Raw genomic sequence first — 72,089 nt, forward strand, 5'->3', positions numbered from 1 at the left:
TTACCAAACTTTCCACGTTTGCTAAAGTGTGCGGTTTCACAGGATGTCAGAGCCTACTTAATATCTTCCATAGTCATAATCGGCGAAGCATGTGCATGTGTGGAAAATTTTTTATGCTTGTCTGAGCGGTTCCTGTCAATCTGTGTGCTTCAAACACAGGATATGTTTTCACGTTATTTTTTCCCATCACCCCTGCTGTTGCTGTACATTGGGTTGCTTTTGTCAGGGCCATGGTTACCTGTCACATTGCTAAGAGAAGCACTCCAAAACACAGTGTTCGGGACAGATGGAGTATGCATGGCGCTGATGAAGATTCCAGAACCTCCTGCTACACCCACTTCCTTTCTCTCCCCCTTTCTATTTCTCTCTGGGCTTTCTCATTTTCCCCACAATTTACAAGCCCTTTAACACCAATGCATCACAAAGATAACCCACTTATTATAGGCCACACCAACATGTTCATCACTGCACTGGGTGGTCCCTTATATTATGGGACCTTTGGGTGACACTGCGTTTTTCCTGCAGGTTTTCATTAGAAAGAGATAAAGGGATTAATGAGAGATCAGATTGTTTAGGGCGGCAACATAAAACATTACATTACATAAAACAAAACATTTATAATAAGTGTACAATATTTCATCTCTCTGCATTGAAAACAGGAATTATAAACGAAGAATTAATCAAGGTCACCTTTATCATCCATTGATTGTCTCCCTTATAATGTACATATTTTATTTGATATGCAGTAGGATCCAAAAGTCTATATTAAAAATCTGGGATTTAGATATAAAGAGAAAGTTTTATTATTATTATTTTAATGTTTATGCAGCTTGGGTACATGAGTTTTCATAGTGCAAGCTTTGCAAAAATGCAAACTAGAAACATTTTGTTTGTTCTCCATTACTTGCAAAACTTGCATCCTACAGATGGTATGATTGATTCTGTTTCTGCAGCCCATCCATAGGCTACTCACTAGGCTATATGGATATTCCTTTCATTTATCAGGCCTACACATTAAGTTAGTGTTGATAGCCTACTGACAATATTCGCTTCATTTCGATGCTGACGTCACTGAAAATAATGAAAACTTGCGTGAGTCCGAAGTTGATTCAGTAGGCCTAACTGCTCTGATGGATTGTGGATTCAGTTCAGTGTTCAAACCGCTTCAAACCGTTGACTCATCTTTTGGCTCTTAGTTATTTAGATAACAACATTATGTCGGCCCAGATCTGGCCCACATCTGGTACGGGTTGAATCCACATGTACCAGATGTGGCCCGGATCTGGGCCGACATAATGTTGCTGTCTGGGAAAATATTTTGTATTTTATTTGTATTGATTTCGTGATATATGACTATTCTTTTCGGCATTAATAATTTTGATTCAATAATCGACTTAAAACAGTCATTTGTTCCTGAATCAGACTACACTGTCTAGTAGCCTACGTTTTTGATTCACTAATAAGAAATGCTGGTCATAAAAGTAAAAAGTTTTTGAATCGGACTCCAGTGGCGTTGTAGGACTATGCTTGTTTTCGCGTTCTGGCCGCGAGGGGGCCAACTCAATAGAAAGATGTTTCTTTGCATTATTTTGAAGTAGCCTAAACGGACTTTTATTGCATCACATTTAAAATGGACGGACAACAAACTCAAACGGAGGTAAAATTACCTTTTATTTTGGCGCTGATGATTCAGCGGCGAGGGAACGTTGAACGTTGAAAAGCTTTTCAAGCGCGCGCAAGAAGAAATATGGATTGAATTGACTGGATTTCAGAATCGAAAAATTTCCAAACATATATATATATATATATTAAACACCATACGTAGGCCTTTCAATACTAAATGTAACCTTTATTGTAAATATAGCCTACAAAAAAAATATTTCTATTACAGTGGCTGCAGAATTGATTTGAGAACACTGTTTTATTAATCCCCTTCTCTTCGGAGTTTTATGATCTGAAGAATAATTGAATAAATGGATTAATCCAGACTCAGAGGTATAGTTTACAGCAGCCCTAATAGCAGTCCCAGATGTCTATTCCATGCTGAACAATTGGCTTTTATGCACACATAATACACATTGGAACGGCCCACCATATTCTGAACAGTTGTAAACGGCCCTGAAAGTTGTTTTTTTCTTATTATTTTTAAATCAACCTAAAAGTCAAGGAGACCGCATGATTCACATTCATCTCATATGGTCCAACTTCTAATGAAAGTGCCATGTGACTCAGATTTACAGAAGCTCTCCATTTTCCAGCGGAACAAGTATGGTATACATATATCTATAGGCTACATCTCTTCTTGTTGACTTGTCAAATGTGTGTCTGATCAATTTATTCTTGAGATCAAACCAACAAAACTCACTACTCCAGTAAGCAAGGCAGTTCTGTATCTCTTTCCTTCTTTTAACCATTAATTAAAAATAAAAAAAAAAAGTTCAGATTTATGCATCAGAAAAACAAACTCGCACAATTTTTGATAAATGTCATTGCACTGAATGCCTCGAATTAACTGGCACACATTGACTTTGTGGATGTTCATTAGTGCTTTGGATTCTGGCACATTTCCTTCAAGAATTAATCCTGCGTTAATGCGCATTTAACGGTGGACCTTTTTTGCTCCAGTTGAGCAAATCAAAACAGAGCATCTAAATGCATTTGAAAGCGTGTTAATTTCACTGTCTCATCCGCCTGCTAGAGGAGTGTATAGTCCTGGAAAGAGAAGTATCAATTACAAGGATCAGAGTAAAACTCATTTATCTTTGCAGCAGACAGCCTGCATTGCTCTCCTAAAGCCTGGTCATTAGAGGGGCCTCATTTGAGCCCTGGGTCAGAATCCTGATCAGGTCAATGCCTGAGCAACATCATTTAGACCCATTAAAAGACAAAAACTCCACCGCTGAAATTCCTACCAAGTGACAAATTTATGATACCCTGCAGATAAAGGACGTGGCTGTTTGAGTTAACATTGAAGAAAATGCTTTGCTTGGCCTCGGACAGTGGAAATAATTGTTTAAAAAAGTGTTTCCCAGACTTCCTATGTCTTGTGTACATCCCGAGAGTGTAGAGAAACACATCACAAAGTTCTCCTGAGGAATTTTTAATCACTGAATAATTTCACATTACCCTTTTGATGATGTCATGCGATCTGATTGTTTTGGACAGGTCTCAAATGAGTGCAATATACGCCAACTGAGTGACCTGATGAGGAGACAACTAATGGGAGTGTAGACAGTTGAATAAATCATTGGAGGTTGCCAGGTTTGTGCTGTGGTTTCTTCTCAACGGTTTCATCCAACTATATCACGTGGCAAATCACTGTCTTCAATTTCATTGGTTGTTTTCACGTAGCATTACTGCTCAGTTGCAGAAAGATCTTCTCAACTATGTTGCATTGCTGTCTCATGTCATTGGAAATCCCAACTCCTTTTTGACTTCAGATGGCTTTGTTGCTGCAAATTGCTGTCTGAGTGAACGCACCACTGATCAAACACACTGAATAGAGGACATGCATGGTGAGGGATTAATGCATGGTGTGCATTTGTTGTGAAAGAGCCTTTACATTTGCCAAAAATGTATTATTTTTTTTTTGCTATTAAAAAAAAAATCTGAGAAAAAGTAACACAAAAGTTTCCATAAAAAGTAATGCAATTAGTTTTTTTTTTAGGGAGCAATGCAATATTGTAATGCATTACTTTTAAAAGTAACGTTCCCCAACACTGGTTTTAAAGGCATTTTAAATGTAAATTAATCAAATTAGCAGGTGGAAGACACAAACGATGTAGCACAATGTCTTTGTTTGAACAAGGATGACCCTTGCTCCTAAGAGGTACACGTAAGGTCCTTTAAAACAGCGTCGTAGACGTCTGACAAGCTCGTCATGGTGTTGATTTCCAGAAGTCCAAAGCATGCTTGGCTTTGAAGAGGGAAAACCTGAGTGCAAAAGCCACAATTTAACAATGTAAACAAAACCAACTCCTATATGTGGTTAAGAACTGAGTTTGGTTTGTTTGTTGTAAGGAATTTCACACAAGTGTTTGGGAAACCCAGCTGAGCTTTACAGACATGCTGAATGTGTGTCTTTTATCTAAGATTAGCTTGAGCTGCAGCCTGTATTTACTGTATTTAAGAGTAAAACTAAAATTGCACGTGCCTACTCTTTACTTGGACATAAAATAAAATGAAATTTTATGAATAATATTTTAAAAAAGACAAGATTATATAATGTCAAACTTTCCCAATAATTTGATTATTTATGAAAAATAATTATGAATGAATTTATTTTTTGTTAACTTTATCATTTGTTTTTATTTATTCACTTGCTTGTCTTTTTGCATCGACTAGGAGGAAAATTAAATTCTCAAGATAGCCTATGCATAATATAATTGACTAATGAATTTTCAAGCTAAATACTGTGGTGTTTTCAAAATACTAGCATCTTGTTGCAAACACCGGGAATTGTTCTTATGCTAAAGTTTTATTGTATGAATGGGCTGCTTCATAAAGTCACCGTACACACTGAGTTCTCCAACTTTGTCCCTCCCCTTTACAAACCTCAACGCACACTAAGCTGCACTGTGTCAAAGGCAAGTAGTTGGCTGTAACTTCTAACCTGTGGACGCACGGAACAACATGATTCCCGCAAGGTAATTTTTTAACCCTTTTTATTTAGGAACGTCAACAAAAGAGCGCCCCTCACGTGTGGGCTATTATTATAAAATAAAATAAATCGATGCTCTGAATAATAACCAAAAACAAGTTTATGTTCCAATAGCAGGTATGTAAAGTTAGACTTTTGACAACATTGGCAGCACATTGTTTTTACCTTTTTTTGCAAATGAAAACAGAACTCGTACTGCTTCTGGTGCTTGAGCGCGGGCTTAAGGTGTCTGCATTTGTTACTGACAGCTCTTACCATATTTTACCATGGTAATCACAGATTTTGCCGAAATAGGCTACCAGATAGTGATTGTTACTAAATAAAATGTTAATAGTTTAATATGGAAAGATTTTAAAACATTCAAAATATTCCTGTCAAGTCATTTATATTATTTGATGACGTTACGACTATTGTTACCACTTTTTATCGAGTTTTGGCGGAAACTGTGGTTATAGTAATTTTTATAAGAGTCACATGCAGTCTCATTTGTAGTTTTAATTCAATTTAATTTGCCCCATTCCATTTTATATGCTTAAATTGACGCTTTAATGTTTAAAGTGCATGTATAATCGAAATGAATAGCTTTTGTTTAAATTCTGTCATAATTTATTCACCCACAACTTGTTCCAAACCTGACTTTCTTTTCACCAGTAGAACATAGAAGTTTTGAAGACTAAAAGATACACTGTAAAGATTCAAAGTAGTCCAACTGTGCCATTTGGGTTAAATACAGACCATAATTTAAGTAGGTATTCATTCATCTTTCCATCCAATAAGCTGTTAACCACAGCATTGCAACAGTGAAATGACCTTGAGAACTGGATCAATCTGATTCGTAAACAAATCAGTCAGATCGGTTTTGTGAATTGGATTGATTTAAAAAGATCAGACTCAAATCACAGATTCATGAATCAGACATCGATTCGCTAGTCTACTTCTGCTAAATGCGATAAACAGCTATCAGATACCAAATTTTGCTCTTTTACTTTCATAAAGCTACCATATGCCTTCACAACACTTGGCACTTTAATTGGAGCTTTGCATTGAAATTGCCATTGCCATCTTTTTTAAAGTCTCATTCTTTGGCATTCTTCAAGATTTCACCTTTTGTGGTCTGCATAAGAAAGAAAGTCAAACAGATTTTAAAACAACCTGAAGTTGAGTAAATAAGGACAGAATAAATTTTTGGATGAACTGTCTCTTTAACGCTTCACACAGGTTATATAATTACCCAGACCAGTTGTTTTAAGTCATGTTGGCATGTTGCAGAGACAAATGTTTTGCCCAGACTTTTAGATATTAAGGTTAATTGTGCTTTTTGGCAACAATTAAAGCAGTTACTTTCATCTGCCATGAAATCTAAACGTTCAGGGCCTCGGGACTCCAAGGGTTTTCCAAAGTAAACAGAATGTGTTTCTCAGCCGCTTAACAGAAAGCAATTCAATACAAATGGCTTGCAATGCTAGAAACAAGTCTTGTACCGTTGTAGTCTGCTGTAGTCATCGCTACTACAGAAAAACACAGCTTTGCTGAATTATTTTAAATCCCCTCTATATGTTTAACCCACAAAACACCTCATCAAAAATGGTTTTGTGTCTGCACTGAATGCCTCAAATTGAGTCCTTTTAGTTGGCTTTGCCATTTGCAAATGAGAGTTTAGTATGACTTCCTTCATTATAGACCTGCACTAACTGAAGCAAATCACAGTTGTCCCATAAATGTCAAACAAATCAGAAAAAGCAATCAAAAATAATAGAGAAATCATATGGTGTGGTGTAGCTTTTAAGATCCCATCAACTGGAATATTACAAAATCTAATGCCACTGAATACGCCATTCGTGTGGCGGCCCCATAATGGTAATGAGCTTGAATGCTGGTGCTTCATGATTAAGGGGAAATCATGAGATCAGGCTTGGACAACCCTGTGATTTTAAAATGTGGGATGGTCTTATAAGGGTGAGCTCAACTGTGAAGCCAGATGTTGGCTTTAATTCACTGACTGGCTGGAAGAACTCCACAGGAAATTTTCAGAGTGCTCTCTAACTTACATCTCTCTCTCTCTCTTTGTTCAAGGTTTCTCTGACAGCTTACAGTTCACAAGAGGAGAGCTCTGGAGATATTGGAGTGTACTGGACTGAGACATTTATCAGCTGTTGACACACCAGGTACAAAGTCAGAATGGCCCGTGGCCTCTTGAACTTGGTGTTTTTATTGAGTATAAGCGGCGGCCTTTGTCAAAGGGATTGCACTGGTGTGGATTGCCCTGAATTGCACAACTGCATCGAAGAAGTCTTGGACACCGGAGCATGTTGCGCTACCTGCGTGCAAACGGGCTGCATGTGCGAGGGGTACCAGTATTATGACTGCATCAGCGCTGGCTTCAGAAACGGCAAGGTTAAAGAAGGTGAGTCGTACTTTGTGGACTTTGGGAGTACTGAATGCTCCTGTCCGCAAGGAGGTGGACGGATCAGCTGCCATTTTATTCCATGCCCTGAGATTCCGGCTAACTGCATAGAACTGTCGGAACCGGCGGACGGGTGCATTCAGTGCGAACGAGTTGGATGCATTCACTTGGAGCAGAAGTATGAAGCTGGACACACATTCCAGATTGACCCTTGCCAAGTATGCCACTGCCCGAAAGAAGGTGGGAACCTAATGTGCTATCCGATTCCAAACTGTGACCCGAGGCGTGCTTCAAATCCCGTGCTAACCACAACAACTGAGGAAAGCACACCAGAGAGACACTACAGAGACCCTATACAACACATTTTAAACCATCAAGGATCTAGAGGTCCCTTTACCAAAAACATTCCCTTGCACAGTGATAGCAATCGTCCTTTTAAGCTGCGTATGAGACACGCAGACGAGAAGGAGGAGGATGAAGAAGACTATGATTATCCACCGACTGATTCCTTAGCTTCATCTCTGCGTGATTTTGAAGCTCCTACGGAGTCATCCATCATCTCGGTATCTCGTTCAGATAATTTTACCCCCCGCCAGAGTGTGCAAAGGGGAGCCAAGCAAGAGCTGAGAGAGATGTTTGGTATTCACAAGTCGACAACAGATAGGCCGCAGTTTCCTTTCTATAAGGACAGTACAGACAGAATGAGAGTCAGTTTTCATAATGACAAACCAAAAAATGAGCTATTCAGCCCTCTGAAATATAAAACAGACCGGGAACAATTCATCCTTCCTGTGGAAACTACAAACAGAGTGGGATTCTCCACTCACAAAGATACCACAGAGATCCAGAGCTTTAGTCTTTATAAAGACAACACCAATCAAGAGGACCTAACAGATGATGAACAGCTAGAATTTCCTGTAGAAACTACTGTTGGGGATACATATACCTCACAGGAGGACACCACATACAGCGAGATGGTAACTGACTCTCCGTTGACTATTGAGCAAACTACATCTCCGCTTTGGGAAACCGCAACTTCAACTTGGGTCGGTGTATCAGATAGTCAAATTCATTCACTTCTCCCCAATTACGTGGAAACAGATGGCTCCAAACATGATGAAACTATCACAAGAGAGTCTAGTAAGGAAAAAGCAGCTGTAATGAATGAAACTACTAGCCTTGATGGCATTCAATCAGCTGTTGGTAATCAGAATGAACATATCCTGAGCAGTCCAGGTCCCATTAAGCAAAGTGTGACCACCTCTACTGAAACTATACCAGAACATGGAAAATCAGAAGCAGAACTTAAAGAAGAACATGAAAGGCTTTCAGTGGATCCCAGAGAACCTTCTGTAGACCACAAACAACGTCGTGATGAACGCATAAAACCGCTTGAGCACCAAAACCCAAGAGCAGAACATGTGCAAACCTTGGGAGAGCACAACACAGAGCTTGAGAGGAAACATCAGTGGCAGTTGTTCTCTCCAGTTAAGTTCAGTCCAACCAGCCCACCTTCAAACAAACAGTCCCACAGTCTGTTTAACTACAGAGAGGAGGAGGAAGAGGCAGACAACACCCTCAGAACTCATTCTGGGATGGAAGAAGGTGAGTTAACAAGCAACTGCTTGTCATTTATTCAGTGTTTAAAGTGCTGAACTGCTATGCTGAAGAGTTTTAGTGCATAATTAATGCTAATGTGATTTATAATTGACATTCACCTGGTACCATAAACTCTCATTCTGAGTGCTTGGCAACTTGCCATAGACAATCACAGCTGTGTAAAGATGACGGTAATACATTACCGGGGAATACACCGGGCCCTGCACCCCGCGGTACAACAAGACACAACAAACAGGTCTCTCTCGAGATGTCTACGGTGACTTGTTTTCACAGATTACATGGCAGGTTACCAATTAAAGTATTTCTGGTATCACACAGCGCTTAGGAAAACTGTTTACTGTCATGTTTGATTTCGACATGTAAATGGTAAGGACTCTCACTAGTCCTAGGAATTGTGAGCTGGAGCATAAATATTCAACTCAGGGGGGCCGTCTGGATCGCAAAGTAAAACACTGCACCCGCTGGGAACATCCTCCTCGCTCAGTCATCATATTCACTCACACACCACCTAACACCCTTGTGTCGTTTAGCACGCTCCAAGCTTCAATTAGTGAAAAACATTGCTAGCTATAAACACACCATTGACTGGAAAATGGCTTGTGACTTTGAACCAAAAGGTGTTTATAGGTTTTGTCTGCATAATTCATCTTGACTTGTACTAGAACTGAAATATTTAATTGGGCTTTTGAACGAGGCACCAACGTAACTCAATACGTTCCCAGTGCCTACTAAATATCTCGTGACGAAATCACTGACTTCAGATATTTTATAAGTTCAGATGGCGAGGTTAGACTGTAATAGTCAACAGATTGAAATAAACTCAACAGTAAAACATCTGGAAACATTACAGAAATGTCATGAAAATAATGTCAGAATGCAAACAATCTTAATAACGGGCTTTATTTTCTTTAGGTAAAATTATTTATTTTATTTGATTGTGGAGTGAAATATGACCTAGACATGTTTTAATGAGATTCATCACTCATATAAAGGTTTCAGTTTTGTTCCAGAGGTTTAAAGAAATGACAGATTGTTCTTTTGCCAAATGTAAAAAAACAAATTGTTTGCATAACATTGATAGATGTAACCTTTTGAATAGCATAGAATAACTCAATCCGTTATCATTTCTCATTGTTTAGTTTTGATTTGTCTTGTCTAGCTTTCATTGTTTAGGCACGGTCAGTATACAACTTAAGATTAGTGAACTGCTATTTTTGTTTTGCTATTTTTGACCAAGACAAGACAAGATACCCTAAAACAGTGCTAGTAAAGCTTACCCTCTCAGTCAAGTGGATTCCCTGAAAATAGTTAAGAGTTAAATCTCAGGCTGGAAGGGTTAGCGCAGATCATTGTGACAAAGTACTTCAACCAAAAGGCAACATTGCACAATTAGTTAGATAAGGAGAGGAATTAGTTATCTTGCAGGATGCCAGTTGGCCATTGCTCAAAATAAGCAGCTCTCACCGGATAGAAACACTTGGAGCTCTCAACAGTTTGCATCTCTGCATTGCATGAGTATGATAATCAGGGAAAGTGGAGGCATACTGTACTGATAATATATTTGGCAGGAAAGCAGTTTATCGTTTTGCACATACCGCCATTACCAACATGTGCATTGAATTAAAAGTCAAAGGTATCAGCCTAGACTGTTTGTGTTGCATGATTCATCTCACCCACCGATCATGAATGTCTGTAATGGAGATATGCAATGTCCTATGGGAAACTTGTTATTTGGAATCAAATGAGGACATGTTTTTTTGTGACCAAAAAAAGATGGAAAAAACTGATCTAATCCCATAAAGCCTAGGCAAAATCCAGGGTATGGAGTTTTTAAAGGATGGGGTAGTTAAACTCATAGGGCCCTATCTTGCATCCAGCGCAATTTACTTTGTACACCGACGCATGTATCATTCCTATTTTGCACCTGACGCACAGCAGACATTTCCCTCAACAGACGCACGTCGGTAAATTAGGGAATGAACTTGCGCGTGTTCCGGCGCAAACGTTCCCTGGTGCTATTTTGCAGTTACAGAAAACAATTCCGCCACAGACCAGGAAAAACCTAATCTTAAGTCAGTGGCGCGTTATTCAGATGCAATTTTAAGGGCGCATGCTTTGCCATAATGTAGCGTGTGCACAACGTGCATTCACTTAGCTTATCTCATCTACACAGACGCAGCAGTTGACATTTTTGCAAACCATACATAATTACAAGGAAAAATATTCCACACGAGGGAAATCCTTGTGGTGTCCATGAAGATAGGCATATAGACACATTTTCCCAAATTATTATACGCCTGTTTAACCGAAGCTTATTTGGGTGGGTTTCTCCCATCCCCATACATTGTCACTTCTCTGTCTTTTACTGCCCTGACGAGAACGTCGGTCTCCTCGGCTGTGAACCGCTCCTGGCGTGCGCCTGGCAAATCCGCCGTTATAATAGCAATCCGCCATGGAACAAACCCGTCTGCTTATGGGAGTGTGAGGTGTCGCTCTGATTGGTTTACTTCACGTTACGCCCAAACCACACTTATGAGTAGCGTAGCTACTTCAGACCAACCCATTTTAGATTTGCGTCGGGCACAAGAGTAATTTATCCTGCCGGTATAATAGCAACAGCGCCCGAGATCCGCCCACAAAGTTACTTGCGTTTCGCGTTTGATACTTGCGTTTCAGATCGTTAAAATAGGACCTTCGGACTGTCTGTCGTGAAGTTTTATTGATCAGTTTCTCCTTGAACCAAGGAAGTTATTAAAGGTATGTGATGTAATTCCAGCTATAAAATGTGAACCAGTTTTATTTTGAAAGTGCTCTACGATTGAGCTACATTACAAGCATATTTATGTTAATTATGTGAACACACCATTTTAAATAGACTATTAGCAGTTAAAATGGAGGAAATCAGGAATATGCGTCAAAATCAACCTACACTGGCCTCCTATTTTCTTGGGATGAAAAGGTGCTTGTGCTAATATGTATGTAGCCTATGTGTATGTGGTGTCTTGCTTTAGTGGGAACCTTAACACTTTGTTGATATCCTCTTTTACGTCTGAATGTTTACTGCCAGCAGTAATGCAGCGATTTGTGATCCTGTCTTCCCCTATTTCAAATGCATCTAGGTTCTGTTCGCATTTAAGAATTAAAGAGACTCAGAGCCATACAGAGATAATGATATAGACAGGGCTCTGAAGATTTATTTTTTCCCTTAAGGCTAACACTTAATGCAGGAAGTCGGGTCTAAATTTAAGTTTGTATTCAGATTTGTTAGTTCCTGTAACTGACTCTCATAAGGAAATGTCACTTTAGTGCCTTTTATCCTGCTCCACCAAAATTTCACTCATGTTCTGCATTTGAAACATCACTTTGGTACCATATTCAGCTTGTTTAAGAGGAATTGATAACTTTAACATAATTGTCAATGAGAATAACATCTTGAATTCAAAACACAAGGAACATATTTTTTAATTAAATAAATATTAATAATATGTGTAGCCTAAAAATCCTATCTTTGAGTCTCACCTCATCAGTTTATGCCTGAAGGAATCTGGTTCATGATTTGCTGAGTTCCATACTTATTTGCTCTTTTAAAGAGTCTAATAAAGTCAAGATGAATTTCTTTGCCGTGAGATTTATAAATATAATGCACATGCACAAACTGCTAATGTGGTGTGATGCCTCAAATGCCCATATGGCAACACAATGTAACTCATCACCACTAAAAATGTATTACTTTAGAATTCAAAGTCCTGTTATTGGATTTTATCAAATCAGGCCAGTTTAATCTAAAAAAATGGATACTTCATTTTAATCATGTTGGCTGCTTTTTCAAAGAGCTGATGCCAGAAAGATTTTGTGGAGATACAGAGTATGTGTGAGACGTCAGTAGATTTGTTGAATTCTGAGATGAATTGCCTCTGTGTCCAAAACATATGGTATCAAACAAAAAGATCATTGTGGCTAATGTATGCTCTCAGCATACTTGAAAATATGAGTTTGTGCTATGATAAATCCTCATGCATAGTGGATATGGTGTTAAAATGCACATTCATTTGAATCTTGCCTGTCAGCCTCAAAGTCTGTATTCTGCCCAATGAAAACTGCTGATGATTGACTTTTACACTCATCCATGAATAAGATATCTACTGTTTGTTTTTTTCTGTCCATAATACATTAAGATTCAGATTCAGAATATGATAAGTTTTCATAATATAATAGATATTTCAGCAAATTTGTGTTTTGCGGCCAATGTTTTTGAGTACAAGAATGTGCACAAAGCAACATAAGCAAATTACATTTCATTCATGATTTGAGGATCATGTGACACTGAAGGCTGGAGTAAAGGCTGCTGATAAAAGCTTTGCCATAAAATAAATAAATTACATTTTAAAATCTATTAAAATAGAAAATATTAAATTGTAATAATATGGCACAATATTACTGTTTTTACTATAATAAATGTAGCCTTGGTGAGAATAAAATACTTTTGAATACATTGAAAAATCTATCGACCCCAAACTTTTGCTTTCCGTTGGGAAAGCATATCTTCCTTATATTTTAACATCTGCAGTAGGTAACAATGCTCCTACCATGTTGCTGAATACTGAGCCTTAATATTTAATTTATATGTTGAATGGGTGGTCATATGCTAATGTAGAGACATCATAACTGTGACACCTTATGAATTACCCATGTTTGCAGCTTAGTTTCCATGGAAAAACCATAGAAATTCATGTTTTTACCAGCTTACAGCACAACTATGCTGTATGATGCATATCCATAGCTGAGGTAAACAGTATGTCCACAGACAATCATGTGTCTGTGATCAATCATCTTACATCAGAGAAACACACAAGGCCGTATACAGGCAGTGTTGTCTGTCCAAAAGGGCTCTGATGGAGGAGAGCTTGGAGATTAAATGTCCAATAGAGACTCCAACAGCATCATTTGTAACACCAGCACAGCCCAAAATCACGCAAAAGAAATCACTGCGAGAGTCTGGATGTCAGTCACAGGTTTAGTGTGATCACACTTTCTCGTTTGTGATAAATATTACAGTAGTGTCAGAGTCTGTTGTGGAGTAGGTTTCTCTCTCTCTGGGTTTTTTTTATGTGAAAGATTGAACTGAATATGAGCTTGCTTCTTGTATTTTTTGTTCATGTTGGATAGGACTGGGACCAGATTGGCATGCGTGTTACAGCTGAAAGAGCTGAATTATACAATTTTATCAAGGTTGTGTCACGTCCCCTGACTAAGTCTGTGTTCTTGACAGTGTATCAGTACATAAGAAAGAGTTGGGACATGGATTTGAATTTGCACTTCCCGGATCTGTTTTGTGCGTTCATGTTGCAATGTATTTTACTAGACTTCTGGGAGAATAATACACTGTTAAAAACATCAAAAATTGTAGAAAAATTAAAAGAAATTTAAAGGCATCATGACAGGCAAAGTTTGCTTTCCTTTGTTTAAAAGGGTTCATCACTGTTTTTTAAGCTGATAGTTGTTAGTTTACGTCACAGCCGTGAACCATTTATTGCTGCTAGTTAGTATTAATTACTTGTATTGCCAGTCGAAGTCAAGTGGTATTAGTCGGAGGAACAGTCTGAGCATTTGTTTGGGGAAAATAATTGTATTTGACAGGATGCAGAGTGAGTCATCAATATTGTTGACAGAAGAGAAAGACTGTCAATTTCACAAGTTTGGGGTTGGTAAAATTTGTCAATGTTTTTGAAACAAGACTTTTGTGCTCACAAGGCTGCATTTATTTGTTCAAAAATACAGTAAAAACTGTAATATTGTGAAATGTTTAAATAAACTTTTCTATTTTTATATATTTTAATTTAAAATATAATATGTTCCTGTGATGGCAAAGCTGAATATTCAACATCATTACTCACATGATCCTTCAGAAATTCTAATATGATGATGATTTGGTGCTCAAGAAGCATTTCTTATTATTATCAATGTTGAAAACAGTTGCGCTACTTAAATTCACAATGAAATCAAAATTGAAGTCACTATGTGAATGTGCCATTCTCATATGGGGATAGGGAACATCATTTGGTGTGAATGAAGACTAGCACAGAGCGGATCATGCGCGAGTTGGCGCAGACCACAAAACGTATCAGACTCATTGCAATTCTGCACAGAATGCTATATTTTAAAGCGATATGGTGGAGATTAGGAGGAGAAATGGTTAGAGATTAGGAGGAAACTGCGGCTTTACCGAGTTCAGCGGCTCTGGCCGAGCTGTAAACTAAACGTTTTTGGCTTTTTTTTTTTTTTAAGGGGAGGGGCTATTCGATATGTCTTCCTGTTTCAGTGGAAAATACGTTAACGTTAATTACGTTGAATAATGCTACGCATGATTTCAAGGCACTTCATTGGGCCTTTAATATTTTTGTGGAAACTGTGATGCCCTTTTTTCAGGAATCTTTGATGAATGGAGTTCAAAAGAACGGCATCTATTTGAAATAGAAATCTTTTGTAGCGTTATAAATGTCTTGACTTTCACTTTTGATCAATTTCATGCATCCCTGCTGAATAAAAGTATTCATTTAGTTTTAATAAAACTTACTTTTGAATGATTTTGTATATCTTCTAAAAGTTCATTTTGTCAAGTACACAATTGCATATAGCCTCAATGCTACCCGACATGAACTAAAAGCCACAAAACTCAATTTTAAGCTATTGGAAAACTGTCTGGCATGCAGGAATCAGCCAATGAAATTACAGCACATAGATTTTATCACTCCAGAAAATTACAAGCTGCATAGTCTTTGTAATTGGCATGGATTTTCTATATCAGTATGGTATGAAATGAAGAAAACCGAAAGTTCAGGCCCTTTTGAGTTAGGAGAAATATGAGATGCCCTATTAAACTCTGTCCTTATGCCTAGCGTGACAGGATGATTTGAAGTCACCGTGAGAATACATCATTTCACAGAACGGTTGAAAAGGTCCAGTTATTGCCTCTTGGAGCCAGGCGACTGGGTGCTGCTCTCAGCAGAAGTGATTTCTCAATTCCCATAGGCCCACAATGCTGCAGAAAAAACTGCAATTACCAAGGACCTTCTCGTTTCAAATCCACGCTCATGCACCAGCATAAGAAAACCGACCAATCGTGTTCTTCTGCTCATATAGCCCTTACTATAGGAAATATGAGTCCTATGCGTTTGGGCTTTTGCCAATGTGTCTGTTTTACTGTCCTTGAGAAATTGCCTTGTATTCTCACTGCACCTCTGGTTCTTTTGGTTCCCCCTGAAATATGTGAGTTGGAGCAGTAATTCTCTATTCTGAGCTGTCAGACAGTGTAGAAAAGCTACCATGACTCTTTCTGAAAGAAAAATATTCAACAAACTCTCTGAAGCAGGGCATTTAAAATACGAACCCCATATGAGATTTTGGGGAGGAGGGGCAGTCACATTTTTCTGATGTCAATTTCACGCACATTCACACCAAAGTTTGACTTGTTGGTCAGTGCCGCAAAATAATAACAAAAAATACCCCGCTTTATTGAAGTTTTTTTGGCTTATCTGGGAACGCAGTTGGACAACCAGGAATGCTTGGGGCTTTCCTTCTTTTGTTTGTTTCTTTTTTCTTCTTTTTTAGACCTTTTATTTGTTCTATTTCACCTTATGCCTGACATTTCAAAGTTTCAAATGAAGATCATTTTTACAAGAAAAACAGTTTTTCTTAGTTTCTTTGTAATTTTTGGTAAAAATGTAGGGCCCATTTACACAACCCATTTTTCAACTTAAAACGGAAAACTTTTTTATGCATTTTGGCCATTTATTTACACAACAACATTGTGGGCCATTTTGGGGGCCTATTAACGCAAACTTTTGAAAACGGGTTTCGATGTGCAAGTTACAATAACGATACTGTTATCGTCTCCGTGCAAACTACAAAAACGCAAATTTGTGAAAACGGTGACATCATGCACATGCGCTTTACAAAGTGACATTGCCAACTACTGGCCTGGCATGAGTAATACATCGTTTTTAGTTGTTTTCACGGATCCGTGTGAACGGGGATCATTTTAACAATATTGTCGTCTGTACTCGAAAAGCGGAAAGGAAAAACTTTTCTGTTTTTAGTGCATTGTTTTTAAGTGTACTGTATTAGTGAGTGAAAGGTCTGTTTTGGAAAATCGCTCATCAGCTGCTTTAAATGCCGTAAGAATTCAACGTAGGGAGTTGATTGTATTCTGAAGAGCAATTAAGATAGGGATCTCTCTCAACAATGTGGAACAATGGCGCTCTTAGCAAGGACTTATCTTCCACAAACAACAAACTAACAAAGGGTTTATAAGAGTTTAGACAAAAGTGGTTGACATGATGGCCTCAACATCTCAAAATAATGATGGAGTATAAGCATGTTAAGAGTAGCTCATACAAGTCTCTCATTAAAAAAACTAAGAGTCTGGCTAACTTTAGTTTTTAGATCTCCCCTTACTCAACTAGAAGTTGACTCAATTAGAAACAACATCTTGTTATCTTTAATGTGTGTCACACAGTAGCTAGTGTGCCCTAGAAAATCAGAACAGTATCCAACACTACACTCAAAAAGGGGATTTCCAAAAGAGGGGTTTCACAGTGATGCCATAGAAGAACCATTTTTGGTTCCCCAAATAACCTTTCAGTCAACAGTTTCTAAAATAACCATTTGTTTCTTATTGTAAAGACCATTTTAATTGAATCTGAAGTCTTTTTCCACTAAAAACAACAACTTTATTTGAGTGTAGACCAGAGAAAAACTTTTTTTCTGCTACATTTTTCTTTGTTTAAATTTGAGGATATTTGCGCTGTGTCTGTCTGTCACCGTATAAATCAATAGTCTATGAGAACTAATTTTTTTTTTTTTTTTCACGAAAGTTACTGACACATTGCAATGGTAGTGCGGATTTTTGGGGGGAGGTTTCATAGTTCTGAAATTATTTAGGCTGGTGATTTGTCCAGATCCAATCATTTTATAGGTTGTTACATCTGTGACGGGTGCATCCCTGTGGCAGACAGTAATCGTTCCCAGGAAATGAAGAGATTATTGGTTAAAGATTCTGATTATGACAGTAATGTAAATCCATCTGCAGAGTCATACCAGTGGTGTTGATGAGTTTGTCTGCTGTTATTATGAAACTAATTCTGGCTGCTACTTTCTATTAGTATGTGTTTACATTTTTTAAATGTATATTACATATTAAAGTTTATTTATATTTTAAATAATATCTATTATATTTTTTATTAAATAAAAATTACAATTACATATATAAGTTATAATAACATTTATAAAATAGTTATGAATATAAATAATTATTATATAAAATTGATTTATTTTATTATATAATTATTTTATTATATTTTATTTTATTACCTGACAATAAAAATAAAAAAAATATGTAATGACTTTTTTATACTATGTTATTATACCCTTCAGGGATTTTTTAACTTTGACCAGTAAGACTTGGACCAGCAAAGCTCACAACATTATCAGCAGTTCTGTATTAGGGTTTTATATCTTGAATTCTTCTCATTCTTTAAATCATTTCGTGTGGTGTTAGCAATGACATCGGTTAGCAGAAAAGGAAATTACTTGACCTGGAATGCAAGTGCTGGAATGAAGGACTCCAGACTAATTCCTCTTTGTGCTACTTCATATTAGCAGAAACGCACAATTCACTGGCACATGCCGGCTACGCCTCAGCTTCTTTCCTGGATGTTCCTTTGTATGCAAAAGTGTGTTGACGTGTTCCTGAAAGTGATAGATTACCAGACACAAACAATTTGATGGAGTACGGAAAGCCGGATGGGGATGCAGGTCACTGCGAGAGATTAGACTCATTAAACAAAGAGACTTTATGTAGAGTTGAAACAACAAAGCCTGGGAGTTCATTGTCCTGGGAAATGCATTATGCATCTGAAGGCTTTTCGTACAGTTATCAAAGGAAGTCTTGAGTATTGTGTCAGTTACAGAATAATGACAGGAGGAGGAGATGCTGAATGCAATAATGCTGATTCCTGTTTATCATAAGTTTACACATAGGAGTTAACATGAACAAATGGCTGTCTAATGATGCTCATGTAATAAGTTGAAGAAAATAATGCTTTTGAATGCATAAAAAGTACTTGATTTAATAACTGATGAATTAGGTTGAATTATTTTAGTGGTAACACTTACAATAAATGTGTCTTATTTGTTTACATTAGTTAATGCATTTTACATTAACTTACTATGAGCAATATATTCATGTTAGTTAATTAAAATACAATTGTTCATTGTTTGTTCATACAGTTCACAGTGCATTAACTAATGTTAACAAACAACTCTTGATTTTAATAATGTATTAAATGTAGAAATTAACATTATCTAAGATTAATTAATGCTACAGAAGTATTGTTTATTGTTAGTTCATATTAACTATGTAGTTAACTTAAGTTACCAAATGAAGACTCATTGTAAAGTGTTACCATATATATTTATGTTGTTGTTGTTGTTGTTGTTTTTTGCTTAGAGAGCAATTTAGATTGGGAATATTGCTTTTCATATGATAGCATGATGAGAATTATTATTCCAACAAGGAATTAGAGAGTTAGAGAGTGACTCAGAGGTAAGATAAAGAATGAAGCGTTCACCTAATTATTATAATGATGGCGAAGAAAGGGATGTCCAGAAAATGACAGGGTTTTGGTTTTGCATTATGTCCATGTCTAATTTCCATGGCAAGCCATTCCTTGTCACTGTTGTTTTTTTCACATAAACATATTTGTGTAGCGCTTTTTCCATTAGTTGATGAAAAAAAAAAAAAATGGAGACCACTCAACAGGGGTAATGTGAAAATAAGTCTACTAATTTAGAAGAAATCGATTTTCATTCATAAGCGGAGCACGCTCGGTATGCTCACTTAAAATTGAAAAGCTTCAGGCACTTGTTCTAAGCGCTGACTTTGTAGATATTGTTTATTAAAAAGCGACTTTGATGGTGCACATTTAGAAGTGCATTGGTTTTTATTTCTGGCTGCATTTCAGGGCCCCAAATGCATATAACGCCCCTCCATGTCAAGTAGTCTATGTCAAGTAGATGTACTTTGCAAGTTAGTGGCCCTATGCCATTGTTTGAGTGTATTTGTCACTGTTAAAACTGTCTGAGATGTTGCAACAACGCAGAGTGCTCCGATTTTAAATTGTGTCACCTGTGTGAAGTGACATTTACCATTAGTCTAAGAGTATGCAGTAAATCATTTTGAATAGCCATCATGCTTAGGAAGTTTAAGGAAGTCCTCAGATTGTATATGCATCTCCTATTGGTTTGTTTATTAAATATATTGGCAAATACATTTAATTTATTTTACCCTCTTTAAATTCATTCCACAAAACCTCCACCAATTTCACTTAAAAGCATCTGCAGATTGCATCTGGTTCTAGTTAGAAGTGTTTAGTTCCACAATATCTTGTTTAAAGTCCAAACTACAGGAACAATGTCCATTTTCTCAAACACCGTCTTGCTGATGATACAGTCTTTGTTTGTTTATGGAATATATCATAATGAAGCATGCACAATGTTTATGTTTCTTCCGTATTTTGTCCTTTCTAATTTACATAGACGTTCACATTGAACTTCCTCATTCAAACTGGGAAGGAAGGATTCGATTTGTGCCGTTCGATAAAACAGTTTAAAACAAAACATAATAAATATTTTGGTTGTTTAACATCTGTTTTTCTGTGGGAATGAACAATGGATCTCTCATTGTCTGCTTTGGGAGTAAATAACCGCAAAGTCAAGAGCTCTTCAACGTGGTTGCCCAGAAAGATCAGGCAATTGCCACTTTGAGTTCAAAATGTGACTTTATGACTAGTTAAAGGGGTGTATGGTTAACTTACCATATTTAAGTTCAACTTATGAACTCAAGTTCGTCATCACAGATATGTCAATGAACGCCAATGGGCCATGAACGCTTTTAAGAAGATTAAAAATGAGATCATTAGAGTGACTGAATCTGCAGTTTGCGGCTGATTATGGCATTTGTGTGACCCAACAGAGCTGTTCAGTCTTGACGTCAATTTGTAGGTCGACCTAGGCTAATTTGCCATGAGTTCTCTTGGGAAACTTTAATGGATTTTTTTTTTAGAACAGCAGTTTTGAATTTGAGTAACATACGGCGTGTGGTTGACATTACTCGAAGAGCCGCTGTTCAACAAATGTGAACAAAATGTAGAGCAAAACATTAAAGTCTCTTTTAAATCATGTTAACCACATACTTTGTTTTACTTCTAAATATAAAAAGCTGCTATTCCAAGCCAAATTGCTCTAAAAATGGCAACATTTGAAATGTTTCTTCTGGATTTACAAACCGAACAGCTCTATTTCATAAATGTTGGTTGAATACTAATCAATACCTTTCATTTACTTTCAAGAAAACTGATGAAGCAGACATTTTTCTTTATGTTACTGTATTTTCTGGTTAGTTGTTACCGACATGCTGTTTACTGATTCAGTCCATGCTTTCACAAATCTCCCTGGTTTTGATCCTGCAGATGTTCTGTTACCATCTGTGAAAGAAAAGGCTAAATCTGTCGAGCTCAGAGAGGACCTGTTTTGAAGAGCGCTTTGTATTGTAACCATCTGCTTTACAGATGACCTAATGATGATCTAACAGAGCAATGGCAACAGCCTTCGTTTTAGCGCCCACCCCTTCGTGTGAATCTATGGGATGTTTTACAGACCTCAACAACAATGTGATCAATACTGCCATTTAACAGGCTCTTAATATACAGGCCTTTGTAAGAAGAAAATCCTTGAGAAGGATGTAATAAAAAAGTCAAAGCCTAAACATTAGCTTTGTTTAGGCCTTCATTGCGAAATAAGTCTGGGCTTAATGAAAGACTCATTTTCTGAGCTTTTATCAAAAAGTACATTTACAGATTTCATCATTAATTACGAGATACAGTGCATAGTCGTAACAGTTGTTGCACCTGAGCAAAATGAGGAGAAACTCAAAGCATGAATCATCGTTTGAGCTTTCCTGCTTTCACGGTATCATAAAAATGACATGCACTGAATAACGTGAACACAACATATGCCCTTGTACAAATAAACAAATCCCAATACAATTCAAGGCTCAAAAAAGGGGCATCACTCATGTTTTATGGCTGTGAAAGTTAAACAGGAAAGCAGAGAAGTTTTTTTTAGCTGATTGCTAAGCGACTGTTGTTTTGTCTTGCGGTCAGTTTTTGTGTTCTTTAATAGAGTACCGGTCACTCTTCGTCTCTGGAGACACTTTGCTAATGAGTTTTCCCTCTGCTGTATTTGGAAGATTATATTTATAGACAAACCTTAAACTCTTTTAAGCATTACAGAACGTTTTAATAAAAAAATGTAGTATATAAACCAGGTGCGGCATGACAAGATTCCAGCGCCACACAATGTTTTTTGTCTACATGAAAGTTAAATGCACTGAACTTCACTGCACTCGCAAGACAAAGAAAACTAAGAACACATGGTGCTTCCACATCCTTTCCCTGGTTTTGCTTGTGGAACTTGAGGGATTTGTCATATCTCTCAACTTCTATAATCAATCTCTTCCCAATCATGCTTGATGTTTAAAAGGAGCGGGATTTTGGTTCAATGGATTTTCTGAGACAAATCAACACCATGGAAGAGATCCCTTTTCCCCCTTGTCATTGGGCTTTGGAAACCATGTTCAATTTTTTATAGTGACTTTTTTGTTGATTATGCCTTAATCAGAACAACGAGTATTAGAGATGTTTAATCAATCCCAGAACTTCTGCTGTTCACATGTACAACACACGATGTAAGTGAAATCCCAGGCAAAATCTGCAGACTTTTTTTGGAAATATAAAATTAAAATGTATTATGCGGTTATTGGCAGCTACGGTAATCGAATTAGCTCAAATATTTAATAAACGAACACTCAAGGGGTGTGAAGAACTGTGAATGACAAGCGTTCCAGTTCTGCAAGCTTTTTTTCTTTGAGTTCAGCAGGAACAGAGTCGAAATTTGACTGAATTGGTGTGTTTTAGTTGTTGCATGAAAGCCAATAAGACGTTCCACTCTGTTTACTTCTATGTCTGTCCACTGATTAGCTATAAATAGCTTAGAGGCCCTATTGTTTCTGAGATATTTAGGACAGATGGAAGTTTATCACAAAGTTCAAAAAGTCACCTGGAACAGCAGCTAGTGACCCCTGTCAAGCATTCCAGGAATCCCAGAGCGCTCCGGGCCTCATGTCACTGCTTAAGCAATTTTACAATCAGATCCTCTCCAAGTAAATTCACAGATCATGGATGTGTCTGGTTATAGAGGAGATGCGGGCTAGTTATCATAATTTTAACAGTGAGTATTTTTCAGGGTGGATTTATTGTTCAAAGTCAGTTTCTGTATAAACGCATATATCTCAAATGGTCAAAACCTCAAAAAGGGTCACAGGTCTGTTCTGATTGGGTCGTAGACAGCACAGAAAGATGACAATAATAAAGATTTTATTGTTATGATTTTTATAATAAAAACCACATGAAATTACATATAGAGATATATATTTATAATTTTATGGTATAATATATAATGACATCTATATATTTTGTATTGATTATAATGATTATTATAAATAATAATAATAATATTTCATTTTAATTTAGTTAATAATAATAATAATTCTGTTTACTTTTCTAAGATAAGTACTGGATCAGGTCATTTGTCCGATGTAAAATCTAAGTTCTGAAGCAGAGCCAGTTGAGAACCATTGCCTTAAGTATTGGCTACAAAACAGATATTTAACGTTTTCCCTATTGCAATTTATAAATTAGCAAAAATAACCTTAATGACTTCCTAGTGTGTATACTAGCCCTGTTTTGCCTATTTTCTTCTTTTGCAGGCAAATGTTCGCTCCCAGAATGAATAACTCCATGGGAATCCATTTTTTCAATTCAAAGTATTGTTCACACACCAAACATTTGCACTGACTTTTAGCGTTTGGTATATGAAAGGGCCGTAAGACTCACACCTAAGCAGTCTTCATTATTACCCTCTTATGGTCTGATTGAAATTACCCTTGTCAGACTTATACTTAATGTTATCAAGTCCTCTTTACATTTCTATACTCTCTACACTCATTGAAGTAATGGGATTTAATCATATAAAATTCATTTAACTGCTGTTTCACAGCATGTCTGAATAGAAAAGCCATATGATTTTTGACTATATTTTTATGGTTTTCATCCATCATTTCCACAAACTGATTTAGTTCAATTTGAATTTAATTCAGGCCTTCATTCGCACTGAGGGATGAGTAATTCAAAATGTCAAGTGTTTGAAATGAGTCATTACTCTTGTTTCTTTGTATCACGATTTGTTGAAAAGATCAGCCGGATATGCTCCTCAAATTCGTCTTCAATAGACGGCTTATCGAAATTGGTGCTTTTTAAAGACAAATATTTGAAGGCTGAGTTATTTTGTGCTAATGACGCCTATGATGATGCACATACCATGACTGTGTCTGAGTCTTTGAGTCAGTCTCTCTGTTTCCTTCTATACAAAGGCTGCAGATTACATCTTTTATGCTTCTTCTATGGATCCGAGTTGGGCTTCGCCTCTGGGGCTCTATCAGTGCTGAGTTTCTTGTCTGCCTGTCTGCCCTTTTCATGTCAGAAAAGCGTTCACTGTAAACTCTCTATTCTTTTGTCTGGTTTATGTAAGATAAAACTGATCTGTGAGATGGTTGTCCTCTCGGCGCTTTCACCTCCAGGATTGGTGGAGAGCTGTTGTGTGGCCGGGCAGAAATGGGCCGAGGAGAACCAGCACTGCAACCGTATGCCTGTCAAAACAGAAGACCTTGGCTCTGTGTGTGGGTAAGCTGGATGACGTTTCAGATCCTTGGTTATGCTGCTCAGTACAACTTCCTTGAGGAATCAGTCAAGTAGGAAGCAGAGTGAGAATAATCCATACTAATTTTCTCTGGATGCAAATGAAATGTAAAAAGCTGCTGCTGATTGGTCAGTTGCAACCAGTTGTTTCCAAAGCATCCAGAGGTTTTCGACCTTTTGGGTGCCATGGACTTGTAAATGTTATGAGGATGTAACACCTTTCCTTAAATGTAAAAGACAGCTATATATTTTCATGTATAAACTGACAATTTTTACTATAATTTTTTTTTTCTGGAACTATATGACGTTTCTTTAAAGTTGACACTGCATTATTTTTCTACCCACAATTAAATGAATAAACCTGAAGAGAAACTTAAAATTATGGCTGTCAAAATAAAATAAAGAAGAGATTAGTTATATAATATAATAATATAGAGTATATATTATATTATTATTATTATTATATATTGTATTTTAATAGTATTATATACTGTTGAAAAGTTTGGGGTCTATAAGATTTTATGCTCTTGAAAAACACCTTTTACGCTCACCAAGGCTGCATTTATCTGATCGAAAATACAATAAAAACATACATATGATTGTAAAATATTATAAAAAATTGTGAATTTTCAGCGTCATTACTCCAGTCTTCGGTGTCACATGGTCCTTCAAAAATTATTCTAATATGCTGATTTGGTGCTCACGATTTTCTTTTTTTTTTAATGTCTTAAAAAGTATTAATAAAAAAAAAACAGGTCCCAAATTTTGAACAGTGGTGCATTTCTTTTTCTCTTCTTTTTTTTTTCTGAAAACCTTTCCATGGACCCCCTAGCACTCTTTTTGCTGTCCTCTGGGACAACTTAAACCCCAGTTTGAAAACCTCTGCTCTAAACAACAAGTAAATCTGATGAGAACGGTGTTGACAGGCTTGGGTTTAGAAACGGGTATTAAATTACGTTAAAATGTTTTTTTCTGCTTTGTTCAAGCGTTGTCCAGAAGCAGTGCTGTTCAGGTGCTCTGAGAGAGAGCAGGTGTCAGGCTGGCATGAATGCTGCAAAGGCCGGACATGCCTGTGAGGGAAACAGCCCGCTCTGCGGAGAAGATTCCCAAATGGTAAGATCTTAACTAGTGGCATCAGACAGACTCATAAAATAATGAAAGAAAAATACAAATGATGCATGATCTCCGTCATTATTTTGGCCAATTCAAAATTATTTACTGAATACTGTCTGGTCATGTGAAAGGCTGGCGATAACAACACGTCCTAATCAGTCCCAACATGACAAAATCAAAAAAAAAATGGCCTTAACAAGCTGTGAACACAACAAGCAGCAGGACATTTTTAAAAATGTGTTTGGTGTCTGTTTCTGCTGGTTCAAGCTGGGTAGCCCCGCCCACAGTGAAATTCCCTTGGTCCAATTACTCTTCTGTTCAAAAGTTTGGGGTCGGTAATTTATTCGATCAGAAATACAGTAAATAATAATATATTTTAAAACATGTTTTCTACATGTGATGGCAAAGCTGAATTTTCAGCAGTGTCACATGATCCTTCAGAAATCATTCATCTCTTGCTTGCTATTTAATGTAGGACTGCTGTAACTGCTGTGCACTGGGTCTGCGTTTACGAAAAGAAGGTAAAGGCTGTGAAGTGCATGAGCATCTGAGTTACCCATGTGGACACGTCTTCCTCATGTGCTGCGAGGAGGGCGAGGAAGGTCCTGCTCCGCCCACGATCAAGAAAAAACTGAGACCTCAACCGACTGCTCTTCCCAAGAGAGGTGAAATTCTTTTTCTTTTACACAACCTGGAGTTTTGTTTTTACAGCAGAGTTTACTCACGCTTTGCAATGTGTAACCTAGTGTAGTATGGCCGATTTCCAGTGGTTGGGTCCGGGGTGAGCGAGAGTTCATATTTTATTTTGACGAACAGATCTAGACGGGCTGTCATGCCAAGAAAGGGTTGTGATGGAGACACACCATATGATGGGAAACCACACGAGGACCTGGAATGTCTCAGTTTTGAGTTGCATTGTTTTTTTTTAACCACAATGCCCCAGTTATCTCTTCATCCCAGTGACTTCTGAGTTTATGTCTTCTTATTAACATCAGTGCCTTAGTCTTGATTTTGCTTGTTTGTTTTTAAAGCCTGGATCATATTTGGAAGCGTCTGAAATCTGGCTTTGTCTTGGCATTCAGTTTCACGTTCAAGTTCGTCACACTTCTGGCCGAGAGGTTGACATTGATGGATCAGAGGAAAGAAAGATGCCCAGAGCTGATTGGTCAGGTGTCACGTTACCGTTCAGAATAACGCACAAAGATGCTGGCAAGCTGGGCTGAATCAGAAGCAGATGGCAAAGCAGGCTGTTGCCTCTCTGCCCGTGCCAGCAAACTTTCCCTCTGTCTCAAATGTTTCAGCTGACTAATTTCACTAATTTTGGCAGGATTTGCATGGAAACATTGTTCTCTTTTTTGGAATTATGCTATATGTTTACACTGGGATAAGACCTGATATTAGTTTAGAAATAGACTGTGTACACTCCAAAAATGGATTTTGTTGCTTTTTAAATTGAATTTATTAAAATGAGGTAATGCAACATAATTCTTTTGTCAACCTGATTTCATTGTGTGAAATCAATTTAATTTGGAAAATGGATGTTTACTTAATCCTTTTGTATTCGGAAGACATGAATAATGTTCACTGGAGAAAATACAGCGGAAATCCAAATCCAGACCCACACATTGTCTGACTGTGTAGTAAAAAAAAAAAAAAAATCTTTGTTAAATGCTATCTAAAATATTAAAAAATATATATATTTATCTAAAAATATAACCTAAAGCTTTCAAGTTCCAAGAATCCAAGAATTTGCATTAAAATGTTTAATAATTTTTAAATCGATTTCAAATTTATCAGAGAAACATAAGCAATGAACCGTGTCTAATACATTGTGAGTGCGTGTGTGAGAGGAAAATTTTCCTCAAATGAATTAAGTGCCTTAAACCTGTATGTGGCTTATAGCTAAATAAAGTTGTTCAACACCTCACATCCTGGCTTTTATTCTATCACCCTGAGAGCCATAGTGTCATATCAGTGTAATGGCAGATGTCCATTACCCAACTAGCACTCCCTCAGTTATCAGCAAAACCTTAGTCAATAGACCCAGGTCAATATTCCTTTGAATGAGACTTAAAACCCAGACTTTACCTCTTGCTATGTCTCAAATGGCACATTCCTTTGGCCCAGTGCCTTGCTTCCCCTTAAGAGCCAACCTGATATCCTGAGGCAAGGTGAGATTAGCTGTAGCCGTGTCAGTAGCTACTGGTTTATTTCCGTTTCGTGTTGCACATACAGATGATGGAATGCTAAAATAGGTCCAATTAAATTGCCTCCATAGAGGTATCCAAAGAAATGCATTTTCTTTCTCTTTTTAAGGAGACTATTGCTAACTATGTAATCCCTTTCGGTTGCTTCAAAGGTTTAAGCGATACAAAAACGGTTGAGAGGTAATTATTTCCATGAGGGATGCTTTCTCAGGCCCCCTGCCACCTCACACCCGTAACGTGATTAATTATAGCGGAAATGTTTAATCTCCTTCTCCCTCCATTGCATTTACATTCAGTTAATGACTGTGAGAAATATTTACTTTACACCAGTGCGCTGTGTAAGGTGAAGCCGAGTCTGTTTATAATGTTTAGCCAGACGCTAATTGCCAAGTCAGTCGAACACCTTGCCAAATTGGTGTGCGATGTTGGAAAGCCTGTTGATTAACTCCGTAGAATTCGTTGACTGTGGATTTGGGATTGATAGGATGTGATTGGCAGATGGAGGACACAGAGAGCATGGCAAGAACAGCTGGCAGTGGTGAAATGACAGATGTTGACTGGAGTGTTGCTTTATGTATTATGTTTACGTTAAAGATAAAAACTTCTGCCTAATCACTTTCGCGAAAGTCAGTGTGGATGTGGGAGCCATCTTGTGACAAACAACCCTCCATAAAACAGGAAATAATATCATAGAGAGGACCCCTGTCGACCCCTATGACTATCAGGACATTTCAGATTGCATTAATATTATCTACTCAGGGCACTTTGAAGGGAAAACAATCATAGCACATGTTGTTGTAGTGTCTTTCCAGACAGAAATGCTAAAAAATAACTTGCTTCAAAGGGCCCTTCAAATCAAACGCTTTCTGTGAGTCAAAGCCAGAGAGTCTCTCAAAATAACAGTTCATTTATGACATGGGAATTTTATAGGTTTACACCAAATGGTATGCATCCCAATAAAAGTAAAAGTACTTATTATTTTGAAATGTTTGAGATGTTATTATGTTATATCATTAAATCAAAACCTTTGTTGAAAACTGCCGATATTGTAATTCACTTAAAATAATGAAGCTTCCTTTTTGTCAGATGCTTTTTAAAGGTTGATTGAACAAATACATGTAGAAAAAGTTGACTATCAATAATTGGCATGAGCAACTTAAAGGTGCACTCTGTAACCTCTCTAGTGGTTAATAAACAGAACTGCACGTGTTTTGTGGAAGAACATTGTAGCTAGAGCTACTTCTCTCTGTTTATGTAGTGACGCATGTACTGGGCTACTCCACAGCGATTGTCATTATAAACACTTATTTTATATACGTACCATAGTGATTCAGGATAAGACAAAAACACGGTTTGGAAAATGGATTCATGATATACTCGCTCATTATATTGTAAATTTTTGAATAAAAAAAAGTTACATAGTCTATCTTTAAAATATTTAAAGTCCCCGTGAACCGGAAGTTGCAAACGACTTTTCTCCAGTGTTATGACGTATTTCCCAGTGAAACGGAATATTGAACAGAGGGCAGGGTTTTACTCTAGCGCTCCTCCTCTCCATCTCTGCTCATAGCAGACTAACGGTTTGAGGGGAGTGGTTAAGCGTTGCCCAAACCAATTCCTCAAACCTACGTCATCAGAGAAGGTCCTCCAATGCAGAGGGGAGGGGCATTTTCAGATTTTGATTAAAGATTACCATGGTAAAAATTTTTTTTTTTCAATATTTTCTTGCACGGATTAATTGTTCACCACAAGACTAGTAATATGCGCTAACAAAGTAAATAGGGTCAATTTTGATTTCATGGGGACTTTAAGAACTTAAAATATTAAATTAAGAACTTAGAACTGAGCATGTTCAGTTTGATCACTTTTTTTAATGACATTTGTTACTCAGAATTAAATTGTTTTAGCTCTACGTAGTGTTTTTGATAATATTTTTATTATTTATGAATATATATATTATGCATTATAACGTACTTTATGAATACCTTTAAGTAAAGTGTTACCTAAATGCTTCATACTGTACATTTTATTTATAGTTTGTTTCTTTAATTTTTAAACCGTTTATCATTTATTGGCCATAACATGAACATTTCAATAGGCTTATCAGCCTTATCTATAGAATTCTGGCTTATCAACCAGAATTCTGATATTGTTGCATCCCTAGTGACAGTGCATATGCATTGATGTCAGTAATGTAAATAGAGTCACATGCAATACATCTTACTAATCTTACCATCTCTTCCCTTCCTCAGTATCAGAGAGTCAGTTTTCGAAGCAAGCGCTGTCGGTTGGGGATGTGGATCCTGCGGCTAATTCACTGGAGGATTTGGAGCATGATGACAGGTGCCAGAAATTTGCACTTCTCTGCCATCACACCTGCATCAACACTCGCGACTCCTACCTGTGCGCCTGCCACCCTGGATACACACTCCTGCCGGATGCCCGCACATGTGTGCCAGGTAAGATCAGCCCCTCCTTGAGTTCTGATGACTCAGGGACAACCTGTTTGCTTGTGTTACACTGTATGTAGATTCAGTTTTGTGTGTGAACCATTTTCGATTAGGCAAGGTATAGTTCAACAAATATTCTATTTGGATATGCATAAAGGCTGTTGAGAACCAGTGAGGGTTTATGTTATTCCTAGACTTTCAGAGCAGAGATATACTTCTGTATACAACCTAGCATAATGAAGTCTAATCTTTATGCACTCAAAACACACTCTATCAGCCCTGCATTAAATAGAGGAATTAATCTTAATACCTTCTCAATATCCTGTCTGCAGTGTGTTCGCATTACTTAGAACTTATTTGGATTTAAAATGACCTTAAATAACACTGTGTACTGTGACTTTGCATTTAGGAGCGTGCCTACACATATAGCAATCGAGTGAAGGTTTTTTATGATGAGTCAGTGAATTAGACATCCTGGTATATTATTTTTGAACTCTAAAGAACATGAATAATATTAAATCTTTATATAACATAACACGTTGAAGCACAGGCAAACAATACTGCATGTTATTTCATAACTCTATGAGATTTTTGTTTTTAAAAACATGAATTTTGATCAATCTCCATCAATATCAATTTCCTGTACAGTTTTTCTTAATATTATAAAATCAATAAACTAGGTCGGTCTAGCTCCAAAATGACAAAATATAAAAACATATATAAATGAAAACATATGACAGAGTTCATTTTTGGGTGAATTATCCCTTTAACTAGATAGCACAGTGATGGGACTATCTTTGCTTTGCCTGATTTCCTGTAGTTTGTAATTATTTGTCCTGTTTCCTTGGTTATACAGCCAAACCCTAACAACCCCACTGCATGATGGGATTGTCATCATGTGTCAATATTGTTTTTGTGTCTCTGGTGACATGGAAGTGTTGATAGAGATAGTGTTGTGCTTCTCCGCAGTTTGAAGCTTGACTCATGATCTCATGTCTGGACTGAACTAATGATACGACCACAAATAACTTCCCTCCAGCATTCTTCAGCTGACTTTTGGAATGAAAGAAATTCTGAGCATAAGATATATGTTTGCAAACGTCACAAATCAAATAGCGCTTTCCGTATTTCGCATCTGGTCATGATTAAATGTTGGAAAAACTATTTTATGGTAGTTCCTCTACCAAAAACCATCTGACAGGGTGTAAAATGAAAAAGAATGACTCATCCCTGTGACATTTCACTCTTTTCTCTCTCTTTCTGACAGAGAAGCTGGAGGAAGACAACAGGGTTGGTGAAGAAGACAGGCTGCTTACTGTAGCTCCAGCAAGACAAGAAACCACCACTCAACCCCCAGTCTTTCATAACCCATGTGCAGGTACGTAACCGTTCAGGGATTTAGTTCTTTTGCTGTTAAAGGCTGTAAGGACCTTTGAAATAACTGAAAACATTTGGCGACGTAATGCGGTCAAGACCTGCCTGGAACTACTTTAGCCGTGCGTTTCCCTGAAAATAATTGCACACCTTAGAACGTTCGTCAACCAATCAGATTCAGGCATTCAACAGCCACATAGTGTATAAAGTTCACATAACATACTATTGTAGTAAGATTTTTTTTTTTTTTGAAAGCGGTTTCTTATACTCAACAAGGCTACATTTATTGAATCAAAAATAAAGTAAAAACGGTAATATGGTAAAATATAAATATCATATATATTGATTATAAAATTTTACATTTTGTATAGTTTTTTACCTTTTAAAGTTATATATGTGTTTTAGACTTAGGCCTAAGACTGTTTAGACATTTTTATACATATTAAGATTTTTTTTCTTAGCTTCAATCATGATGAATCATTATGTTTTGTGGTTGAAAGAACTCAGAATCCTTTATTTGAAATTAAGTGTTTGTTTTTTTTTTAGCAGCCGGCCTCTCAGTCAAATCTTAACATACAGTAATTGGTTGTTCTGGTGTGCACATAACATTGTTCTTTCAAATGTCATGAGATTGACACAATATTTCAATGATTTGTAACATTCTGGCACCTTAACAGAGAACTAAATTCCAGACCATGTAGCCTCACAGGTGCTGTATGGTCATTCTAATGCTCTGCACAACATATGTTATCTTAATTGAAACACGCTGAACAGAGGAGCAAAAAATTCACCACTTCCTCCTCATCCAGCAGGCCATCCAGAAGATAAAGCACTTCACAAGAGAAGTCCAAATGCCACAATGTTTTATGTAAATCTGGTTTGGGGTTGATGGTAGATGTTTAAGGACTTAAACATTTACTGGAAGTCTGTTACTTGTCTGGGGCACTGTCGTGTTTCTGGAGGATCGATCAGTACGGAAATGATCTGGATGTATCTGGGTGACTCGTTAAGTCATGCTGATCATAGTTCAATTTTGAACGAAATCTGTTATGGTCATCCATGAGCACAGCAGCTCCATTCTGGCATTAATGAGAGTGGAATCATGGGAGTTGTCGTCTTCACCTCCACAGCCGATGGAAAGCAATCCAACGGGAATCAGGCAGAAATCGTGTTCATGGATGAGATGTACTGTGGTATGAAGCAGGGTGGGGCAGAGAGCCTTTATTATCCTTTTATTTCCTTATATTTCACAGTTTGTTTATTTTACGATTAAAAATCATTTTTAACCATTGCTGGTTCACGTCTCCTTCTTCCTTGAACTTGAATTTTGTTACAGTTAGTGCTGAGTTACTACTCATACAGGTCACTTTTAAATTTTGGGATTTTAAATTAAAATTGTGGGGTAATGCAGCGCTGTTTTACTTGGTAGAAACAATCATACTAAATATACATCTGAGTGTGTTGAAAGTTATGTTATAACGTTACTCTGTGCGTTCGCTCTGTGGCTGATTTGAGATGCTTGTTAACGATATTTGAATATCATATTAATGAAATATGGATGACTTGTGTTGCTAAATGGTATGTAATTAATTTTTTAATACATTGTATGGCAGAATAAATGCTGAATTATACTGTTACTACAAATAAAGCTCTTTCTGATTATGCTATGTTAGCCACTTGACAAAACAGTGTCTCTAAGGCATGGTACAAACATGTTACTTGCTGTAAACCAAGAAAACAAGAGAATCAAACAATAAGACCGATAATTAACCGTAATGAGCTAAATAACAATGATTAGTTTTCTGTTGATAAAGGTATCCAAACAGTTGCTCACCAGTAAAAAGCATAATAATTTAAAGCGTTTTTAGTGTTTCCATGGTAAATCAAGGGATTTACAGACAGACTGTGCATTGACACAGCGGAAACACGCATTAAAATTGTAGATTTCTCTGGATTTAAAGGAGAACTCCGGTCAATTTTTACATTGAGCTAATTTTTTTGTAAATTTGGAGTGCTGTCAGTACAGAGAACAACGACAACGACCTGCTTTTAGCCTCTTAACATCCTTGATGTGTCATTACAAGTGCACAGGTCATGTGAGTGATTCCTTCAGAGTGAACACGGGTGAATCTGACTGCAGTAGATGTGAAAGATGTTAATAAAAGTGATGTTAATTCAGCCAGCGCACATACCTGTATTTTCTTCCTGTTTTCGGTCGAAGTCAACAGTAATCGATTGTCGAGTTCACGCGCGTGATCACAGGTAACTAAACCTATGCACGTGAACTCGACAATCGGCTAAAAGCTGGTTTAAAACTTGCCCCATTGAAGTCAACAGGGTGCAAATTTTAAAAAGCGGATAACACGGTGTAGGCAACACCGATTTTTGTCGTTGTTCTCTGTACTGACAGCACTCCAAATTTACAAAAAAATGAGCTCAAGGTTAAAATTGACCGGAGTTTTCCTTTAAACATAGTTGGAAACATTTGGGATAGTGTAAGTTCACAAGTCAACAATATATATAACTTTGCACTAGTGTTTTTTTATTTTTATTTTTTTTTTTATCTAAAAAATATTGTGCCTAAATAAGTTATTCTGTCAAGAGCAGTGAGTGATTTTCTCTTTGTCTTTTATGACAAATGATTCATGACACAGATGGCTGTATAGATATATTAGGCTCCTTTCACTTTAAGACCAAATGTGTTGATCTAAAATACTCACACACATCCAGTTTTCACCAAACTGTTTACATAACCAACTGTGTTTACATGAATGCTCCACGATGGGCATTTTGACATAATTGGGTGTATTTGATCATTCAAGCGCAACAATAATAACAGTGATCCTTGCCATTGTAATTATAATGTAATGTATAAAAAGAAGTGTGATGTATTAACTGAGTTTACTACTGTCTGCAGGTAATGGGCCCTGCTCTCAGCAGTGTTCTGTGGTAAGAGGACTGGCCCAATGTTCCTGTTTCCCAGGATTCTCTCTGATGGCAGACTTACACACCTGTGAAGGTAAAGTACTCTAAATTGGTCTAAAACTACAAATACACACCCTCTTTTCAACAGAGCTGTCACAAAACACTGATAAAACTGTCATACTGCACTAACCAATCCCTTAGTGGACTGAATCACTCATGTACAGTATAGCAGTTATACCCAAAGGATTATGACAAGAGATTTGAACATCACATTCTTACCTGAGGATCTGCTTCCTTCAGCTTCACTGATCCATGACCAATTACTGTCTTTCAGCCCTGACTACAATAATAAACAGTGACCTCAGCCCTGGGTTCGACAGCTCTGCTGTCTCACAATACATCTTCCTGTCTGATCTGACACTTTTACCACGTTTATTTACTTTACTGATAGTGTTGCAGACTATGTATTTTTCAAGGTCTTTTCATTCCATATCCTAAACTTGTCATGGAAGGTGCTAATAAAATTGCCATGCAGAGATGTTGCTATAAACTTATCCAAAAACAAAACAATATTTTGCTGGCTCTTTATGTAATTTACAGTATAACACCTGACAGTGAGCTGATAAAAGTCTAGACAAAATTATAGTTAAAACAAGAATATATATTTTTTTTCATTTGAAATTTACAGAAAAACACCTGACTGTAATTTGATTAAAGTCTAAATCAAATTAGGGATAAAACAAGAAAATATACATTTGCCAATATGTTAAAGGTTGATAAAAGTCTAAAAACAATTATGGTTAAAACAAGAAAATATATATTTGCCAATGTGGTACAGTAAAAGAAACAATGGTAATAATATGTAATTCATTAATTTAATATAATATAATACATCATTAAATATAAATTTGAAACATTCACTAAAATTAAAATAAATGTTTCTTATTTTTTACACATTGTAATTAATTGTTTAGCTTATCAAATACATTTTTCTTGCTTTGAGGATGCTTAGAACTATACTGAAAATTTTAGGAAAATTATTGTATACATTTTTCAAGAATTTAGTCGTTTAAAACAAATATCTAAGATTGTACCAGATTTATTTTATCATTAGGCAAAATGGTGATGCAAGATTGTTGATTTTGCCTTATGCGAGCTCACCAATGGCAAATTATTTACATTAATCTTAATACTTCTTCTCCTTCTAAACCTCCTACTTTTTCCCATTTTTCTATGTTAAATATTTTTCTATGCAAAACACTCAAAGGACTTGGGTTTATGTTGTACCATTTCAAATGCCAAAGAATATATTGAACGGAACGTTAAATGGCCTGTCAATTGTGACCAAACTTTTAGCTGTATATCATACAGTATAACATAAAATACTGTTGATGTTGCACACAGTCTGCCTTGGCCTTTACCCAAAATCTCACTGGGATCATATTGTACAATATGACAAGCAAAGGCCGTAAAGGAAAGAAAACAATTGCCCAGTCCAAACAGGCTTTTAACTTCTACACCAAATGTAGAAGTTACAACCAACTGATCATATTCTCTGTTTTAGTTCAGCTTATGTAGAATTTATTACTATGACATTCAACAACGATTAATAGTGTTTGTTTGACTGAAATGCAAATTGCCTCAGGCTCAACATGAATGTCAGATTTTACTTCATGTTCACATTGATTCAGGAGACAGGAACTGTAAATCAGTGCAGTTTTTGCATGTGAGGACAGTTTAAGGGTGGACATAATCGCAATGGCTTCAGCTGAGAGAGCAGTTTTCACTGTTGAATTATCTCTGTACTTAAAGAGTTTATTTCACTCTCTCTTTCTGCGTCTCTCCGTCAAAGCATTCCCATATGCTGAATGCGGGTGGGCAGAGACCTTGATTTCGTTTGGCAGAAACAAAATGAAGCTTGACTGGCTTTGCTGTGGAGCCAAGGACTTAAGTCACACTCTGCAGGAAACTAGATTGTTATTTTTAATGAAATGTTTTAGTATTCAATTTCATTCCATTTATGATCGACATTTACACTTCCAAATGCAAGCTCAAAATACGAGACTGTGCATGTATATCCTCCCTGGAGTTTCTCTGGCATCTGTTTCTCTTCATAAGCTGTATTCACGTGGTAAACATTAAGTGTTATAGATTCATAAAGCCACACATGCATGCGATTTCCCCACAAAGAAAACCCACTTCGAACAACAATAAAATGGTTGAATAATTGAGAGCAAACCTCACTATTAGAAACAAAACCTGATCTGATCTCGCACCTCGTAAAATGCTAGCACGACTCTATGATGGTGGAGGTGTCTGTGTTACAGGATGTGTGTGTTTGCATCTCAGCATGTGCCTTTTCTCTTTAACTAAAGTGTTATGTGTACCGTAGATGTGAATGAGTGCACGAGCGGCAGACACAATTGCTCCCTGGACGAGGTGTGTGTGAACCGGGAGGGCTCCTACCAGTGTGTGCGGCTAAATGAGATGTGCGATGAGGGCTTTATTCACAACCAGAATAGAGATTGTGTGGGTAAGAGCTTTCAGCTGGTACCGTGGGACCGTCTCAGCTCATTGCACACTGTTGGGGCATGTTGGCCCATCGCTTGCCCAGATCAACACTCACTAACACACTAGAAGGAAACCCAAAAGCTCAACGGCATGCTCTTATAACCAGTTCACATACATGTGGTTGTATAATGGGTGTCGAGTTTGCTCAGACTTCTCACCAGAAGCTGTGGGGACGTGTTGAATTTGTTTTGCCTTCTTCCAGACATAACCAAAACATAGAAGGCATTAGTGGTTAGCATACACAAATGTCTCAGTCTATTACAGTAGTTTGATTCTTGAGGTAGTTAATGGGCGTCTTAGATCTGCCTCTAAACCAAATAGCAGTGATGTTTTGGAGTAGCTATAGACGGAAAAGTTTAGGCCTTTAAGATTATTGCTCAATTTTCATGTTTTAGAGGTTTGTATGGCTTTGTCTGGTTCAAAATGAATGAAGTAAATGCATGACATACTGTGCACCAAAAAATTAAAGTTAAAAAAATCAAATAAATCTTGCCTCCCTTATTTATATATAATAATATATATATATATAATATTTATTTCATATTTAAACTAGCATGCTGGTTTGATGATACACGTGAGAACCTGTGAATATTATTATTAATACAATTATTTGATTGTTTAATACTTTAATGCATTTTTTATTAATTTTCTTGTGACTTAGGTCTCTCATAGAAGTACAAAAGTGAACGTCCAAATGTGCGTGTTCAGTAGTCAACTCATAACAGTTATTTTAGTATTAATTATATACTGTACTTGTAGCATGAATTAACATTTTGAATTAGCTTTTTAACTTTAGTTTAAGGTTTAGTAATTTTGTTATGTGCTTTTGTCATTTTTTGTTTTTTATATTTGTATTTAGCTGTAATTTATTTCCATTTAGTAATGTTAGTACTTCAACTTAACCATTAAACATCTCTAGTAACCCAAGGGGTCTTTTACTTTTACTTTTTAAAGTTAGACATCAACCTTCTTAGTATTCCTCAATCAATTCATTATAAACAATATAACAAGAAATACTAGGTGTGTAACAAATATATTTTATCTGCACAACAATAATTGAATATTTGATGACTGAATAAGTTCAATTCACCTTTATTCCACAAGGTGGCAATGTCTGATACACAATGATGAAGTGACGTTTCACTCATAGTTACGGCAGGCAGAAAACAAAAGTATAGGAATTATCATCAGCAAAACTTGAAATGGCTCAGCGATTTACTGCAGAGCAAGTACTGAACGCAATCAAATATTAGTGTCACTGTCACTTGATGGTGGGTCTTGTGAAGAAGCTGTCAGCGATCAAAATATTGATTTTGCAGATGTTGAAAATGATAGTTTTGAGAATGAAATGGTGAATATGAGCCAGATGTTGAATGTACTGGGAAATGAGCTCTGACGAGGACAGTGATGATGGTATAAAACATTTGCTCAAACCGAACCCTTCAAAGCTCCAAAAGGTAACAAAATATGCTTTATTTTATTCTTCTGTAATTGTTCCTCTGATATCAGGAGAGTTTTATATTATTGCGACAGGTAGAGGTCTATCCGTGTTAGATGTAGTTCCGGGTCGCTAAAGACCCGAATATGTAATACAGATTGGCGAAACATTCATGCATTAAATTTTAGCAAGGGCTTAACAAGGGTTAAACTTGTTTATTTCAGTTAGTTACCAAGTCAACATTTAAAGAATATATATATACATTTTAAGTTTTTCATCTAATATTTATATAGCTTTATTTCAATACTCTATTTTAAATAGTTTTAATAACAATAACAATACTGACTCATAAGAAAACAAAGACAGGAATTGAGACAAAAAGGTGAATCCAAGCTTGCAACCATCTTGGACGGTCATCATCACCCTCTCATCTTAACCCTTATCGATCACAACAGCACATCTGATATAGACATAATGTTGACAGACCATAATCCTGATGCACCGCAGTCACATCCCTTTGCAATACCACTAACCCTCTCACTTTTGCCTGCAGTCTGCAAAAATGCATTATTCATCCCATGCATATCCTCTAATGCATTTCAGAGTACCACATTTTGAAGGCAATTCACTATATTGTTATAATGAAGCAAATTTTTTGAATAAGTGCCACTGCTCATGTATGTTGATGAGGCAGCTTGTTGACACTTCCGCGCTGGATCTGCGACAGAGTGCAAGAGGGTGTCAGAGCTGCTTTCTATGTGCCTTTTGGGGCTAAATAATGTGCACTTGAATGCAGGAACCTTTTAAAAAAGACAGAGATAGAGAGTGATCTCGGTTCCCTGGTAACTAAAGCGTGAACCTTCCACTCAAAAATGAAAATTCTATCACCATTTACTTATGCTTATATCATTCAAAACCTGTATGACTACATAAAACAAGATATTTTGAAGAATGTTGGTAACAAAACAGTTTTGGGAAAAATGACTATAAAATGTACTGTTTAAATATATTTAATAATGAACTACTTTTGTAGAAAATACTTTTACTTATAAATCAAACCTATTTGAAAATTAAGTTTATTCTTGAGATGTTTGTTAAGAAGGTAATTGCTATTTTTTTGCTAATTACTCCCTATTTCTCTCAAAACCACTCAATAGACAATTATTCACGTATTTAACGCATATTCAAATATTTTTCATCTTTCAAGTTGTTCTACATTACGTCAACCCGAAACACTTATATATTTGTATAATTATTGATTGGTCTTGTCTTCCTTATATGTATATATATATGTATATATAAATGTCTATAGCTGCCTCTGCATTGCACTATTGCGACTATGTACTTATAGTATTATTGCTTACCTCTGCCTGAAAACAAGATTCACAAAGTGTGGTCACTGAGATGACAACAACAAAGCCACTTGTATTTACCTAAAAAGTTGTTTTTAAATTTTTGCTTTTGGTATTCCATTCTGGAATTGCAATTCTGTTATTATCCAGTGCTTTGGCAACCAAAAAACTTTGAAACATTCAAATTCATTGTTTTCTCTATGGTGATACCAGCTGTTGTGTGGAACAGATAATGCACCATGTGCTCTTTTCTCTTTTGTCCTAATGTGGCCAGAGGAAAGCACAAACATTTCCACCCAGTTCCCTGAAATTATTTCCTCTGGCAATAACATGACAGATTGAATCCTTTTTTTGGGCCACAAATCAGCCATTGTCTAAGCTTCTAGTAATTATTTTTCTCCCCTCTCTGGGTATCTTGTTTTTCAACATAGTCCAGAGTTATTGCCTTTAATAAATCTGGCCAACCGAAGATCTTGACAGTTCGCCACAGTGCCAGAACTCAAGACATGAAGCAAATTGCCTGATGTGTGCCTCGTTTTATGGAAACACACAATGGGATGTTTTTTACACTGCCGTCTCACCTGCTTGCCTCTCCACCAGCTTCAGCTTCTCCTTTCCAGGCTTTTGTGGATGTAACTCCCCATTTATGTCCCTGGCACTGTGTGAGGATGTTATAATTTGGAGCCCAGCAAAATAATGCTGTACTTTTGCTTTGCAGATGTGAACGAGTGTGTGACGAACACACACACCTGCCAGGCAGACGAGCGCTGCGTGAACACGGTAGGAGGGTTTGTGTGCGAGAGGCAGATCTCATGTTCGAGCGGTTACCAGCTGAGGAACGGAGTGTGTGAAGGTGGGTTGGGGCTATGGTATCAGTAAATGTTTACACACACACACACACACACACACACACACACACACACACACACACACACACACACACACACACACACACACACACACACACACACACACACACACACACACACACATCATTTTGGTTTCCTAATTTAAAGCTTAAAGGGGTAGTTCACCCAAAATTGAAAATTATGTCATCATTTACTCACCCTCACGTTGTTCCAAACCTGTATGAATTTCATTTTTCTGCTGAAAACAAAAGAATATGGGTAACCAAACAGTATGGAAAAGTAAATGGGGCCCATCTACTGTTTGTTACTGACATTCTTCAAAATATCTTCTCTAATTTAAATTTTGAGGCAGACATAAAGGTAACTTTTGTTTCTGAATAAGAACTGGCTCACCAACCCCCTGACCAGTGACAAATGGAGGAGTGCTTGAAAACAAACATTATTTGTAAATTTGGTGATGCTATGGCACAAAAAATTATGTGTTTGACCATTGCGCTCACGTCTTTCGCAGCGTCACACACATGGCACGGTGTTATAAAAACGTGGCACTCAAGTTAAAAGAACTTTAAAAAAAACACATCTTTTTTGTTCCACTGACCTGCGTCTTACCTTTTTAACTGCAAAAATGCGTTCTATGTGAATGGCCCTCAAGCTTTAATTTCACTAAAAGTCCACAGAAAGCATTGATGTATAATTAAAATACATTTGAGAGTTATGTCTACGTGAACTTTGCTTCTGTGTGAGATCAAATCAGCAGAAACATGGCAGCAGTCCAACTCTTCCCCGGCTATCAGAGGTGCCCAGTGATGAATATGGACAGAATCAATAACAAACGGTCTTCTATCCTTGTCATAGTCCTCTAGCCCACATTACTCCACAGATCTCAGACCAGTGTCTTCATCATCTAAACACCACCATCACCGCTGCAAAGAAGAACCAGAAACCATGCATCAACTGTGTAGTAAAATGTGATTTTTTTGCAGGCCTTCGCAGTTCGGAAGAGGCCACAGCTGATTGCCTCGGGCTCTTGCTTGCTAACATCTAAAGCATCCCGCACTCTGTTTTTACACAAAGCAGATGCTTAGACACATCTAACCACTGCCTTTGAACAGAGAAAACTTAGCAAGAGTCTCTGATTCTTGTCAGGACTTGGCCCAGCGCATTTAAATAAGTGTGGAGGGATAATTATCATTATAAGTGATGGAATAGCAATAATGGATTTGAACTAATTGCAGGCTTTGGACAGTTGAAAATTCATACTCTGTTACTACAGTGCAACTGTAGGATTTTGAAAGACCACCTTAACTTGAAATTAAAGGCTCACCAATATCCATATATGGGTTCCCAGGTAACAGGGAATGTTCTCAGAACTTCCCTTATGTCCTGGCAAGATTCTCTCAAAGTTATGAACAAACATTCTTCCAGTAACATTAATAACACTTTCATTCAAAGACTGGTTTTTAACAATGTTCTAAAAGCGAACATTATTTTTTTCTGAAACGTTTTAATTGGATGTTTGTCTAACATTTTTAAATGTTACTACTTCAGAGAGTTCAGAGACCATTCAAGAGTAAAAATACCATAAAGTTTGAAGGATGATAAAATGGAATGTTCCCTTAACATTCGCATAATTAAGAAAACACTTTTTAAAACCAGCTCGAACATGCTTGAGCTTCCGTGTGTGAGACTGATGTGTGAGAGTTGATGAATGTTTATATGTGAATAAAAGCCTAAATTCAATCTGTTCGTCATTTAAAGCGATTGAGTCTCTTCAGAAAATTTGGACTAAACCACTCAATTCATATAGATTAGTTTTACGATCTCTTTATGAACTTTTTGAAGCGGCAATGTGGTAGTTGTGTAGCTGTCAGTGAAGGGACAGAAATCTCTCAGATTCGTCACTTGTGTTCTGAAGATGAACGAAACTCTTACGGGTTTGGAACGACATGAGGGTGAGTAATTAACCACCGAATTTTCATTACTGGGTGAACTATCCCCTTAATGGGAACTTTAACAATGTTCTCAGAACATATTTTTGTTAGCTAGGTCTCATATTGCGTAGGTAATGGTGCTATTTACCTGCGTTTTGAATGCGAGTTTGCAATCTGTATTGAATGTAATGCAATTAAAAATGGTGTACTATAATGTCCTTGGGCTACAAGCAAAAATAACTTGCAACATGACTAGTGTTGTCCGATTAACCAACAAATTACCGTTATGAGCTGGTTCTTTTTAGCGTTTCAAAAAGATACAACATGACCAAAGCAGACTGATTCATAAACAAATTACTCATTATGAGCCAGTTCTTTTAGTGAATCAGAAACATACAGCATGATCAGTGTAGTCTAATTCATTAACAAATGACTCAATGAGCTGATTCTATTTTGTGAATCAAAACATCAGCACGACTATGGTAATCTGATTCCCAAATGGATCACTCTTATGATTCTTTTAATGAATTTTAGTTCAATACTGGTTTGAATCCTTCTCTGAACTGAATCCATCAGAGTGGACACTGAATCAAAGTCTGACTCATTTGACGAACTGCAGGTTATCATTATTTTCAGTGATGCTCGTATTATCACAGTATCATTAACAAAATACAAAATGGTTTTGTTTTTTTCTTTAATTCCATGCAAGTGTTGACTGTGGAGAAACTGGGGTTTGATTTTGTGAGACCAGCTGTCTTGAAATGTGTGAGCATGCTTTCCCAGCCTGTTATTGAGCCACAGTGCCACCTACTGTGAAGTTCTGACTTGTAATTGAGGACTGTTGTGATCTCTGTCCAAACCCATCTCTTCCAACAAATGTCTCAGATGACGCCCTTCTATTCATTATGCTTCTATGCTTGCCAAATTTGGTGAGATTTACAGATTTTCTTGAAGTCTTTATGAGAGGTAACTTCATTTGTTTAGATCTTCTAACAGCATCAGTCTCAAAAGCTAAACAAATCTGGAACCCGACTGGGTGGCGTCTAGCTGTCCGAACCACTGGCCTGTTTGACATTTGCTGCACTCTTTCTCTTCTAGACATCGATGAGTGTGTTGTGCGAACTCATAACTGTGGAGTGGGCTTCCAGTGTCAGAATACTGATGGTTCGTTCACGTGTAACCCGAAGCAACGCTGTCTCACAGGATTCACTCAAGACTCACACGGCAACTGCATCGGTAAGACAAGGCAGAGACACCTTTAGAGTCTCTCGGTGCCCCCTAGAGGACAGATGCATGAAGAATACCAAACTGTCACTGTTTGAAAATCTGAAAAATACAAATGACAATCCCATTAAGTAAACACACTTTTGAAAAGTTGCATTTGCCTTTGTTTTATCACTTTCATGCTCTCTCTCACTTTATTGTAGACATTGATGAATGCAGCAGTGTGAGAGAACCATGTACGACTGGCTTTAACTGCATAAATACTGTGGGCTCTTACACCTGTCAGCACAAGATTATCATGTGCAGTCAGGGTTACCATTCCAGCCCTGATGGAGCACGATGTATTGGTAAGGACACATACAAATATACGTGCTTATTATACCCTGACCTTACTTACACCTAACCCTTTCAGAAAACTTTTAGTGTTTTTAGATTTATAGATTGTTATAACATTAGGCTTATTATTATTTAGGAATAATTAATTAAAGGAATTAATACTTTTATTCACCAAGGATTCATTAAATGATCAAAAGTGACAGTATAGACTTTTATGTTTCAAAATATTTCTATTTCAAATTAATGCAGTTTTCTTGAACTTTGAATTCATCAAAAAATCCTGATTTTCTTTTTTTATTATTATTTTTTACAAGTTTCTAAAATATTCAATTTTATGATCAAAATTGATCATAGCAATGTTTCTCGAGCAGAAAATCAGCATATTAGAATGATTTCTAAAGGATCATGTGACACTGAAGACTGGAATAATAATGCTGAAATTCAACTTTGACATCACAGGAATATATTACATTTTAAAATATATTAAAATAAAAAAAACTGCTATTTTAAATTGTAATAATATCTCACAGTATTACTGTTTCACTGTATTTTTTATCAAATAAATGCTGCCTTGGTGAGCGTAAGACCTCTTTCAAAAACATAAAAACTGACCCCATATATATATGAAGAGTTCAGATGCAAAAGCCTCTAAGTGCCATAAGTATTATGTATAAAAATCTTACTTTATTTCATATTTCGTTTTCCTTGTTTGGACTGTTGGGGTTGGTTCCCGTAAACATTTCTTAGTTCTGAAATTTCTTTTTGAAGTGAGGCTTGGTGAAAGCTAATTCCACTTGTTTAAAGAGCATTTCTCAAATGTACTGGAGCAATAACACAGTATACCACATAATGGTGTGAGATGATAATATCATGAAATTGAATCATTATTCATGTACCATTCATAAAAAAAACACAAAAAAACAAGCCATTACTGTGATTCAACTTTTAAAAAAACATGTTAGTAGCATTACTTTTTGTTACCATTTCTGTTAACTGGACTTGTAAAGTCTACAAGAACTAGTAAGACTGCTGAATGTGATCTGCAGATGTGGATGAATGTCAGATGGGCACCCACCGCTGTGGAGAGGGCCAAATCTGTCACAACCTACCCGGCAGCTACCGCTGTGACTGCCAAACCGGCTACCAGTACGACACCATTCGCCAGCTCTGTGTGGGTGCGTATCAACACATACACTGACACACACAAGAAGTACACAGCCAAAACACATCTTTGTTCAGATTAGCAAGTGCACACAGTAGGCTTGCTGAACAAAACTTCACTTTCAGACCTTACAATGCTATGCAGTAAGTCACAATGAAATCAGTCATATTTTTGGAATATTCATGGAAGGTAGGCACGCTAACGGTCTCTATCATCAGTCGCTAGTGCGCCTCTTAAGGCCAGGGGAGTGAGGCTTGAGCCCAAAGTATACTTTGGCCATCCGCGTTCCGCAACGGTCTGCGCACTGTCCGTGTGATGCATCTTTCCACGCTCATGGCCGAAGGAATATACTTTGAAAGGCTTAAACGCTCAACTGTGTGCGACAACTTGTGAGGGTGGGACAACCTGTCACTCACATGAGATCACAGCAATAGCAAGCCACAACGATCCAATCAAATCCCAATGGACAAAATCAAGTCCCGCCCTACATTTTTTCTTGTTCGAGAAGCCACTTCACTCAGATATACGTCACAATGGAGACAAAAAGTAGAGGATGAAGTATGGAATAGGAGGAAGAATTTTAGCATTTTAAAAATGACACTTTCGACTTCTGACCTCAAACTTTTTTTCAAAGTATCTTAAACCACAGCTGCAAAATAAAGCACTTGAAGGATTTAAAAACAGTTTGGATACTGTGACTGAATTACCCAAAGGATGTCATTTTCTCTGTGGTTAGCCAGACTAATAGCATGCATATAGATGAAGCTGACAGCAGCTCATGCTCCAGAGAGCATGCAGATTATCCTAATCTTGTATCCCTTCTGCTCCTATAGAGGAGTGAAAGAGGACAGCAAGGCAAGGAGAAAGACGGATGGAGAAAGAGAGAAAGATGCTCCTCAGACTACAGTATGTTTGTAAAGTAATGCAGTTCTCTGCATCTTTTTGTGCTGGCAGATGTAAATGAGTGTTGGCGGTACCCGGGTCGCCTGTGCGCCCAGACCTGTGATAACACGCCGGGATCCTACCAGTGCTCCTGTACCACAGGATTCTCCCTGGCCTTTGATGGCAAGAACTGCGAAGGTACATCCATTTGCACTAGCAGAATAGAACACGGATCAGTCTACCTACAAAGAATGTGTTGTGCTCTGACAGTATGAATGTTTTCTCTTTTCAATTAAAATGAGGCAGAGAGCTATAAACAAAAAAAGACGAGTGAGCTGTCAGCCGGTGTGTTTGCCACTTCTTTTATTTACTAGTCCCAATATATGGAGAGATCCATATAGATATTCAGAGTTTATTTCAAGGACTTGGCAGGTGACAGCCTGAGGAACAATTCATGAGGTGACTTTTAGTTTGGTTTCAAAGGGGCAACAGTATTAAAATAAATACACTCCATGTGTCATTTCGCAGAATTAGGGCCGGATTTAGTAACAGCTCAAACAGCACAAACCCTCTTTTGGCATTAAAAAACTACTGTCAGGATTTACTAAAGACACACAGTGAGAAATTAGCAATGAACTGGTGTAGAGACTGTGGCTGAACTTATTGCATCTGGATTTGCTAGAGGACAGTGTAGCTCCAACTAGCTCCTAAACCTGTCTGAACGTTTCTAGTAATCCTGAAGACTAGGGTTGCGTCCGAAATCACATTCTTCCCTACTGTATAGTAGGCAAAAAACAGTATGCGACAAAAGAAGTATGTCTGAGCAAAAAGTAGGCAAAAAGTGAACTACTACCTCTGGCGAGATTCTGAAGTGTGCATATGATGGACGCTTCACTTTACTCTGCAGGACAGTGACCCTCCAGGAGCGGAGTTTGATACCCCTGTCTTAGGCCTTGTCCACACTTGTACGTTTTCGTTTGAAAACGCATTTTTCTCTCCGTTTTGGCCTTCCGTTCACACCGAGACAATGTTTTTGTCAACGAAAATGGAGCTTTTTGAAAAAGCTCTCCCAAGTGGATAAATTTGAAAACACTGTTTTCGCACTGTAGTGTGGACTGTGAGATATTCGAAAAAGATGATGCATGTTAATTCATGTGACACAATGAATCTATAATATCTCTGTTTTTGTGCCTGCTATTTACATTCATAATCTTGCTAAAGATAAATATTACAGTCCTGCAAAGATGACAGAAAACGTACTCGCAATTGCTGTCCTGTGGCAAAAAAAAAAAAAAAAAGAAGACAATTGGATTTTAGACCATACTATTTTGATTAGAATATTAGATTTAATTTGCCCTATTTCGGCCTATAGTGATTTAATACAATAATATAATGCAATTAAATATTATAACATTTAATTTGAAAACTGAAAAAGCTGAAATCTGATTTGAATATGAAACAAGTTTGATCAAGTTCTCAAGCATTACTGGAGAATTTTAGAACATCAGACCGTTTGTAGATATAGAGTTTACATCACAAATTAATTTGATTAGTGACCTAGACTGGGTAAACCCAGCCCGATCTGCTGGCGATTTGATTTCGCACTGCAGCTTAGGCTGGAAACTTGTACATTCTTCTATCCTGCTCCCGTTACAAATCTGCGGGGACCAATCACAAACTGGCTTATCCACCGGGCGCGCTATTGACGGGTTTAATCCAATCCAATTCCTTTTAACCTCTCGACGATGCTCAATGGCTTCTTTAGTTTAGCAAACAAATCGCTCGAGTGGGTGTAAATACCACTCACTTTCATGTTTTTTTTGCACAACCTGTAAAAATCGTTAGATGCCATTGCTGCTTCTGCAAACCGCTGATCAATGCTACAAACCAACACGTTTGTTGACACATTTCCTGCCTGGAGTTTTCGCTGCAAAGTACGTCACCCGGATCGTTGGTCTAAATTGGTTGAAGGACTATCCAATTGCGTACAGAGTCATTTAAACTATGCCCGTTGATCACGGCTCTTGCGCAGTAGAAAATACAGAGCAGAATCCCCAGAATAATGTTCAATCTTAAAAGATTGAGTCTGGTGATAACCAGACTATTAGTGACCTAGAAATAGTGCAGACTTATATTTTACATCTGCCTACAACAAATTATTTCCAGGTTTTAATTAGATTTACCAGATTTTCAATGGGGTCTCAGATTTTTAGACTCCACTGCACATTTGCATTGATATGAGCACACTGCCAATATGCACAAGCCTGTTATGATTTATGCAAATGTGTACACACAAAAAATATTTTTGAATCCAAAAACTTGTTTTCTGTGTTCTCTCATAGATGTTAATGAATGTGACAACAATCCATGCAGTCAGGAGTGTGCAAACATCTATGGCTCTTACCAGTGTTACTGCCGAATAGGCTACTACCTGAAAGAGGACGGACACACGTGTGAAGGTGAGGTGTTATCAATGTCCTCAAGGTAGGAAATGGATTCAAGTGCCCTATTATGATATTTTAAAGGTTCTCCTACAGTAGGCCTACATGCATCTAAGGTCAAAAACACAACTTTACATTGCACCATTACATTGCACTACATACTGGCACACAACACTACATTGCACCATTACCTCTTTCCTCACATTGTCTAAAACGGTTTGATCAAGGATCCGATCTCCCTAAACCCCTCCTTTCTGAGAGCCTACTCTGTTCTGATTGGTCGGATGGCCCAGTCTGTTGTGATTGTCTACCGCTTACCTGCTTAACATCCATTTCATACCCAATAAGGGTTAAACAGTCACATTATACAGTATGGTGATTAAAGAGATGATGTGATGTTTTCCTCTGATAGGGATATCGGATCGATAATGTCTTGAATATTTTAATTAGGATGCTTTTTTTCTAGAATTATTCCACAATTAGTGTGTTATTGGCACATTTTCTTAAACACAAATCTTCCTGGGAAAAGGACAAATCTTCTCACTGTGGTTTGTTGTGATTGTTCTTTTAAATGGCTAGTTTTCTCACTGATAAAGATGTTCTTGTTTGTTCTCTAGATATCGACGAGTGCTCACAGAGCATTGGAAACCTCTGTGCATTCCAGTGTGTGAATGTCCCAGGTAGCTACAAATGTGCCTGTCCTCCCCATGGTTACTCCATGTCACCTAATGGACGCACCTGTCAAGGTAACACTAAAGAGATATAGAAGTTTATCATATTACATTTAAGTCTTTGATTTAATTAAATAAAATGATTTATCTTAACATGGTATGTTTTGTTGTATTATGTTGTTTTATTTTATGTTATGTCATGGTATGCTGTGTTATTTTATTGTTTTATCTTATGTTGTTGTTTTATATTGTTATGTTCAGTGTTGGGGAAAGTTACTTTTAAAAGTAATGCATTATAATAGATTTTAACACTACCTGTTCTTGTCTTAGAACAACTTTGATGAACTTTTTTGATCCACTTCAAATGTTGACTACTGTATGTGTGTGTGTGTATATATATATATATATTTTTGGGTGAACAATCCCTTTAAACTCCAGTTCATATTCTACCCAATTCAATTCAACTCAATTTCAAGCTTTAATTTCTCTAATTGGCATATTGAGTTGCGAGGCGCTAACCTCAGGTTCAACACAGCACTGCTTGGTGTCCTCCATCACTCTCTGAAAGATCACGAAATTGACGAAACTCCCTCAGGCTCTCAAGATAGGAAAGTAGATGAGAGGTGAAGAAGAGCCTGTACATGTTCCCGGAGGTTAGCGCTAGCCTGCACCAAACGAATTACTCTGCGAATTGGAGCCGGCGAGCTGTAACGAGGACTTTGCTTTTGTAAAATGAGATGCATAATTAATTACTTCTGGAGGGGCCAAAATTGACTCCTAGCAGAATGAAGCCTGGCGGTTAGTCACCGCAGACGTCAGTCGCCCCCCTGACAACCCGTCTAGCATTGATTGAGACCGGGTAAAATGTAATGTGTGCTGCCATTTAGATATTTATGTAATCAAAATCTTACAAAGTCTAATTGTTTGATTCTCTTTTGATTCACTATTGAATTTCCATTTACTCTTTTTTTTATGTAAGAAGAAAGAACGATAATTCAGGAAAGGAACTATGGAATGAAAGTTTTAAGCAGTCTCAGAGGCCTCAATTTGTACTGACTCAATCTATTTAGCTGTTATCTTCCCTTTCGTTCTCAGATATTGATGAATGTGCCATTGGATCGCACAATTGCTCTTCTTCCCAGACCTGTTTCAACATCCAGGGAGGCTTCCGTTGCCTGTCATTTGCATGTCCAGACAACTACAGGAGAGTATCGGACACGTAAGTATGACCCGCTGATTTTCTGTACCAATCACATTAATCATGCAGATCACATGTTGGCTCAATCAGTGAACCTGCTAGCGTGGCTAGACCATATCCAACTTAGCATAGAAATCAGAAGTTTCACTGCTTAATGCAGGAAAAATATAGGATATGTCAGCATTTATCAAGAAATAAACTGCATAATGGTGAAACTAGAAATCATACAGATGCACATGCACATATACTGGATCAGTGCATTTGCACTGCTTAGAGCATAAATACATTTATTGTAGCATCCTTGTGCCATCTGAATTGATGCTGGCACTTTACAGAGCATGGTTTCTGCTAAGCAAATGGAATGAAGCCAGATTGCTTTGATTAGGCAGTAGTTCAAACACACACGTCTGGCCAGTGTCAGCAAGAACCCTGATTGGTGGGAACTCCCACTGCTCACCATCAGCCCTCCTGAGATTCACTGCTATATCAGAGATTAACAGCCCAGAGGAGTCAGCAGGGGCAAAAACACCTACGGAGAACCTGTACATATGGGTTGTGCAGGGTTATTTTAGAAGACAGTATCACTGTATTACAACATATTTAGTTAATCTGTGGAACAAGACGTTCATGTTATCAGGTGTTTTATGTTGTTTATCGGTTGCTTGATGGTTCTTATTGATCCAAATAAAAAAAGTCAGCCATTAGTGTCTATATGGCTCCTTTCAAAGCCTGTTTTTATCACTGGCCAGCTGAAAATCACAAATCTGGTCATTTAGAAAAGTAACAACACAGCTCTCCACAATCATCCACACAGTTTGAGATATCATTCAACGTTCAAGCTAAAGGGATAATTAACTCAAAAATGAAAATTCTGTCACCATTTACTTACCCCTATGTCCTTCCAATGATTTTCTTTGTTTTGTTACGTTTTATGTTGCTGTTTTGATGCGCTATGTTGTTGTTTTATATTGTGCTAAATTATTTGTTTTGTTTTGTGTTTCGTTTAGTTTCGATTTGTTTTGTTTGGTTCTGTAGCAGTTATCTTATTTTGTAAACATGTCTATTCTTCTCACCGTTGTGTCACTCCAATGTCTTTCTTCTGTGAAACACAAAAGAAAATATTTTGAAGAATGTTTACTGTTTTGTCCATACAATAAAACTCAATGAGGTTTACAAATTTAGGTCGCTGTTTCTACAAAACAAAAAAACATTAACCAAAACAACATTGGACCCCATTGACTTTGGACACATTTTTCAAAATATCATCTTTTATGTTCCACAGAAGAAAGTATAAGTCTAACAGGTTTGAACCAACATGAGAATTTTCATTGTTAGTTAAACAATCCCTTTAGAAGTGTCTGTTAATGTCATAAGAGCCATTTTAGATATGTAAGTTTAAAACACAATTTCGGCCAGGGTCTTTGCAGAACAAATTCTTACACATTCTATGGACCAAACCTCTCACCTCTCCCATGTTTTTAGACGCTGCGAGAGAACGAGTTGCCCCAACTTCCAGCAATGCCAGACTATGCCACTACGCATCACATACTACCAACTGAGCTTCCAGACCAACATCGTCATCCCAGCACAGATCTTCCGCATCGGACCCTCGCCCGCCTACTCGGGCGACAACATCATCATCGGCATCCCTCACGGAAACGAGGAAGGCTACTTCATCACGCGGAAGCTCAACAGCTTCACGGGCGCCGTGTACCTGAACCGGCAGGTTCGGGAGCCACGGGACTTCCTCATCGACGTGGAAATGAAGCTCCTGCGTCAAGGAACTTTCACAACTTTCCTGGCCCGCATCTACGTGTTCATCACAACAAACTCCATGTGATGTTAGCGCTCGTCTAGTGACGCCTTTGATTTCGCATGGTGCTAAACTCAAGCTTCAAGCCTCTGTCTTGAAATTGTTTGTCATCTGGCAAAGTCATCTTGTCTTGTCTGTGATCTTAAGGCTTCTGTTTGCCTAACGGATTTTGCTTAGAGAGACTTTGATGGGACTCTCCCACTGGGATCCAACCGCTTGTTATGAGTAGAGTGAGAACAAACAGGATGGAGTACATAAAGAGACTGACAGAAACATTTGGCTTTTAAAAGTCCTAGTTTTTCCTCTTCAAAGTATTGAAAGTACTCTACACCGAATGCTATTTATACTGTACCAATTTATCTTGATTGCCTTAAACTGCTTTTTATAGCACTTCATTACTTTTCGAACAACACAGTGTTTCTCCTCGGGGGTTGGCAGAATAGAGCTGAGGTAGAGTTACACATTTGTAATGGCTGTCACAATTCCTCCGTCGGCCATTCAAGTGCTGTGCCAATTAAACGTCTCATAATTTCACAGCTCATTCGAAACAACTGATAACTGTATTTGAGAACTTATCCGTGATAATTCACATGAGTAGGCCTACCTCAGTTCAGAGCCCACCAGCCTGCGAAAGATAACATCGTGTGATCATGTCTGTAATCATTGTTAAACACTAGAAATGAAAAAGTTGTATGGTAAGGTATTATTATTTCAAAAGTTTGTTTCATATGCGCTCCCTTCATAGCTCTTGGTGCTAATTTACCGTTTTGGAAATGTTTGACACGCATGAAGAGTGTGTGAGCTCCAAAGCAGCACTGAGAATGTTTCATTATTATACATCATTTTGTATGTCTTTACTTTGTAATACTGTACCTATTTTGATGTATTACTGTCTTGAAAATTCATCTCAGGGTAAAAGCATAAAATCATCTCGATAAACTTCCATGCACAGCATATCTGAAATTATAACACAATTAGGCTAACAAACATTCGGTATCAACATAAAAGTGTTTCATGCTCGTTCAATTCATGGAAACAACCAAATGCATCAGTATATTAATGCAGTGCATATTATCTGCCTTGGTGGATTCGATTCTTCAATAAAGCCACACCAATCCTTTTATTAGTATTTTAGTGATTGCTTGAAATGTTTTGGCACTTCTGTTTATTTCATGAAAAGTTAGAGATTGCCTCCTAGTGGTGAGAAGAGGAACTATAGCTTGTGGCCTGAGGCTCCCTTTGCTTTCAGCAGCTATAAACCATCATCAGATTTTATGATGAAATGATTGCTCTACTAATGAAGCATTTTATTGTTCAATCACTTGCATTTAAAGTGAACATGAAATCAAATCTGACCCTATTTACGGTATTAATCCATGTAATAAGAAAAAAACATGCTTGTAAACTTTAATCAAAGAGTAATAACTTGCTATTCCTTTCTTCGTTGGCTTTTGAGAGTGTTAATCAAGAGCCAATCTTAGCCATTGTTTTAGCAGATTCTCATTCGGTTTGGTTTCATTCTGGGAAGCCACTTTGCACAATCCAATCAATTCCCAATGGATGAAATTAAGTCCCACCCCATACATTTTTCTCATGAAATATCCTGTTTCACTCAGAAATATGTCACATAACAGAGTTGCAAACAGCATTTAACATTAGGAAATGGCCTAAAGACCAAAACAACTCTGGATGTGTTGGCACTTATATTGAAAAGGTGGGCTGTTTTTGGCTTTTGGAACAGCCGAGTCGAGGTGCTTTGCTCTTTACTCCTCTCATTGTGCTTTCCATCACAATTCTCATCAGACCTCAGCGCTATCATTTTCTGTCGCACCCTGGAGGCCTCTCAACCCTGCCTTTCATTGTGTAGGAATCGGAAAAGGGCGTGCGTTGTTCAAAGCCGGCAGCACGGTCCTGTATGTAGTACATCCCTTCAGATAACCTCTGGCTGCAAGTGGGATGAATGATACGATTCGTCAGCTCAACAGCACAGCGTAAATCACTTACTCTAGCCTGTTTAAAAAATATATATATATATAGTTTAGGCCTAGTCCCAGACCAAAATGCATGTTTGAGCTATTTTAACTGAAAGCAACATGCACTGACATATCTTAAAATAAAATAATACTAATCAGTAATTTTTTTTTCTTCCAAGGCACATTTATAAAAGCTACCTGTCCTGATTGAACTACAGTCCTGGCTTAAGCCCTGTCTGTGAAACCAGGATGATTGTAGAAGTTAGTCGGTAATTAGTCTGTCGAGAACATATTTATACATCATATTCACTGGCATGTCTAATTAACCTGTTAAAGGGATAGTTCACCCAAAAATGTAAATTTATATTTTTGGGTGAACTATCAATTTAAATGTCACCCCCTTTAAATGGCCTTTAAATGGCTTAGATTTATGGCATCAATTATGAAAGCTTTGGAATGCAGGCCTAAGGTTTTTTTTTTTTTAAAGAAACACTTAGAAGATTATTGCAGAAGTTAAAGCAGTTTCAAAAATGAAAGTGTAAACAGTTTTAGAAGTTTAAATTTGCTGTAAAGTAAATGCGCTGAACTAAACATTTTTATTTTACACAAAATTTATTTTTGGAAAATAATGTGAGACTCTATAATTGATAGAATAGCAAAACCATATGTCTAAGCAAGTTGTGTTTGAAATTTAAAGTTAATATCACAAGAAAATGAGCCTGCTATAAAGATTGAAAGTACCATTTCCATAGTAACGCAATGTCCAATTTCAGCAGTTTTCAGAGGATAGATATAAGGTGTTTAAGCTTTCAAATGATTCTTATTCTAATATATCTGATAGGGAATAAAAAAGGTGTGTCAAGTGTCCTGCTACTGGGACACACAGTTAACAGGCTATGTAGAATGGCTTTAACAAAAAGTGACTAAATAACACAATTCAGTCCCAGATAGCAAAAATACTGTATGGTTATTGCAAACATTAGAGAAAACATTAAGGAAATGTTCATTTTATCATTTGCAATCAATGTGGGAATGTTACTTTTGAAAACAAGTCGTTAGTAGTAGCATTTAAATAAGTTAGTTAGATGAACATCCAACTAAAACAATTCAGAAAAACACTCCATGAATGATAATGTTTTAAGAGCATTATTAAAAAACAGATCACTTTGAACAGTTCTTTTAATGTTACTGGAAAGTGTTCGTTCATAACTTTAAGAGAACCTCGACAGAATGTTAGCCAAAGTTCTGAGAAGTTTCCCTGTTAGCTGGACTATTATGTATTTCAATAAGATTCATTTATCACTCTGACACTTATAGAGCAGTTGCAACAAGCTCCATTTGATGGTGTTGCGCGGGTGGCCCATGTCCTCCCTGCCGACAGTCGAGGCTCAAACACTTCCGCCCATTGAGATGCCGTCCTACACACACTTAGTGTGTGCATGCTGCTCCTTACAGATTATCGTCTTCCCTCTTCATGCTTATCAGTGAGGCTAAATATACATTATTTTGTTTTTGGAAAGCAAGTGTTCAGCCCAAGGTGGGGAAGCCACTGAGAGACACATTGGCTATTCCTATGATAAAGATGCTCACAGGAAGTTATGAACCTTGTGATAATATTCACACAAAGTCTTGATGATTCACCTAGTCACTGATTTCACTTTGGGCAGTAAAAAGTATTTCGATTTTTTTTAAAAAAAGTTAACGCATGTCACTGAAAACCAGTGTAATTTTTGTATTATTTAATTAATTTTAAATATTCATTTATTTATAATATTTAGAATTAGCTTTTATTTTCATATTTTTCAGTCTTTTTTATGTGCTTTTGGCATCATTTTTATTAGATTTTTGTTTTTAAATATTACTATTAATTTATGTCTATTCTATTCTATTCTATTATATTTAATAAGTTTAGTGCTTCAACATATTTCAGTTAGTTGTCAATGTAGCATTTCTAATTTTTGTTTTCCTTTCTAAATTTATAATTTATTTTATTTCAGCTTTATTTTAGTAACAACATTTTTATAGCTTTAGTTAACAATAATAACTATTGTAAACCAAGCGAAATACAAATGTATTTTGTTTGAGCTTTTCTCAAAGCTAACATCACTTTCCAAGCCGGTGTGTGTGTGTGTGTGTGTGTGTGTGTGTGTGTGTGTGTGTGTGTGTGTGTGTGTGTGTGTGTAAATGTTTAAAAACAAAATTGCGCGTTCATCACAGTTTGTCTGAAGTTTTAACAAAATATACATTTTTATTAGTTTTTTATTAGTCAAATCGATTATAAACAATATATATATATATATTACACGCATTCACTGTTAGCAATTGATGTAATTTTTACAATAAATTTTACAACAACATGTTGTATTCATGTTTTTATTGTAAATGCAAATGCATGATGGGAAATTTATGGACAGTCCTGTAATTTTATTGTATCTACACTGTAGAAGCATTATTTTACAGCCGCCGCATAGCATTGTGGGATCGTTGCTGTTTGAATTTTGAAATTGCGCGGCCAACGGTACCAGAGAATCCAACATTTTTGAAAGAATAACACATCTCAGGTATGAAACGTTAACATGAAATCTATTTTATAAGTATATGGATAACGTTGATATGAGTGAGTGCTGCTGATTGTTTCGTTTGGTATATTTCAGTGACATTAGCTTAAGTGACGTTCGCCCCGAGTCGACTAAAAACAACGTGAACTGACCGCGGTGGAGTGGCGTCTTCTTTCTCAATCCATACGGAAAAGGAACCACATGCAGGTGCAAGGTACGAGATATTCACAATTTTTCGTTTGGTATATTTCAGTGACAATATCTAGAGTAACGTTAGATCCCTATAACGTTAGCTCAACTCGTCCCGACTCGACTCGCTCACTCCCGGTATAACTTAACGTACACAACCTAAACTGACCCCGGTGAAGTGGCGGCGTCTTACTCAATCCATAACGAAAAAGGTAAGTTACCACATCAGGTACAAGACACTAGATATTCACAATGGAAAAACAAACATGGTGAGTAGAATCGAGTCGAGCTGAGCTTGTAACGTAACGTTAATGGAAAACCACCACAATGACGATCGCTCAAATAACGTTATCCCAGACTGTAAACATAAGCATTAACTTAGCTAACTTAACGTGAGCCCGCCCGGTAAGCTTCCTTAGCTCAGGTTATTATTATTATTATTGATTACACGTGCTACCGGCTGTTGTAACAGTTAACGTTATTATGACTTCTGTTTTGCTGTCTTGAAATCGTGGTTTGCACACTAGCATAAACGTAGCTTGTAGATTTTACGGTCACTGAATACTTACAGAATTAATTGAAGGTATTTTCATTTAATTCTGTAAGTTAGCTATAACTGTGATAAAAGCTGAATATAGCATCTGGTATGTTCAGATGTTATAACTTTGTGCTTGGCCAACCAAGGTGAAAGAGCAGTCATGTAACGTTAAGCTGTCTTTATATAAAATAAACTGACCAGCACCGTCATTAAATATTTTTTTCCGGAGCCTGGGTTCTGTTGAAAGGCTTTCACTGCTCTCTTTGTCTTCAGAGAAGGCAGCAGATTATTAGTTGTATTAAAATCAAGTTAACCATTTTGTTTGTCTTAAATTATATGTGGCTGCTTGGCAAACTGTATGGAATATTACAATAATAATAGATTTGTAATTGGTATTTGTTGTGTAATTGGTAATACTTTTGGTAATGTTTACATTTTTTATTCCCTAGCCCTCTGCCACAGCTGCTGACATCCAGAGAGAGACTCTACCCAGCACAGCTTGCCTAACTGTACAAGGTATATTCTTCCCTTATTTTGTTAAAAGGGTAGTTCACTTTTAAATGAATATTACCCCATGATTTACTTACCTTCAAGCCATTCTAGGTGTATATGACTTTCTTCTTTCTTCTATATGACATCTGAGTTATAAAAAAAAAAAAACCTGACACTTCCAAGCTTTATAAAGGCAGTAGATCAGTTTGAAGCTCAAAAAAGTCACTTGCATTTATCCATCATAAAAGTGCTCCACGCGGCTCTGAGGGGTTAAAGGATAATTCCGGTACTTAGCACTTTGAGTCTCTTTTCTGGTTTGTTTTGGTGTCCTTAAAACAACCCTTAACGTTCGTTTTCAAAACTGTGCAACTCACTAGTGGTTAGTGGTGTTCGTTGATGATTAAAAACAAATATATCGGCGCAATGTATGATTTCAATCCGTCTGATTTGCTATAGTAGAACTATTTTTTTCAGATACCTCACAACCGCGTATAAACTTCCACTCGATATTTGAGTCTGAAGCGCAGTAATATTAACGAGCAATGAGTCCTCCAACAGAAATCTGTATTTCGCTACGCTACTTGTTTTAGAACATCAACGGACATCACTAATCACTCGGTGAATTGCACAGTTTTGAAAACGACCGTTAAAGGTTGTTTTAAGGACATGTTCACTGCAACAATTGTATAAAAAATGGGAGCAAAATGGGTTTCTTAATTTGTGATTTGTAGAATAGGATTTGTGAAACTGCAATGAAGAATTTGAGAAGGTGTAACTGTTGTGTTGTGTTTGTGGGAGAGAAAAAAAAGTCTACAAGTTTGCAACTCTTAAACCATTTCTCTCTTTGACTTCAAATTTACTGATACACATGTGTGGCTTTTCTCTACAACTACAAATCACGCTGTCACAGGTGTTCAGTTGATTTGAATCAAATATACCTCCATAAGCAACGACTTTATACATGAAGGGATCTTAAAGGGATAGTTTGCCCAAAAATGATATTTAACCCATGATTTACTCACCCTCAAGCCATTCGAGATGCATATGTCAATCTTTTTTCAGACGAACACATTTTCAGTTATTTTAGAAAATGTCTTAGATCTTTCAGTGGTTATAATGTCAAGCTATGGGGTCCACTTCGTTCAAGTCCCAAAATGTGCATGCATCCTTCACAAAAGTAATCCATTCAGCTCCAGGGGGATAAACGAAGGCCTTCTGAGGGTAATCCGTGCGGTTTTGTCGTAAAAATATACATATTTAAAACTTTATAAGTGAAAATAACTGGCTTCCGGTAGCGGTCAACGCGCGTTCACGGAGATGGATGCTGGTGTATGACGTAGGACGAAGCGTAGGAAGCGTCGTGACGTAGAACGAATGTGACAGCGCAGCCAGAGAGCAGAGCAAAACAAAACTCTACGTTTGTTCGACATCACGACGCTTCCTACGCTTCGTCCTACGTCATACACCAGCATCCATCTCCGTGAACGCGCGTCGACCGCTACCGGAAGCCAGTTATTTTCGGTTATAAAGTTTTAAATATGTATATTTTTACGACAAAACCGCATTGATTACCCTCAGAAGGCCTTCGTTTATCCCCCTGGAGCCGGATGGATTACTTTTGTGAAGGATGCATGCACATTTTGGGACTTGAAGGAGGTGGACCCCATAACTTCACATTATAACCACTGAAAGATCTAAGACATTTTCTAAAATAACTGAAAATGTGTTCATCTGAAAAAAGATTGACATATGCATCTCGAACGGCTTGAGGGTGAGTAAATCATGGGTTAAATATCAGTTTTGGGCGAACTATCCCTTTAATCAATGTTTATAACTTTTCTGTAATTTACATTTTTTGTTAGAGTTAGGGATGTCATTAAGTCACCCTGGCCCACTTAATACAAAAACATATTACTTCGCATTTTGAGTGATCAGATTTTACACATTGCTTTGCAGGTATAAGAAAAAACTCAAATTATGCTATCCAATTTAGTGAGAAAGGGATCACTCAATCTCTCACAGGCACACACTCAGGGGTTAAAGTATTCCGGCGTGACACGGTTGTGAAGAAATTTTCATCAGGATAGAAATTCGGAAAAGGTTTATCATTTTTGAGTTCCCCAAAACCTATGGCAGCTCTCACTTAAAAAAAAAAAAAAAACGTGTTTAGCCAATCAGAAGCAGAGTAGGGTGGGACTTGTGTTTGCTAGCTATAACAACGTGCAGCTATCCAACAAGATGAAAGTTTTCTCTGTGTTGCAGATGCGTGATGTGCGAGTGCGTGGAAAAATAGAACTAATTTCTATTTTAAAGTACACATGCGCCGGGTCTGCGCTGTCCGTGTTCCTGGTGTAGCCAGAATCGCTGACATCAGTTGAATCTACGAGTGCGTAGAATTCAGCGTAATACGCGCGTGTAGAGGCCCGGTGTAGCTCGGGTGTTAGAATCACGGTTTAGAGATCTTTCTATTTGTAAACAATGCTCATGAATTTCGACCTGAAAATAGACCTACCCCTCCGCATCTAATAGTCTGCTTGTTTGGGAAATGGCTGAGATAATTATTAAAGTAAATTGAATGAAAATAATCATTTAAAAATATAAAGGCTTATATAAAATAGGAAATCAGATTTTACCGATGCAAAGCTTTAAAGGGAGATGCATCATGGTTTCAGCCCAATTTCTATTCGATGCACTCCACTCCAACCGGTGCACTCGCATCGCAGACCCTTGCATCGATCGTGCCAAGCCACAGACATATACACACAGACACACACATACTCATATAGCCTACAATGACACTCAGTCTCACACACACAAGCACTCATTCATTCATAAAGATCCCTTAATGTTTCATGTCATGGTTATGACCATGTCATATCAGTCTTAAATGTTACCTGATAAGTGTGTTTTTCCCCCTGTTTTCAGAGCCTTTTGCGGCATAAATCCCCAGACGGGCAGCAAGGCAGAGAAAAAAACGAGGGCTGAACGCACCAGTTTGCACACTTTTGAGGAATTGGTGGGCAGGGGACATTAGTGGGCAGGGGACATTAGTATGTTTGACAACTCATGTTTAACCAGTTTGGTACAGTAATAGATTGTTTGTTTGTGCATTGTGCACTCTGTTTTCTCATCAGTTTTAAGAGAAAATAAAAATATTAAAAAAAAATACTAAGTGTTTTGTTTTTCTTTGCAGAAGTCTGAAAGAGGACATTTATCGAAGTTACAACATTTAATTGTAATATTTACAATATTCTGTCCTGTGAAATTACAGGAAATCCCTAAAATTACAGGAAATTCCTGGCTACTAAGTTGCCGTAAATATAAAATTTTGCTGTAATATTTACAGTATTCTATCCTGTAAAATTACAGGAAATTCTATTAAGTACAGTACCTTGTTGTATTTATTTTACAATAACAGTCCTGTATACTGTTTACAGTAAATTTACGGCAACTATTAGCCAGGAATTTCCTGTAAAATTACAAGAAATTTCTAACAGTGTTGTTACTCATCTAAATCCAATAAAAAAAGACTGACAATCTGTCAAGGATGTATAAACACACACAAGTTGAAAATACACTGAAAAGTCCCAATGCTGCACAAATGCTTTGCTCCTCTGAAATCGTAGAACTGTCAGCTCCAAGATTTGGTATAGGCTAATCAATTTTGTTATCCACTGAAGACGAACGTCAAACCTCCCTACCAAAAAAAGAAAACTGTTATGTAAATGTATAGGCTAACCGAGATCTGCAAGTGATGTCGTTCTTGTGCCAAAAATGCAAGTTAATTACTGAAGTGGATAATTTACTGTGCTATTCAAATGCCCTTCAGCAGCATCTGTTTTGATTCTTTGATGCCAATCATCCGAAATTTACATCTTTAATCTGCGTGCTTTCAGCTTCACAATTTAGTTCTTTTCACCCTTGAAGCTTACTGTTCTCCATCCTTGCCTTCAATCAATTGAAACTAGTAAACCATCTGAGCTCAGTCAATAAGAACTTAAAGAGGTAGTAATTAAATGAAATTGAATTGCACTTGCACAGAGGCGGTTTCTGTGTCCGAGTGTGTAGGAAGCTGGTACTCACACCGAGCCACCCTATAATCCAAAAGGGCTATCTGAAGATCAAAGACGGGATCATTACCTGTGCGTGGCGAGCTGGGTCAAATAGAAGGCTTTCATCAGTGCCTGGTCACTCCAGATTGATAAGTGTTGTTCTTCAAAAGCCTTGGAGTTAGACACCAGTTCCCCTCAGATGACCTTCCCATGGTCCTCGGGTCAGCATTAAAGCATGGTTCTTAATTGCTCTGGCTATTGGCATTGACATCGACAGGCTGACTGACTGACTAACATCAACAAGGGAGTCTTCTATCAGTTTATGTCCGCTTTCATCAATCAGTCCGAATGGCAGTGATGACAGAAACAGAATATGTTGGAATCCAACAAACAAAACTAAAAACAAATTCAAAATATAGATATATTGGGTTTACTAATTTACCTTTTTGGAAAATTTCATGAAATGTTTAGACAGATGTTTCTTGTTTTATTCTTAAATGAATCAGCGTTTTTGAACGAATCAGTTGAGTCAATGAATCAATGACTCAATACAGACAATGGCTGCATCTGATTTCGCATACCTCCCTATAGTAGGCGAAAAACAGTATGTGACAAAAAGAAGTATGTCCGAATTCCCAGTACTCGTAAAAGAGTAGGAAGTATCCAGGTGACCTACTTCTTCCAAAGTAGTCTTCTGAAGTGTGCATACGATGGACACTTTACTGAATGACAGTCTGACTCTGGTATGTCACATGATAATGGCGGATGTATGTCCAGATTACATTCATACTACACACATTCATACTATATAGAACATACTTTTTTTAGTGGTTGTGAAGTAATTGCTTATACAATATAAGTATACTACTCAAAAGAGTAGGCTATGTGATTTCAGAGGCAGCCACACTGAAAAAAATTATTCGTTGAATTTAATAAAAAAATGTATCGTAAGTGGTTGCATACAATTGATTTTAGCTACATTTAAACAAATGCATTAAGTTGAACTTAATCAATTTTAGTTCAACTTAATGCATTTGTTTAAATGTAACTAAAATCAATTGTGTGCAACCACTTACCATAAATTTTTTTATTAAATTCAACCAATCATTTTTTTCAGTCAGTGAATGAATGGTTGAGTGAATGAATCAATGACTTATTTATAAAAAACGTACATCACTTATCGCTTGCTTGTATCAGCGACAGAACTGCATACTGCCATTTCTTTATAAGGCAGACAGAAAGAATGAACACATTTTTGAACACATCGGTTTAACGAATGATTTAATGAGTCTCTTGTTTTGTTCCAGAATGAATCAGTGTTTTGAATGAATCGTTTGAGTGAATGATTCACTGATTCATTCATAAGACTTTAGTCAATTGTAGCCACCTAAGTATGATGTATAAATATCCCCACCACTAATTGTCCTTTCACTGTTTTATATTACTCTTTGTTACTGATCCAAATTATCCAAATGAATAATTATTGACAGTTTATCTTGAATAGCCCTACTCAAACACAGATAATGTTTAATGTGTCACTGACCACCCGACAACCACACATTGTAGAAATTGCAGGCCGACAAGGAATCTTCAACAGCAGAGTTCCTCAAAAAGTTCTGCACTACTTTAAATCATTCATAAATTGCACAATTTATGTTCCTTATGTGAATGTATTCAGCATCTCACTGCACAGTATAACACGATGGTTAACATGATGGATATCAGCGTCTGCCAAATGCATAAATGTAAATGTAAAATAATTCAAGTGGTGAGTGAAGGAGGGGCTGCACATGCACCTATTTTTCAAAAACACGTTTAAGTCTTAGATATCTGAATCCATCTGTACAGCCATAATTAAAACGATTCAAACACATTTTTTCTTTGTTTTGAAGGAAAGTTTAAATATGGCGAGATGTCTTATACTTATCTTGGATGTTGATTTTTCTAAATCCCCTGAGACAGAATTATAATAATGCTCAGATCATAAAGAGAGAGGGATTTGCTTTAAAGGGCTGTATGTTCAGTTAATTACTATCCTGTGGCTGGTGAAGGAATGTTCACTTGCACAACACACTTGCGTAACTTGTTTTAGTGTCAGCCCATCAAATACTATATGCTCACATTTTCCATTCCAGCATGAGCAAAAACACAGTGCCAGTAATAAAATAACATCAGAGAGCACAGAGTTCAAACCTTTGACCCACTGTAGGGTGTCTATCTTCTAGGATCAAAAATGGGATAAGATAGAGTCAAATTTTAGGATAGTCATTTTGTCTTCTATTGAGTTTTGTTCTATGATTTTTTTTATGCTCCCAGTCTATGTTTAGCATAGCAACACCAGTAAACCATATGCGTGAGACTAATCCATTCGTTTGTTGTTATGCTTTTAATTAAACAGGGATAATCTGTTTTATCTTTTCCACAATGCTTTCGTTTGTTACACAATATTTCTTTTTAAACACCTTTATGTTTTTGCAATAATCCGTAATGATTCATCTGAAATACAGCTACAGTAAAGTCATGTCATGTCAGATACACACAGTAAGTCAGTCAGGGCTCCCTTTTGATTTTATCTCTTTGTAATAGGTATAATTACACAGATTTCGGTAATGAAATATTATTCTTGGAAAGGGCCATAATGGAGGGAAAAAATCCCTCTAATTTACACAAGCCTCTTTTCGTTTAATTTTTTTTTTCTATTTAGAGAGATTAGATGGTATTCTGACTAGAAAAGCTTATTACACATTGAAAACAGTTTATCTGTTATCAAAATACATTTGCAGCATGCCATATTAAATATAAAAGACACTCGGTCAAGACACTACATGTAGAACATCCCAAAGATTAAATAAAAGAGCTGAGGAGTAGACTGTACATTAATACACATTTTTTGTAAGAGATGTCTATAGGCAAACGTAAAAAATAAGCCTCCATGTTGTGCCTCCAAAATCGTTTCATTAAAATCGACTTAAAGTTTACAGTAGTGCACAAACTGTTGTGGTGAGGCGTGAAAGACAGCAGTGTCATTTGGTCAGGAGTGAGAGGCAGCTCTGAATTGAGAGATATTTGCTTATGAGGAAATGCATCAAAAATGCATTTTCTTCATCTGGGTCGCTGTATGTGTGTGTTGAATTGCCATCTTCTCAGGTGCAGTTATGGAATCATATCTCAGGCGTTTTGATTTATCTAGTACAGAAGTACAACCGATCTGAGATTATTTATAAATTGGAGCTGGACATGGTTGCTAGGCGATTGCTAGGATGTTCTAGGTGGTTGCTATGGTGTTGCTAGGCGGTTGCTAGGGTATTCTGGGTGGTTGCTATGGTGTTGCTAGGCAGTTTCTAGGGTGTTCTGGGTGGTTGCTAGGGTGATGCTAGGTGGTTGCTATGGTGTTCTGGGTGGGTTATATATGGATACTGTGAAATTGTTATCGTAACACCTTTATGGGCTGATTTCCCTTATCTGTTCTATCCATGTAGGTGTCATGAGTAACATACGTTTTTGCTTCATAGATATATCACAACCTGTTCTTTCACCTGTCAAAGCGAGAAAGATTTTTACAGACATCCATTCTAGACAGATGACAGTACAGAATAACGTATTTCACATTAGGAATACAATTTTAAATCGTTCAAAAAAGAGAAAAGAAGCATCTTCAGTCATGTCCATCAGCTTAAGCACATTCAAGAACAAAAGATGAATTTGTGATTGACTAACACTAAAGTCAAGCCAAGCATGCATAAGCTAAAATGCTGAACTGCTCTTTTGACTAGATTTTGGCTGTTTTAGGAGGTCTGAATCTCAGTTATCTTTCCACAAAAGACTTGGAATTAATCCAGTTAGTTGCATCCCTGCCTTATGTGGCAAATCCATCTCAGAATCTTGGTGGTCCGACCTGACCGCGGTCCCACAGGTCAGTGCATCAGTTCACAGAACATGGTTCAGAGATGAGGCTTCAGCGCGGCCTAATGTAGCTTAACATTCTGCTGCCGTGCTGAAGGCTTGTCATTTAATCAGGCATTGGGTGGGCTTTGATTCATCGTCTCTGTGCCTGTGAGATCAAACATTTACTACAGCTCTTTTTGTCTTTTATCTTCTCATCTTTTAATATATCTTCTGATGGGTTACTTTGATTTTCATGCACACACAGTCTTGTCCTTTCTTTTTTATTTGTTTTCTATGAACAATTTCACGTTTTTATAATTAAAATGAGGGAAAAATTGTATCTGCAAACATATACATCTATTTATTTGAATGCTATTCATGAGTAAACTGGCCATCAGACATGGTAAGATGTCATTAAAATATATGCAATGAATGTTTTGCTATAGTAGTCACCATGAGAGAAGGAAAAAATAACAATAACAGGGGTACATTAGAACTTTTATAATATTAAGATTAAGATTAAGATTAATATTAATATTAATATAAGAGCTTTATGGAATGCATCTCAAAATGTTTTTCCGATAGCATATCATCTCAACAATTTTCCTTTCACATCTAATGTTTTTCTATGCACAGAGACTCCTGTGAATAATGATGATCTTTTTCCATGTATGACAGATCTTCATTATACCCACATTCCATTCCTGTTCTCTCAACTATTCCATCTTTTATTAAGTGAGAAAAATAGTTTCTCACTCCCATCTTAAAGCTCAATGCATCCTTGAGCAAATGCATCTCTTATAATTATAGCAAAATGAAGTATACGGTATTTGGGTGAAATAACAGTAAATTGTAGTTAAAGGTGCAAAAAATGCTCCATATAACTCCAATACGTCCTATTCTAAAAAAAAAGTCACGGACATTTAAGACCAAAAAGAATGGTGTTCCCTCATTAGTGTCACAGTACAAATAATAATAGAGAGTGCTCATTGGTTTTACACTCAGATTATTAGGAACACCTGTTAAATTTCTCATTAATGCAATTATCTAATCAACCAATCACATGGCAGTTGCTTCAATGCATTTAGGGGTGTGGTCCTGGTCAAGACAATCTCCTGAACTCCAAACTGAATGTCAGAATGGGAAAGAAAGGTGATTTAAGCTATTTTGAGCGTGGCATGGTTGTTGGTGCCAGACGGGCCGGTCTGAGTATTTCACAATCTGCTCAGTTACTGGGATTTTCACGCACAACCATTTCTAGGGTTTACAAAGAATGGTGTGAAAAGGGAAAAACATCCAGTATGCGGCAGTCCTGTGGGCGAAAATGCCTTGTTGATGCTAGAGGTCAGAGGAGAATGGGCCGACTGATTCAAGCTGATAGAAGAGCAACTTTGACTGAAATAACCACTCGTTACAACCGAGGTATGCAGCAAAGCATTTGTGAAGCCACAACACGCACAACCTTGAGGCGGATGGGCTACAACAGCAGAAGACCCCACCGGGTACCACTCATCTCCACTACAAATAGGAAAAAGAGGCTACAATTTGCACGAGCTCACCAAAATTGGACAGTTGAAGACTGGAAAAATGTTGCCTGGTCTGATGAGTCTCGATTTCTGTTGAGACATTCAGATGGTAGAGTCAGAATTTGGTGTAAACAGAATGAGAACATGGATCCATCATGCCTTGTTACCACTGTGCAGGCTGGGGGTGGTGGTGTAATGGTGTGGGGGATGTTTTCTTGGCACACTTTAGGCCCCTTAGTGCCAATTGGGCATCGTTTAAATGCCACGGCCTACCTGAGCATTGTTTCTGACCATGTCCATCCCTTTATGACCACCATGTACCCATCCTCTGATGGCTACTTCCAGCAGGATAATGCACCATGTCACAAAGCTCGAATCATTTCTTGAACATGACAATGAGTTCACTGTACTAAAATGGCCCCAACAGTCACCAGATCTCAACCCAATAGAGCATCTTTGGGATGTGGTGGAACGGGAGCTTCGTGCCCTGGATGTGCATCCCACAAATCTCCATCAACTGCAAGATTCTATCCTATCAATATGGGCCAACATTTCTAAAGAATGCTTTCAGCACCTTGTTGAATCAATGCCACGTAGAATTAAGGCAGTTCTGAAGGCGAAAGGGGGTCAAACACAGTATTAGTATGGTGTTCCTAATAATCCTTTAAGTGAGTGTATATTTTTACCACTTTTTGAAATGAGTATCATTTAACTTCTTTAACATAATAGAGAATTCATTGGACAAATAAAAAATATCCTTTCTTGCTGGGTTCAGTAATTGCAATTTATATACACAATTCAGAGAGGTGTGCTATTGGCCCAACTCTGAGAAAAAAACGCACAGGTATTTGGAACCGATTTCTTTATCTGAGGTATGAAAAGACAAACAAAAGCCCTTTATAATATATTTGGCTTGATTGCTTTCTCTGAACACTTAATGTAGCTTTATTAATGAGCTTGTGCTAGGCATAATGCCCAAGAGAAACTAAGAAGGGCTTTTATACTGCAGAGGTGATGCAAACAAAGGTTCAGCATGGCGTCCTTTGATCCCTATTCAGTGAAATAATTGTAGGTATGAAGCATGAACGGTAAAAGTGCGTGTTCTTGGACGTTGTCCAAGCTAAATAAATTCAAGGGCTTATTTATATCATCACAGACTCATCCATTTAAATCTGTCACACAAATATTAATGTAAACAATGTGTCAGCACTCTTTTTTTAGTAATAGATGGTTTGTGCATTCAAATAGAGGCATGAAACAAAATGATACTGCAGTTTACAATTTTTCTATCCATAATGTCAAGAAGAGAAGTGTCTCATTAGCTTTGTTTAGAAATCTTTATCTGCACTTGAAGAGCTCTGAAATCAATTTTCTTTGTCTATGAGCATCTCTCATAATCAAATCCACGAGTAATCCTTAGTGTTTTATAAAACATGGGACTCCTGATCCATATATGCAATTGCTCATTAAATATTTGTTTATTGTATCTGCATCCATGCATCATCTGTATGTGAATCAAACAGTGATTTATGGACAAACACAGCCGTGGCAGCACTTGTAGACAAACAGTGGGATACTTGTTTGTGTTCTCCATGCTATAATGAAAATGTTTTCAACCATAAAGTGTCAGTTTGATTGATGGGTGGGTGTATATTCATATGTCATGTGCCCCCCACTGTCTGTGTGAAAGATGTGTGTTTGTTAGGCTTATGGGTAGAAGCATTTGAGAAGGCAGAACTACAGCAGACCAGGAATGTTCCTGTTGACTTCATACTGTCCGATAATCCCTCCTTGCATGTTTGGTTTTTTAAAAATAAAATAAAATAAAATAAAATAAAATAAAATAAAATAAAATAAAATAAAATAAAATAAAATAAAATAAAATAAAATAAAATAAAATAAAATAAAATAAAATAATGCATAAGAAATTCATTGTCTGCACCTTATTTTAATACATGTATGTCACAGAGCTAATACTCTTGGCCACAAGAGGGAGCTCCACCAATACCGAGAGCACTAAGAGAAGAAGCTGCCAAAGCCAAACTACAGTACATCCCTGTGTGAACTTCAAGTTCGAGAGGTTTAAGATCACCAAAACCGCATCACCTTAAATAAAAGCAGGTGAGGCAACTCGAATTACCAACCCATTATGATCAGCATTATAGGCTACTGGTTCACTACAGTTTCATGTAATCAATGGTTTAAGTAGACGATCCTTACAGTTGCTATATGAAACCAATCGTGCTGAAGTGACACTTAGCCTAGTTTCAATTATTTTCCACAGTTGATGATTGGTTTGCCTAATGTTTTAATGTAAACTTTTTTTTTTTTTAAACTATCTTACAGTAATAGAAATTCAAAGGGTATTTTATATCGGGCCAACGTAAATGTCTTTTCTAATAACGGAAAGCCATTTTGCGCTGCCATGCGTGTAACAGAAAGGGCGGCAATATTTTGCACTGGTGTGTTTCTTTAACTAGGGTAGCTTTGACCCTGTGGTCTTTTAGAAAATAAACTCTTTTAAAACAACCTTTTCACACACTCACTAATTTATTTTTGTCCACCAACTAATGTCCAACAATGGATATTCACATAACTGGAAAATTGTACATTTTATTCTCGCAATAAATGCTGAAATGATTTACATTTATTTCACTCTTTGTCCAGATGAAATTATATTTGTTTGTTTTAACAAAATAACATGTTTCAAAAGTTGAAGAAACACTGACTGTCACATGTTCCACCTTTTCTTGTAAATGTATGAGCAAAGTTGTGTGACGCTTGGGCTCATCTTTTTAGATCTCTGTGGAAAAGGTCGGAAGCTGGAGGACGTCCCCTGAGAGCAGTGGTTTTGTTATTTTCCAGTAAATTGGGTTGTTCCCAGGAACTTGCGCTGATGGTGTTCCAAAGCAGGCCATGGAAAATACGCCACCTGTTAGGAGTGGTACCGCTGAAAACGCACAGGACGATGTCCAGGCACTGACCTGCCATGGACTATATTTGGATATCAGGGGCACTGCTGATGTCAAGAATGTTTCTCTTGTTGCACAAATAAGTGACTATCACAAAAGTAACTATAATTTGTTTAAATTCTGTGCCACAGGATATTGTATACTAGACTTTCGTCAGCTTCTTTAGTATACCGCAAATTTTAGATCACCACTGTGATACTGGACTTTTCCTGTATTCCTGCTTTTAGGAAATCTGTTTATTGCACATAAGTTTATTACACAGAATCACACCACCTAAATGACTGGAGATCCATTGTTTCAGCTGTGCTGCTGTCTCGCCTCAGAAAACACAGAGAATGTGGCTACATGAGACTGTGCCTTTTGCATTTGGTCCTTGCAACTGCACCCATGTCTTGTGCAATGTCTCTGGCATTGTGGAGCATTACGGCTGTGCACCCTCCCTGTCGACCCGATCTGTTCGCTCTGATAAGGGGAAGGGTGAGCACGTCTGATTCTCATCTCGCCCAGTCAATGGCCTACGCTGCCCGAGTACAAACACTTTCATTCATGCTCTCTTATCTCCACTTAAAGGCCTGGGATGTATTGAGACACAGGGACTGTGTTCTTTGTTGGATGTGTGGGACAGTTTGGTTTTGAGTTATCATTGTACTCAGTTGTATAGAACTGATGTAATGTGTTGATGTCATTTGTCAGCACACACTATATTATAAGGAAAATGTCACTACATACGTATGAAAGGCAAGACGTGGCCTGCATTTGAACAGGCTTTTTAGTTTGTTCGTTGAGAAATTTCCTTGTTGAAATGTGCTGAATTGTATTAATTAGCGATGAGCTCTTGATTAACCCTTGTTGTCTTTGCTGTTCCCCAGAGGCTGGAGAAAAATTGCTCTTCCGTGATGTTTAGAGAAGCGGCAACCTGTGGATTAAGATGCGAGCCGACAGAATTCTGGCTTACGCAGTCTGTCAGTCTGCAAGCTCATTCATCCACCCCGATCGTGCAAGATCCCATCACACCTTAGAGTTGCTTTTGTCAGGTAAGCAACACCAAGACAAGCAGTTCTCTCCTGGGCTTTTTTTTTTTTTTTTTTTTTTGTGAAAAAGATGGCAAAGCTTTGCTTACGCAATACAGTAGCGAGGCACTGGTTCATGTTTTAGCGTGTATATCAGGTGTGGAGATCAGATCAGAATAATTAATTATTGCAAACTATTGAGAAAGCAAATGGATTTTTTTTTTATAACATTAAGATCTGTGCTTCTCACCAATTTTGTCTTTTTAAAGGCTCGAAATCTTTTAAAGATGAAATCTAGGATTGCTACCAAACTGTGCTCTCAAAAGCATTCCTAACGTGCACAGTCGCATCAAAGCATAGCACACATTAGGCTACATTCTA

General features: G+C 37.2%; 1 protein-coding gene across 2 annotated transcripts; it reads left to right on the plus strand.

Annotated features, from left to right (window-relative positions):
* The first annotated feature begins 4,551 nt into the window (after window positions 1-4,551).
* On the plus strand, window positions 4,552-53,640 carry fbln2 (fibulin 2). 2 transcript variants are annotated; one of them, XM_081358111.1, is made up of 18 exons: window positions 4,552-4,646; window positions 6,734-8,669; window positions 24,439-24,541; window positions 25,543-25,669; window positions 26,145-26,334; window positions 30,129-30,335; window positions 31,594-31,704; window positions 34,618-34,719; window positions 37,018-37,158; window positions 40,705-40,839; window positions 43,885-44,022; window positions 44,214-44,357; window positions 45,393-45,521; window positions 46,463-46,588; window positions 48,733-48,849; window positions 49,449-49,577; window positions 50,598-50,721; window positions 52,183-53,638. In XM_081358111.1, exons 2-18 carry the CDS (start codon window positions 6,839-6,841, stop codon window positions 52,538-52,540), a joined length of 4,212 nt encoding a protein of 1,403 aa, XP_081214237.1. In that variant the 5' UTR covers window positions 4,552-4,646; window positions 6,734-6,838; the 3' UTR covers window positions 52,541-53,638. The 2 variants fall into 2 exon arrangements, with proteins under 2 accessions (XP_081214237.1, XP_081214238.1); XM_081358112.1 differs by lacking the exon at window positions 37,018-37,158 and having other exon boundaries at window positions 52,183-53,640.
* Window positions 53,641-72,089: the final 18,449 nt, after the last annotated feature.

Source organism: Scardinius erythrophthalmus, assembly GCF_964197995.2.
Source record: "Scardinius erythrophthalmus genome assembly, chromosome: 25".
Classification (NCBI taxonomy): Eukaryota; Metazoa; Chordata; class Actinopteri; order Cypriniformes; family Leuciscidae; genus Scardinius; species Scardinius erythrophthalmus.

Coding starts and splice junctions, on each gene's coding strand:
- fbln2 (XM_081358111.1), top strand. CDS start 6,839: ATGGCCCGTGGCCTCTTGAACTTGGTGTTTTTATTGAGTATAAGCGGC. Junction 25,670..26,144: donor GCGGAGAAGATTCCCAAATG/GTAAGATCTTAA, acceptor TATTTAATGTAG/GACTGCTGTAACTGCTGTGC. Junction 44,023..44,213: donor CTCACACGGCAACTGCATCG/GTAAGACAAGGC, acceptor ACTTTATTGTAG/ACATTGATGAATGCAGCAGT.